Raw genomic sequence first — 72089 nt, 5'->3', positions numbered from 1 at the left:
ACAGGGCTTGGCAAGCTTTTTCTGTAAAGGGCCTGATAGTGAGTTATTTAGCTTTTGCTGGCCATATGCTCTCTGTAGCAGCTACTCGACTCTGCTGTTGTAGTGCAAGAGCACCCATAGACAATATGCAAACAAATGAGTGGGGTTGTGTTCTAATAAAACTTTATTTACTAAAATAGGCAATGATGCAATTTGGCCCTCCATAGAGAGTTGTTTTGGTTAGTCTTCATCTGGGCTGATCTCTGTGCTAGACTCTCTGTATATAGCAAGAAAAAAGAATTTTTTTGTCTTCGCCCTCAAGTAACTTGGAAAGATTAGAAGAGGTCATTGCAATGCAGCATGTTAAGAGCAATAAACAAGGAACATGCAAGGTGCCATGAGATCAAAGCGAGGGAAGAAAGTGGATCTTCCCTGGGCAATAATAAAAGGCTCACAATGGAGGGATAGCTGGCCTGGGTTCCAAAAACTGAGTGGGAGTTCAACTACCTGTTCAGTTGGCTGTGTGTTGGGTTTCTTCTCCTATAAGGTTTGGGGGTGTCTCCCTGAAAACTCCCAAGTTCTAAGCTTGGCCCAGACCAGTGAAATTTCCCAAGAAACCAGGGGGCACTTTCTGGAGCAAACTTTATGAAACCTTTGACCTGGCTTCTTTTTTACCCTCGTGTGATCAATGTATGAGAAACAGCATACGCTGGTGCCTCTTTGAAGTCCTTCTGAGTTGTTTTTATTTGGTGTGCTTATGCATGTAATACGAGATACTAAAGATTCAATCACGGGGAGTTGTTTCAAGATACAAATTCCACCCCCAGCTATGGGGCAACTGTGGCTTCTATTTAATCCCATAATGAGTGCCTACTATGTGTAAAAGGTGGTTTTTCTGGGTTCCTGTCCAAGACAATTATTAGCTCTTGTTTCCAGCACCACCTTCACCAGCACCTGCAGGACAATTGTCATACAAACAAAAAATCCTGGGATGTTTGGCTCAGAGGGAGAAAAGGGAAGGAGGAAGTGGAGGGAAAGGGTATTTGGGGGCAGGATGTTAACTGTCTCTCTTTTAGCAAGAATCCAGCTGAGGTGAGTGTTAATGATTCCATTTCTATTCTATATGTTAAGAGTAACCAAGCTCTCCAGAGATTCTTGAAACAACAGAGCTATCAAACATACAGTATTTTTCACATACTTGCACATTAATCCCCAGCTCTGCCTAAACTAGCTGCTAAGAAAAACTTAAAGCAATCCCCATTGATTTCCTTCAGAGCAGTGATAAGGGAAAAACTTGAAGTTGGGGAAATGTGTCAGAGTGCTAGAAATCTTTCTACTTTGGCCAGGGGTCCAGAAGTTTTAAAAATTTACATATAATTAAAATGCAATTAAAATATAAGTAGATATTGCTCTAGTCTTCTGCTTTGAAAATTATGAACAGGGAGCATAATTTTTTTGAAGTATGTAAATAGTAGATATGTGATGAGTAGTTAAGAGAAAGATGTTGAGAAATAGAGGAGATAATGATATAAAGAAGAAATTGAGGAGAGGGTAAAAGGAGAGCAGGAAATGAAATCCATTAAAAAAAACCAATAAGATTTCTCTACTGAGGATGAGAAGAAGAGGGTAAATTTTAATAAGAAAGAATCAACTCTTGGTAAAGAGAGAAGAGTTAGAAAGGACAGAAAACAGGGGGTACAGAGTCACATTCATATACAACTTCAAAAGAAAGTCCTATCTGGAATATTTAGGAGCAGAATGAAGGCCCACTCTTTTAGCTCTTCACATCTCATCCTCAAAACCCCATAAATGTGTACAATCAGTATGTTTCAATAAAAAATTTAAACAACAACAACAAAACCAAAACAAAAAACCTCCAGAGGTTCTGATGTTGGTGGTGCTGCCACTAACAGGGAGGGTAGGTTGCTATGGCCTTATCCAGAACAACGTCATTAGGAGGCTGAACAAAACAGAACTGAGGTCCAGCTGCATCATGTTGCCTGGTGCTGCTGGACTTTTACCTTGGGTTATTGGTTATCGGCTCATCCTTCTGGGTGTGTCTTGTATGAAAAAGGAGCAAGACCCTGAAACTGGGGATTTAGGTTGTGCCAAAGAGTGGGTATTTTAAAGCATGTTACAACAAAGGCAAGAGTCTTTCTTTGTACCAAGAAAAACTGCATAGAAGGAGAGGACAACTGCATCTGAGCCAACACATATTTACTGAACAACTGCAGTGCGCCAAGCTGCGTTTGTCTCTTTACACACACGTCCTCTCATCACAACTTCAAAACGATTCTGTGAAGTAGTTCTGACTGTCTTCATTTTCTTTGTGGTGAGACTGAAGCTTGGTGAGCTTGCACATAATTTGTCCAAAAACCTATAGCTACTACGTGGTGGTAATGTGTTGGTGCCCAACACCAAAATCCAATCTCTTTCTATCATCTCAGCCCTTCTAGCCTTGTGGACCTGCTACTAATCCACTAGGAGGGAGAATTTGGCTCAAGGGGCCACCAGACAAGGGGTTCTCAGGGGATATTTGGCAATGCCTAGAGACATTTTTGGTTGTCACAACTGGCTGGGGTTGCTACTAGCATCTAGTGCATAGAGGCCGGGGTCCACTGAACATCATTACACAGGACAAACCCCACAACAAGAACCATCTGGCCCAAAATGTCAATAGTGCCAAAGTTGAGAAACCCTGCATAAGAGAGAAGGCCCTGACCAGTGTTGCTCTCCTAAAAACCTCTGTTACAAGGACACTCAGATATTGCAAGACTGCACAAATTTTAATACTTTTAGTATCTTGGAGGCCTCTTAGGGTGAGAAAAAGTGGGAAAGTTAGCTTTTGTGTTCTGATTGTTGCCTGAATACAAGGCTTCTGGCTTTGCAATCTTCAATCAGTTCTTTTTAATACAGTATATTAGGAATAGTAGAAAATGCTGAATAAAATAATGCAGAAACTTTCCATTGCCACTTCTTTAGGCCTCTTCATCTTCTGCCTAAAACCTTACGACAGTGACTTGGTTGTTTTCCCTGTCCCCATGCTTGCTTGGCTCAAGCCTACCTTCCTCTCCCCCCAACCATCCTTCCAAAATACCGGTAAAGCCATAGCACTGCTAAACCTCCCAGTGCTCCTTATTGCCCCCAGAATCAAGATCATTCATTCTTCTTCTAGTGGCACTCAGGGCTTCTATGACCCTGACCCAATTTGACTCTCCTAGCTTAATTTCCAACATCCCTTCTCTCCAAGCATTCCTTATATTCCAACCAAGCTACAACACTTACTCTTGAGAGTTGGTTGGAGACAGGGTCATAACTTGTGTCTTCTTATCTCTGTTATGTTTCTAAAGCAAGGATTAATATGAATAACATGTAGGGAGCTTCAACAGTTTAATAAATAAAAAAATGGCCAAGTCAAAATAATGGGTAAATGACATAAGAAGGCTCATAGGTTCACAGATTAGAAAATACAAATGGCCATCGGACACAAGAAAAGTTAGTGAGCCTCACTAATAATCAGCAAAACATAAAGCCATCCACTGCATTCCACTTTTAGCCCATCCGGTTTTCAATACATGAAAAAAGTTAATAGTATCACATGATAGTAAGGGTGCGTAGAAGCAGGAACCCTTTTATACATTGGGTGTGAATATAATTGATAAGGTTTACATTAAAAAGTAAGGTACTAAGACTTGCTGAAATGTAAAATGTGTAAACTCTTTGGCTTAGCAATTCCATCCTAGGAGTGGATCTTTCTTAAATATGCACATATGTACAAAACAGTGGGAAAAATCTGAATGTCCTCGAAGGGGGAAATGGTGTCATATATACACAAGGACTGAATAAAATGATAAGTTTTTTCCACCCAAAAGATAATGCCTTGAAGAGGCAGTCCAGTTATCTGGCTCCCTTGGAGTTTCCCAGGAGCCTGTCCTTTTGCAGGTCTGAGCAGTTAGCTACACTCTCATTCCAGCAAATTCCATTCCAACCTAGGGTAGCCACAGTTGGTTTCTATAGTTTCTCACAAAAGAACCTTAACTGATGCAAGAGGATCTATAAGTTACCAGTGCCCAGAATTAGTCATTCATTCTTTTAGTCACTCATTCATTCACAGCCTTAGCTATGTCAGGTTCTGTTCTTTGTACTGGAGATAGAGAGCCCAAGGATCCTAGGCTCATGACCTAACAAGCCCAAGAAGCTGAAAGAGTCAACCAGCGAGGTCCCTAACCCATCCCTGGGGTGGGGAGAGTGTGAGGAAATACTTCTAGAGGAGTTGACACTTGAATTGAGTCAAGAGTTAAATTTGTCTCACCTCTGTTTCTTTCTCCTTCCTGCTATTTCCACATTAGCAAGCACATTTTTGTTAGCTATTCAATGTCATTGAACTTGTGTCCCCAAAAGTCTGGTGGGAATGAAGGAATAAATATATTTTTATAGGAAAGTTTGGGAAGCTACACATTTTAAAAAAGGTTTCTTTGGGAGAATGGTTATGAATTTCAAAAAAAGTAACTAAAAAATAAATCCCTAGAGTCCAGCCCAAGTCTAATTCAGTGAGGCATAAGACTTCATAATTGCATGCTTTTTTATTTCAAAGAGAATTGCATCATAAAGTATAAAGCACACTGGTCAAAAATTACAAATATGACCCAAATGCAGTCCCATGGAGTAGCTTTGTCTCAATGGAGTGGAGAGGGGTGTATTGTCTCCTTGACTTCAAGGTTGTCCATTCTGCATATTTAGCACTTCATACATCTGTGTCTCATTAATTGTGACTTTTATCTTCTGAAATGTCATGAGACCATGGGGGATATATGTGCTTACTTGCATTTATAGGCACAGTCATTAAGACAAGCGGGGTTCTGGGCAGACCTTTGGAATGATGATACTAAACTGTAAGATAGTTTACTTGAGCAAATATTTGTTAAGCACCCTCTTTATGTTCCTCCCTATTGTTAGGATCTGGGGATACAAAGATGGAAGAGACATCTCTGCCTTTGAGAAACAGTCTAGTGGGGAAGACAGATTCAAAAAGAGATAACAATGTGATTGAAATGAGCTCAGGACTATGTGAGCACAGAGGGAAAAGCAATTACTTTCACTGAGGCTACCAGGAAGTCTTCCCAGAAGAGGTGACATTTAAGAAAGGTCTTGAAGGGCATGGAGGAGGACGATCTACACAGGTCAAAGACTCAAAGATGCGTGAAAGCGTATGTGACCCAGAGACACATCTGGCACTGTGTAGAACGCAAAGAGGGAGAGAGGCAGAGGGCTTTATCCACACAGGTGAAGGTTTCCCACTGCTCTACTCTTTATTTTGGTTATTGTCATGGTCAGCCTAGGGTGAAATACTGGATTGCTCCAATATTTTATTCTTTTTCTACATGACACACGTCCTCACTTGCCAATGTCTATAAAATGGGTTGCAAACGTTTACTCTTTCAGTGAACATCCTCCATATACATCACTGCATGCGATTTTTCAGAACACTTTCCAGGTCCAGTTATGATTTTATATAAAGCACACTCAGATGATCATTGACCTTCTACCAGGTTGAGAAGGACAGCTATTGGACCATGGGGTCAACAATGCTTTGAAACTCCATTCATTCAAAGGCCGCTGACTTGGAATTTCATATTATAGACAGTGAGTGAAGATTTTATTTTGCTCTATCTATGAGAAAAAAAATGATTAATCAACAAATGAGTGATAACAAGTACAATTGTTGAACCGATATTTTACCCACTTGAGGGAGAAAACTTTTTGAATGGCCACAGAAAGGAACTATTTCCAAACAAAAAGATATAGATATAGATAGATAAAGAAATGTAAATTTAGGCACTTTCATTTAATTCTTAACCTTTCATTTAGGCCAGTACTTGAAGGACTTTTCAACACGTGTTCCAATACCTACAAGTAGACTTTTCTCTTCCTCTAAGCCCACACAGCACCACACCATGCCTTCTCTATAGCACGTGTGCTATCTTGTATCATAGACACATGTGAGCATTTGAACTTTTATACTGTCCTGTGATTTCCATTAGAGCAGAATTTATGTGAGGTTCACTCTGGCTTCTTACATCTGCCCACAGTACCTAGCACTGTGCCCAATGTGGATGTTCATAATAAATGTTAGCAGAATAAATGAATTATTTCCAAAGAGACAATTTGCGAGTCTATTTCAAAATGCTCTACTTTTAAAAATAAATTCATTTCACAATATTGTATAATAAGATGTTCTAATTACTTTTACTGCCCTCCCATGCAATTGCTCCAAGTTAATGGCTTTTTGACCACAAGAGGTTCTAATTTGAAAGTGTCTCGCAGGTTAAATATCTTATCATAATACTGCTCTTCCGGCTATGGTGTGCCTTATAATTTCTATTTAAAGATTGGACCTAAATTCTCCACTTTGTCAATAAATAGCTGTAGGAACGATTTTGGATAAGGCACTTAACCTTTCTGAGTTTCAGCTTTTTCTATGGCTAAGTGGGGACTTGTTTGCCATTGCCACAGGGTTCTGATAAAGATGAAGACAACAGATGTGAATGTGCTGAGTACGATATTTAATGGCAATAGCTAACATCGCTGTTAAATATTAAACCATATCTTGTGCTTCCAGTTTGGGGTAATGTTTTCACTGGCATAGAAGTATGGGTCAGCTGGTTGAAGCTTCATTTATTTGATAAGCACTACTGAAGTTCATACCAGGCAATGGGAACTAAAAAATGAATGAAACCCATTCTCAGCTCTCAACACTCTGTGTGTTCAGCAATTATGTAAGCCAATCACCACAAAATAGTGTGGTAAAGCCTACAAAAGCAGCATGTTTTCAAAGTACAGGGAGCACAATAAAACAAAACAAAACCTACGAAAAGAACTTGTTCTGCCTGAGGACCCAGAAAATGCTCAAGAGAAGTAATATTTGAGGTGAGTATTAAAGGATAGCAGGAATTTAACTGATGTAGTAGGCAGAATGATGCTTTCTCCCCTAGAAGACGTCCATGCCCTAAGCCATGGAATCTGTGGATATGTTATCTTATTTGGAAAAAGGGGACTTTGCAGATTTGTTTAAGAATAAGGCCCTCAGGTTGGGAGATTGACCTGAATGACACAGGCGAGCCCAATCAAATCATATGCATTCTTGAAAATGGAGTCTTTCCTGGCTGTGGTCAAGTGAGATGTGACTACAGAAGAATGGTCAGGGTGATGTGATGAGAGGACTCAATTCACCATCGCTGCCGTTGAGGATGGAGGAAGGGGCCATGAGCCGAGGTATGTGGCAGCCTCTAGGAGCTAGAAAAGGCAAGGAAACAGATTCTCCCCTACAACCTTCAGAAAGGAGTGCAGTCCTGCTGACACCTTGACTTTAACCAGTGAGACCCATGTTGTACTTGCACCCTCTAGAACTGTAAGATAATAAATATGGGTCTTTTTTTCCAGCTTCCATTAAGTTTGTGGTAATTTGTTACAACAGCAATAGAAAACTAATAAATTAAGGAAGGTTTACAAAAGGGGACACATGAGCAAATACCATAACAGAGAAGGGTAGTTTCCAGTACCTGCAAGTAATCCCATGTGGCTAGAATGTGAATAGTATGGGAGGGAAAAAGACCCTTAATAACAGCAGTTATAACAATGGCAGAAACAACATTTATTGGGCACTTAATGCATGCCAGATACACGTATAAGTGTTTTACATGCATTGATTCTAAAATTCAAAATCCTCCTATGACATAGTGACTATTATTATCTCCACCTACAGATAGGAAACCAAGTCACAGAGAAGGCTAAGTTACTTGCTCAAGTTTAACAGAGGTAAAGTGGAGCCAAGCTGGGATTCAAACCCATGGGTCTGGCTCTAGCTCCTTCCCTCTAATCACAGCCCTCCAGGGGGCAATGTGGAGGCCTTGAAGGAGTTTAAATAGGAGAAATAATCAGAACTGAGGTTTAGGAAGATCAGCTTGAGAAACGGACTATAGAAAAATCAAACTTCACTCCTGTATTATTTGCTCCCTCTCTGTGCCAATCTTGTTTATCATTGACAGGTAGTTAGCAACAGCTATAGGCAGATGGACACCTGGAAAATGCTAAAGGGAAGAAAAGGGAGTTAATGAAAATGAGGCAGAGGGAGCCAGAGGGACATTTCTCTAGGATGGATTAATCAGCTGCCAATCTCTCCAGGAAATGTGCTGTTACTATTTCACAACTCCCAGCACCTCTGTCCTTCCTGCCTTTGAACAAGAATCCAGAACCACTTCCTTGGTCCACAGTTCCTGTAAATAGTGTTTAGTTGGGGTATGTGGTGTGTGTGTCCTTAATTCTTCTTTTAATTCATTTATTTTTTATTAAAGCATAATTAACTGTACATATTTGTTGCTATAGAGTTGAATATCTATATCTGTGTCCAATGTGTGATGATCAAATCAAGATAATTAGCATGTTCAACATTACAAAATGCAATCATTCCTTGTGTCCATTAACTGACAAATTGGTTACTGTGTATAATTTTTTATTTTATTTATTTTATTATTTTATTTTTTTTTAACTTTTATTTTGTCGATATACATTGTGGTTGATTATTGTTGCCCCTTACCAAAACCTCCCTCCCTCCTCCATCCCCTTCCTCCCCACCAACAATGTCCTTTCTGTTTGCTTGTAGTATCAACTTCAAGTAATTGTGGTTGTTATATCTTCTTCCCCCCACCCCAGTTTTTTTTTTTTGTCTATGTGTGTGTGAATTTATAAATTAATTTTTAGCTCCCACCAATAAGTGAGAACATGTGGTATTTCTCTTTCTGTGCCTGACTCATTTCACTTAATATAATTCTATCAAGGTCCATCCATGTTGTTGCAAATGGCAGTATTTCATTCATTTTTATAGGTGAGTAGTATTCCATTATGTAGATGTTCCACATTTTCCGTATCCACTCATCTGATGATGGACATTTGGGCTGGTTCCAACTCTTGGCTATTGTAAAGAGTGCTGCGATGAACATTGGGGAACAGGTATACCTTCACCTTGATGATTTCCATTCCTCTGGGTATATTCCCAGCAGTGGGATAGCTGGGTCGTATGGTAGATCTATCTGCAATTGTTTGAGGAACCTCCATACCATTTTCCATAGAGGCTGCACCATTTTGCAGTCCCACCGACAATGTATGAGAGTTCCTTTTTCTCCACAACCTCGACAGCATTTACCATTCACAGTCTTTTGGATATCAGCCATCTGAACTGGGGTTAGATGGTATCTCAGTGTGGTTTTGATTTGCATTTCCCGGATGCTGAGTGATGTTGAGCATTTTTTCATATGTCTGTTGGCCATTTATATATCTTCCTTAGAGAAATGCCTTCTTAGCTCTTCTGCCATTTTTTAATTGGGTTGCTTGTTTTTTTCCTGTAAAGTTGTTTGAGTTCCTTATATATTCTGGATATTAATCCTTTGTCAGATGTATATTTTGCAAATATTTTCTCCCACTTTGTTGGCTGTCTTTTAACTCTGTTAATTGTTTCTTTTGCTGTGCAGAAGCTTTTTAGTTTGATATAATCCCATTGGTTTATTTTTCCTTTGGTTGCCCGTGCTTTTGGGGTTATATTCATGAAGTCTGTGTCCAGTCCTATTTCCTGAAGTGTTTCTCCTATGTTTTTTAAAGAAGTTTTATTGTTTAAGGGTGTATATTTAAATCCTTAATCCATTTTGAGTTGATTTTAGTATATGGTGAGAGGTATGGCTCTAGTTTCATTCTCCTGCATATGGATATCCAGTTATCCCAGCACCATTTGCTGAAGAGGCAGTCCCTTCCCCAGTGAATAGGCTTGGTGCCTTTGTCAAAGATCAGATGGCAGTAAGTGTGTGGGTGGATTTCTGCATTCTCTATTCTATTCCATTGATCAGTGTGTCTGTTTTTATTCCAGTACCATACTGTTTTGGTTATTATAGCTTTGTAGTATAGCTTAAAGTCGGGTAGTGTTATTCCTCCACCTTTATTTTTTTTGCTCAGCATTGCTTTGGCTATACGTGGTCTTTTATTATTCCATATAAATGTCTGGATAGTTCTTTCCATTTCTGAGAAAAATGTCTTTGGAATTTTGATGGGGATTGCATTGAATTTGTATATCACTTTGGGTAGTATGGACATTTTCACTATGTTGATTCTTCCAATCCAAGAGCATGGGATATCTTTCCATCTTCTTGTATCCTCTCTAATTTCTCTCAGCAGTGGTTTGTAGTTCTCATTATAGAGATTTTTCACATCCTTGGTTAACTCAATTCCTAAGTATTTTATTTTTTTGGTGGTTATTGTAAATGGGAAGGCTTTCTTGATTTCTCTTTCTGCATGTTCACTATTGGACAATAGAAATGCTACTGGTTTTTGTGTGTTGATTTTGTATCCTGCTACTGTACTGAAATCATTTATCAATTCCAAGAGTTTTTTTTTTAGAGGTTTTAGGCTGTTCGATATATAGGATCATGTCATCTGCAAACAGGGACAGTTTGACTTCATCTTTTCCAATCTGGATGCCCTTTATTTCCTTCTGTTCTCTGATTGCTCTGGCTAGCACTTCCAACACTATGTCAAATAGGAGTGGTGAGTGAGAGCATCCTTGTCTAGTTCCTGATCTTAAAGGAAAAGCTTTCAGCTTTTCCCCATTCAGGATGATATTGGCCATGGGTTTGTCATATATGACTTTAATTATGTTGAGATACTTTCCCTCTATACTTTACTTATAGAGGGTCTTTGTCATGAATGAGTGCTGAATTTTATCAAATGCTTTTTCAGCATCTATAGAGATGATCATATGGTCCTTGTGTTTGACTTTATTAATATGATGTATCACATTTATTGATGTGCGTATGTTGAACCAACCTTGCATCCCTGGGATGAATCCCACTTGATCGTGGTGAATAATTTTATATATGTGTTGCTGTATTCTGTTTGCTAGTAATTTAGTGAGGATTTTTGCATCTATATTCATCAAGGATATTGGCCTGTAGTTTTCTTTTATGGTTATATCTTTACCTGGTTTTGGTATCAGGATGATGTTTGCTTCATAGAATGAGTTTGGGAGATTTGCGTCCATTTCAATCTTTTGGAATAGTTTGTAAAGAATTGGTGTCAATTCCTCATTGAATGTTTGGTAAAATTCTGCTGTGAATCCATCTGGTCCTGGGCTTTTCTTTGTTGGGAGCCTTCTGATAACAGCTTCAATCTCCTTTATTGTTATTGGTCTGTTCAAATTTTCTACGTCTTCATGGTTCAGTTTTGGGAGCTTGTGTGTGTCCAGAAATTTATCCATTTCCTCCAGATTTTCAAATTTGTTGGCGTATAGTTGTTTATAGTAGTCTCGAATGATTCCTTGTATTTCAGATGAATCAGTTGTAATATCGCCTTTTTCATTTCTAATATTTATTATTTGAATCTTCTCTCTTCTTTTTTTTGTTAGCCATGCTAATGGTTTGTCAATTTTATTTATCTTTTCAAAAAACCAACTTTTTGATTCATTGATCTTTTGTATTGTTTTTTGGGTTTCAATTTCATTCAGTTCTGCTCTGATCTTAATGATTTCTTTCTGCCTGCTACCTTTAGGTTTGAATTGTTCTTGTTTTTCTAGTTCTTTAAGGTGAAGTGTGAGGTTGTTCACTTGCCATCTTTCCATTCTTCTGAGGTGAGCATTTAATGCAATACATTTCCCCCTTAATACTGCTCTTGCAGTAACCCACAGGTTTTGGTATGATGTATCATTATTTTCATTAGTTTCAATAATTTTTTTTGATTTCCTGCTTGATTTGTTCTTGGACCCATATGTCATTAAGTAGAATGCTGTTTAATTTCCATGTGTTTGTATAGTATCCTGAGTTTCGTTTGTTATTAATTTCTCGTTTTAATCCATTGTGGTCTGAGAAAATACATGGGGTAATTCCAACTTTTTTGAATTTATTGAGACTTGATTTGTGACCTAATATGTGATATATCCTGGAGAATGATCCATGTGCTGATGAGAAGAATGAATATTCTGAGGTTGTTGGATGGAATGTTCTGTAGATATCTGCCATGTCCAATTGGTCTAGAGTCTTGTTTAGATCTTGTGTTTCTCTACTGATTCTTTGCCTAGATGATCTGTCTAATATGGACAGTGGGGTGTCCAGGTCCCCTGCTATTATGGTATTAGTGTCTATTTCCTTCTTTAGGTCTAAGAGTTTGTGTTATAAATCTGGCTGCTCCAACATTGGTTGCATACATATTTATGATTGTTAGGACTTCTTGATGGATCAGTCTTTTATCATTAAGTAGTGTCCCTCATTGTCTCTTTTTATGGTTTTTAGTTTAAAGTCTATTTTGTCAGATATAAGAATAGCTACTCCAGCTCGTTTTTCTTTTCTGTTTGCACGGTAAATCTTTTTCCATCCTTTCAATCTTAGTCTATGTGAGTCTTTATGGGTGAGGTGTGTCTCTTGAAGGCAGCATATAGTTGAGTCCTGCTTTTTAATCCAGTCAGCCAGTCTGTGTCTTTTGATTGGGGAATTTAAGCCTTTTTCATTAAGAGTTGTTATTGAAAGGTGTTGATTTATTCCTAGCATTTTATTGGTTGTTTGGTTGTCTTAGGTGTCTTTTGTTCCTTGCTTTCTGATTTACTGTTTGATTTCTGTGTTTGTTGGTTCCTTAGGTTGTAGATAGCGTTTTTGTTTGTTTGTTTTCTCTTCATGAATGCCATTTTTATTATACTAGTGGGTTTTGATTCTTCTTGGGTTTTTATGGCAGTGGTAGTTATTTTTCAGGAACCAAACCCAGTACTCCCTTGAGCATTTCTTGTAAGGGTGGTCGTGTGGTAGTGAACTCCCGTAGTTTTTGTTTGTCTGAAAAATATACTATTTGCCCTTCATTTCAGAAGTATAGCCTTGCAGGGTAGAGTATTCTTGGCTGGCAATCTTTGTCTTTTAGTATTTTGAATATATCATCCCATTCCTTTCTAGCTTGTAGGGTTTGTGATGAAAAGTCTGATGTTAGCCTGATTGGGGCTCCCTTATAGGTGTTTTGATGCTTCTCTCTTGCAGCTTTTAAGATTCTCTCTTTGTCTCTGAGTTTTACCAATTTGACTATAACATGTCTTGGAGAAGGCCTTTTTGGGTTGAATACGTTTGGAGATCGTTGAGCTTCCTCGATCTGAAGATCTGTGACTTTTCCTCTACCTGGGAAGTTTTTGCCAGTATTTTGTTGAATATGTTTTCAATGGAATCTCCATTTTCCTCCCCTTCTGGAATACCCATGACTTGGATATTTGAGTGCTTAAGCTTGTCTGATATCTCTCTGAGATTTTCTTCAATGTCTTTGATTCTTTTTTCTTTCTTTTTGTCTGCTTGTGTTATTTCAAACAGCCCATCTTCAAGTTCAGCGGTTCTCTCTTCAACTTCGACAAGCCTGCTGGTTAAACTCTCCGTTGTGTTTTTCATTTCGCTGAATAACTTCTTCAGTTCAGCAAGTTCTGCTACATTTTTTTTCAGGACATTGATTTCCTTGTACATTTCCTCTTTCAGATCCTGTATACTTTTCCTCGTTTCATCATGATGTCTAGCTGAGTTTTCTTGTATCTCATTCAGTTTCCTTAGAATTATCACTCGAAATTCCTTGTCAGTCATTTCAAGGGCTTCTTGTTCTATAGGATCTAGAGTTTGAGATTTATTAACTTTTGGTGGTGTACTTTCTTGATTTTTTGTATTTCTGGTATCTTTTTTTTTGATGTTTCTTCATTGTGGCAGGGGTTTTCACAGTCCACCGGTTGCCAATTTGGTATAGCTACCTCTGTGACTGCTGGGTTGGCCTCTAGTGCCTTGTGTGTGTGGTTTCCTCGGGTCTTGGGCCTCTCCGGGGAACCACCTCTCTGGTCAGCTTGGACTCTGCTGGGCTGCTGGATCACGGGGTGGTACCACAGGGTGTGTGGTCTCTGCTGAGCTTCCACTTTCTGTGCAGGACTTCTCCCTGTTCCGTGCACTCTGTCCCAGGCTGTTGGATCATGCAGTGGCGACCCCATAGGGTGTGTGGTTTCTGTCAAGCCTCTGCCTCCCTAGCCAGACGTCTCCCCACTCTGTGTGCACTGGGCTGGGCTGGGACGTGTCTTCTGCAGCCCTTGTCTATCAGCTGGGCCTTCAAGACCCTGCTCAGCACCGCCTCACCCAGGAAGTCTACCAGGTTTCTTCTAGGCGCAGACGACCGGTCGCTCTGGGTGCCTTTGTAGCACTGTGTACATCTTTTTCGGGACTTATCACCTTCCTCCTGGTATTGCGGTTATTTGTGTACTTGTCTTATCTCCCACACCAGAGCATGAGCTCCTTGGGGGTGGAGCCTGCAGCACACGGTTCACCTTTGAATCCCCCCATCATGGACCGAGTCCAGTGCCTGCCCGCAGTCAGCTCTCTGGCAGGTTCAAGCAAACTCGGGAACTCTCCAACCACACTATTCCTAACCAGAAATTGGTTAGGCCTTTTTCCGAACTGGTGGCCGCAGAGATGGTATCTGCCTCCCGGTAACAGAAAGTTTACCCGGGGCCAGAGCCCAGGGTGCCGTGGAGTGACAATCGGCCCAGCCCGTACTTCCTTGCCCTCCCTACGCTGGGCAGGAATGCCCCACGCCACCAGCCCCGCCAGAGAACCACGGAGGGAGTGGGAGGGGAGACTGGCCCGCAGGCCCTGGGAAGCCTTGTGCCAGGGCAAGCAAGTGGGAAGGCTCAGTGAGGAGCCAAGCCGGGCGAGGAGGACAGTCTTGGCCAAGCTGGGCCGGAGCTGCCACCACCTGAGAAAATGGAGGCAGCCCCGGGGCCAGTGAGTGGCCCGGTGGGGCAGGCGGAGGTCGGGAGGGAGTCCGCCCCTCGAGCAGGGCCAGGCCAGGGGTCACTCACAGGGCTGTGCTGGGTCGAGTGGCTCCCTCTCTGCCTCTGCGTCGTCACTGTTCCCATTCTCAGCCGCCACCGCCTCGGGCTGCTCAGTTGGTCCCGTGGCACGGCTCGGGCACTCCCTGGAATCTTCTTTTATGCTGGCCTGAAACCTCAAATCCTGAATAGGGCAGCTGGCCCCATTCAGCACGGCCCCGGCCTCAGGGATCCTGGCAGCGTCTACAGCAGCCCCGGCACCATGTTCCCTGTTTAGAGACTCACTTTTGCAGCTAAGAAAGAGTTATTTTCCTGCTCCATACTTCAAAGCTGTTTCCTGTAAATGAGGTAGCCTCTCCTGCTAAGGGCAAAGTGACGGTCAGCCCCCACAACCAGCCACCAGCAGCGGTCCTCCCTTAAGAGACGGCAAGAGGAAGGTCCACAAGTTTCCCGGCTGCCTAAGGCCCAGTGGCCGCCTTTTCCACCTCAGCTACTCCGCCTCGTGTGTATAATTCTTAAAGAGCAAAATGTTTTCAGATACAAACTGCAACATTGTCAGATCATGTTAAAAGAGGCAGTATCAGCTGGTCTGCTAGTGGATTGCATGGGATATCCCACTTTGAGGCCTGTCATACCACGTGTGCTGGCTGATCCCACAATCCAAAATTCTTCTATTTGTTCCTCACCCTTGTTTTCTTAGGGGTCTCCCTACTGAATGAGTGAGTAAATGATGGATGAATCGATGAATGAACCTCCCTTGGAAGTAGATTTCATGCTAGCTCCAGATGAACTAGGATCTCCTCTGAACACAATTTGAAACAAAACAAAATATAATAAAACAGGTTGCATCTTGGAATCACCTGAAATTTTTAAGATATACCCATGCCCAGGACCCATCCCAGAGCCATGAAAACTGAATCATTAGGGGTGGAGCTTATGAATGGTGATCTTTTAAATGACCCACTCCCTAGGTGATTCTGATGGTCTTCTATGGTTGGGAACCACCTCTCTAAGCTTGTGAGAACTCTTACCCTCACGGAGAAGAAAAACCATGGCTCTGGTGTCAGAAACAGGCTGGATTCCTGTCTCTCCTTCAGTAATTTGAGGGAGTTGTCCAGCGTATCTGAGATTCAGATCTTTCTCTTTAAATTGTGATTTAATACTTTTCTCATAGACTTTTTGGAAAACTTTAACGACATCAAATATGTGAAGCTATTGGCACAGCCAGACACATAGTACACGCTCAGTAAATTGAAATTCTTGTTTCCTTTTTCCACATCCTTCCCCCATAAATCCAAGGAGGACTTCTGTAGGGAAACAAGCAAGGTTGCCCCATGATAATCTCAGTGCTTCTTCCCAGCTGGAAGACCTGCACACAAACTCTGTTTTTCACCAGATCTCCAAGTGCTATTCCCAGCATTGGCTGGCACCGCTCCTGGGCAGCTGATGCCCAAACTCAGGCTCATTGCCCCCAGGCTTACAGGACTGCTCTACCTCTTGACCTGTACCAAGGGGAGCAATGGGATGGTCCCTCTTCTAGGATGTAACTCCATGGTGTGTTCAGCTATGCCTGGCACAGACTACCTTTGCACTGAGTATTCATGCAGCCTGTGAGTGCCAGCCTTGCCCCAAGTACTACTAGCTGGCAGTAGCCAGAACCTCTTACTTGACACCGTTGTTTCAAGAGCCTGCCAGGGATGATCACTTTAATGCCTCTGCTACAAGCATGAGTTCTCAGGAACAATTGTCCAGTTGTTCTCACTGCTATAGTCTCCTGTGGACATCAAGCCCCTGACATTCTTCCACTTGAGCTATATGTATCAACTGCTTGAGATGCCCTTAGGAGTTTGTCCTTCACAGTGTTCCTGTCACTGAACAGTGCTCATACCTCAGTGGAGAAGGAAAAGCAAAAGCATTCTGCTTCTCACGACTCAGGAAGCCTCATGATACTGGAGGATGCCCAGGCTAGTTTGCCCAGTGTGTGTACAATGCTTGACAGTTTACAGATGCTTTCACAGTCCTAACTTCCTATGATCCTACCCCAAAATGCTATCGAGATAACAGGGAAGGGATTGTTATTACATCCGCATTTCACCAATGAAAACTGGTCTCAGAGTCAGATTTCAAAACTAAGTTTCCTTTCATCAAATCAAGCACAAAATCACACAAATGTACTTTACATGTTTTGGGGATGGGTCCTGGATTTTGTTCATATAAAGGCAGCCAATAGGCTGTTACCCCTAAATGACTCAGTTGACTGTAGCTCAATGGACATGTGTCATTATTGCTCTAGAAAAATAAAAAATGTCACAACCTGGGTCAATGCAGCTGAAAGGTAAACGAAACGGGACTGTACACTCCTGCTTTCCCCAAATTGATGGTCACTGTGCACGCTGTTCTAGATAAGGTATTTGTTGATAAAATTTTCAGAACATTGTTGGACATTGTCAGTCTGTGTTTGGATGGCAGAAAGGATTTCTCCTGTGCAATATCTTTTCCCCTGGCTGAGATTTGGGTGCAAAAATCATCCCGATTTGCAGAGGCCCAGTGGCTTCCTGGGATTTATTTCCATTTGGCATAAAATGGATCAAGTCTCTTTTCTTAAGCTCAGCTCTTTGGGCCTAAAACCACAGACTCTTTTTCAGTAAGACAAATGAGCAGGAATTGCTGGGGCTCTGGAAAGTGCTCCACCTTCCCAGCTCCAACTACTGGAGGATTTAGGCTGGATCTCTGGGTATTACATAATCCAAAAAAGAGAGAAAGAGAGAGAGAGAAACTTCATACCTTTGGGGAGCCCTGAACTGCAGCCTTATTAGTTGTCCACTGACAATCTGCAGATCCTTCAGAACTACTATTCAGATCTGACAGACTCTCAGTTTTCCTGTGTCCAAAGGCTGTGGGTATTGGCAACACTCTAGCTGACCCTGAAATGATTTCTCAAAGAGAGATTTGTCAAGTGGTTACTGAAAAAGAAGACAGAGGACTGACTGCATGACTCTGTAGTCACCAGTAACCCACCTGGTGCAGAAGAACCAGGTACAGGAGGAAGAGTCAGAACAGGGTGAGAACCAGCACTAATATGCAGGCACCGGTCAGCCACTCACCTGTTCATGACATTAGTGTCACAGTCCTCTCTGAAGGAGACATGGTATTCCCACTTCGCAAATACTGGGAGAGGTTAAAAATCAACACACACACACCCGTGCATGCACACACACATACACATACACACATCTTGCCTCATATTTTTAGCTCCAAATGCCACTGAAGGCTGGAGCATTGAAAGGGCTCCAATTCACATACCCTCAGCAAAAAGCATGCTAGCAGATTCAAAATCTTTTATTGTTTCTAGGAACTGTGAAAGAATACCCACTTTATGGCTATCATGCTCCTACTCAGCATTTCAGTGCATCCCCCAGGGACCTTCAAGCTGCCAAAATCCAACTAGAAACTGACCAGGAATACTTTTTTCCTTCATTTTAGAAAGAAGCAATAACTGATACAGAAGCTTCTTCAAGATCAAAATCTCATGAAACAAGTCAGGCACAGAAAGAGAAATACCACATGTTCTCACTTATTGGTGGGAGCTAAAAATTAATATATAAATTCACACACACACACACACAAAAAACAAACGGGGGGAAGAAGATATAACAACCACAATTACTTGAAGTTGATACGACAAGCAAACAGAAAGGACGTTGTTGGGGGGGAGGGGGGGAGGGAGGAGGGAGGGAGGTTTTGGTGATGGGGAGCAATAATCAGCCACAATGTATATCGACAAAATAAAATTAAAAAAAAAAAAGATCAAAATCTCATTTTTTGCTATGTCGGTAAAACATTTATAATACAACTCATCCTTGTTATCTCTTCTTAGGCTTTAGTTGGTGTTCCCCTCCCCCTATCCATGGGGAAAAGGGTGGTAGCAGGCGAAGGTGAGCATCCTTGCTAAATCTGCTTCCCGGGGTGCTGTGTGAATCAAACAGTCCGACAGGTGTGCATATGTCCACAAACACCGTAGTGCTCTAGAAATGATAAGTATTAGTAGGAGGCATGCTTGTTTCATGGAAAAACTGGGGTGTCTTCCCTGAGCTCCCCAGCCTGGGTGGACCTATTCTAGAATACTCTATGTTTTGCTCCACCAGAGCACTGTTATTGCATTATTTTTGTTCCCCCTCTTGAGAGAAAACAACCTAATGTACTGATCCTTGAAACCTCGGTGCCGTATAGGTAGGCAGTGAAAAGTGCTTCATAAGGATGGGCTGAAAGAATGTGCATATGAAACACACAAGCATGAAGAGACCCTCCTCTTTCCTGGTCCAGAGGGTCACATGGGTCAGCCAGAGCTTCAGCCTGGAAGGACTTGTTCTCATCAGACTGATCAGGGGACATCAACAGTCCTTCACTGGAGAAGGCCCTATGTCAACATCCTGTGCAAGAGAGCCTCCCCGCACGACATCCCTCCCCCACACAGCATGCAAGAGGAATACCCTCTAGGGTTATCCCTTTCTGCTTTTCTCAGCGAGTGGACTCTGTAATCCGTCAGATGAGTGGGCTTAAGCAAGGCTTCTGTGATGAAGGGAGGACCATCTTGGTTATAACTTAGGGTAGTGGTGTGAGGGAGAGGCAGCTTCTATTGGAGAGAGAGGGGTGGGAGAGAGAGAGGGAGGGCAGGAGGGAAGGGAAGGGAAGGGAAGGGAAAGGGAGAGGAGAAAGAAAGGAGAGAAAGAAAAAGAAAATTGTTCAGGAGATTTGCTAGCCAGTTGATGACACATTGATACCTTGAAATTGGCCACGGTTGGCGGTATTTACACCAGGGAAATTGGTAACGCTGCAACCACGACCTTTTTAACCCTCTCTCTCTCTGGAGATCTGATTATTAAATATTCGCCAATACACCACTGACTTAAGGTTGCATTAAAATGTGGAACCCCCAATTTTGCTCATGCTTTCTGGATCATGTTCTCTTTTTCCCTCTTCCCAAGGTGCTTTTGAATTCTGCCCTTCTACCCCATCTGCTCTTGGTGTGTACTTCTACAGAAATCCTAGTGTTCTGTTCACAGAGGTAGGGGTAGACCATTGATTTATACAGAACCCCCACATAATTTGAAGTCACTCACATCTCTTTGTTTTGATTTGCACCATCACGCTGAGAAAGTCAGAGTTAGTTAGTACTCTTCTTTATAATCTGCAGATGGGAAAACTGTGATTCAGAGTGGCTCCATGGGAATGATGGGGCAAGGTAAGAAGTAGGACCTGGGGAACCTCTCTACGACCTTGTTGCCTCTGAAAGTCACTGCAGCACTGCTAGACAAAGCAGCCACCATTCCCAGGGCAGACTGCAGCCAGCCAGGAAGAGCCAAACTGCAGCTAGTGCAGAAATGGCTTTTATGTGGTTTGAGGCTACATTCTGTGATTCTTTATGTAGAAGCAAATTGTCCTTTTAATTATTGTGTGGGCTGTACTGAAATAGATGTACATTCCTTGAGCCACTGGCAGCAGCCTGAGCAGTCCAGGTGTTCAGTCTGAAGATCTGCCAAGTTTTAAACTTGCTGCTTATAATTCGGAGTGATATCTGTTTCTATGCAGAAAGTTTTGTTTTTCTTAGACTGAGCTTTTGGAGTATTGTAAATGGCACACACAATGGAATCACCAAGGCATTCACTGTGTATTTCATGATGAGAAAGAGTTGGGGAAAAGGTCCTTGTGGGCAGTGGGCAGCGAGTGTTCACTGAGAGGTTAAAGGACCTGATCCTGCTGCCCTGATCCATCTCAGCTTCCGGAATCTTATAAATGTTGCCAAAGAGTAAGCTCATTTAGCTGAATGGCTGGGACTATTGTCTTTTGAAATATCTTTATATATTCTCGTATAAGTTTGATGGAGGGAAACACGTTGGTCTATTCAGGATTGGAGTTTTCAGATAATCAGAACCAAGAAAAAGCCAGACCCTTATCATGCATTCTTCTTTGTCCTTCTGCCTGAGTTCCAGGGCGACAGCACTGATCCTTTGTTCCTCCCTAAGTGCTTTCCCACAAACCAAACCCCATGGCCACCTCCCTTTTTCTCTCCCCAGAAACTAGGGCCCTCTGATGTGTCCCCCAGACAACCTGAAAAGGAGGCATAAGCTCCTCCTAATTCCTGAATGACCTAAACAACAGGGCTTTCTCTCACCCTCCTGGAGGACGTGGGCAGGTCCAAGGAATTCCCAAAGTGGGTGTTCTTGCCTCCCCAGCCACCCCTTCCTCCTCTTGTCATAACATCTATCAAACTATTCTTCAGGGAGCCTCCCTTCCTCCATTTCATGCTGTCTTTGTGGGACTATGAGTCAATCTTGGTGGGATTTTTAATCAAGAGGTTCTCCATTCTCCTGGCTGAGGGGAGACACCTGACCCAGTCAGAATCGCTTAGACTCTCTCCCAGAAAATCAGAACACAGTTCCACAAGGTAGAAGACAGCTAGTGCTGGTTCATCCCAGGGCTGAGACATGAGCAGCCTGTGCCCAGGTTCCTTCAACTCCATCTCCAGGGCTGCCCTGGGTCCTGTTTTATCTTTTTACTGATTACCTTTCCTATGCATGAATTTATGTTCCAACAAATTCTCTCTCTCTCTCTTTTTCCCCCCTCAAGTTATCCAGTAGGTCTGTTGCTCACAACCAAAGCAACCCTAGTTGGTAGAGTCCCACATAAGCAAAAACCTCACATGCTGAGGCTGGGGACTCTGGTCGCAGCCCATTGGCATCTCTGGGCAGGTCTGAACTCAACTTGGCAATGGCACATGTCCACTGAGTGACAATAAATCAAAGAGCATGGGTGGGGATTGAGCTTGGCTCAGGTCCCAAATGAAATGAGCTCAGTTTCCACGATAGCTAATGCTGCACATTGAGGGTTAATTTTTCTCCTTTATTATCAGCTCTCCTTCCATTTCAGAATCCCTGAGTCTGGCCAAAAGCGCTTCCTAGAAAAAGGGCCACATGCTGTGGTAGAAGCCACCCAGCCACACTGCGCCACAGAAAGGACCAAAGAAGGCTAGATTGATAGCTGCACCATGCAATGTGCCGGGATTTCTCTGGTGGTGCTCCAGCTAGTCAGTGCCAATTAATATGAATTCAATAGGCCAGATTGAAACTGAGAATAGTTTAAAGCTTTGGGTTATAAATGACCAAAACATTTACTGACACTGAATGTACTCAAACTGGACCCTGGCATGAGTATCTTCCCCAATTTATTTCTTACTTCATTCATCAATAACATGAGAAGCTGGGCCATATAACCCGATCCTGGAATCTATAACTTTATCACATTCTCATTCATTCAGCAACTACAAACTGAACACCTTCTCTGTGCAATGCTGGGTACTGGCCCAGAGAGATGGGTTGGCTGCAACCTCCACCTTGGGGGACATGTCTGGATTTGTGTCAGAGGAAAACAGACCAGGTTGGAAGCACATAGCAAGTGCTGTCCTGGCATGGAACAAACAGAGCTGCAGCCATGGCATGGAGGCAGACGGGGCTTCAGTGACCACTGAGTAACACAGAGGGAGAAGCCCAGTGACCTAGTTTCCTATAGGTAATGGTACGTCCCTGAGGTATTAAAGGGCCACCCTTTTTTTCCTGTAGTATAATAGGTGGCTGCGAGGGAATCTAGCCACTACAGCTCAGAAGTCAGTCCCTTTTTATTCTGTTTCTCAGGGTAGTTGCATTTCTCCTGGTCTTCCAAGAAGAACAGCCCCTTGGTGCCAGAGAGCTTGGAGACCTCACAGAAGACCTCCCCAACACCTGCTTTCCTCATAGTCCTGTTACTTCTTGAGACCAAGGGAGACACACACAGCAAACTGCTTAGCAACTGCACATAGGGAACTGGGATTCCAAACTATTCCTGTGGGTTTTTCCTGCCTGCTTTGTTCTCCTGTTTTGTTTTCAGTCGGTCATGCTTCAGTCATTGTTCCATCACACAACACACTAACCAGTTCCACAGGCCCTGGCATCTAAACTGTACTGGGGCCTCGGCCACCTGGGCTCCCAGGGGGTTGCAGGCAAAGTTCCCAAGTGATTCTCCATGGAACAGGCCCGCGTGAGCTCCAGGGACTCCAGGTGGGCAGCCCCGATGTGAGGCTGTTCTTACCGGGCCCTTGGGCTCCTCGGGATGACACTTCTGCAGTTTCCTTTATCCTCCTCTCTTTCCCATGGTGTCATTCTCTCTCCCCTTGTCCCTGCACTCTTGCCAGCTCCCAGCATGTCCCTGTTTGCTCTCTCAGCAGAAAAGCCTCTTACCGACCAACTTCTGCCTCTGTCTCTCTGAAAACGCATCTCGTCTCTGCCTCTCTCTCTCTGTCTCTCTCTGTCTCTCTCTGTCTCTGTAAGTCTCTCCACCTCACTGATCTCTATGTCTCTGTTTCTCTTTTCCCTGTCTCTTTTTTGTCTCAGTCTCTTTCTTTCTGTTTTCTCACTGTCTCTACGTTTGTCTCTTTCGGTCTCTCTCACTTTCTCTCTGTATGTCTGGGCTTCTCATTTCTCTTCCTTTCTGTCTTCTCTCTGTCACTTCTGTTCTTTCTCTGGCTCTCCTCCCAGCCTCTGCTCTCTTCTTCTCTCTTCCTTCCCTTGCCCTTCTCTCTCTCTTTCTGAATCTCAGCAGCTTGGCTCAGGTCCCAGATCAAATGGGCTCAGTTTCCAGGACAGCTAACAGTACACATGGAGGGTTAATTTTTCTTCCCTATCATCAACTTTCCTGCCATTTCAGAATCCCCGAGTACAGCCAAAAGTGCTTCCTAGAAAAGGGCCCACGTGGCACAGCAGAGCCACCCCGTCACACTGCACTGCAGAGAGCGCACCGAAAAAGGCCAGATTGACAATTGCACCATGCAACGTGCCGGGATTTCTCTGGCACAGCTCCAGCTAGTCAGAGCCAATTAATGTAAAATCAATAGGCCAAATCGACGTTTTCAGAAGTTAACTCAACAAACTCCCCAAAGATTAAGCAGCCTGTGGCCTTTGCTATGAAATTGTTACCACACCACTTTCTTTTCTTTTGAAAGTCCAGATGGGTAGAGAAATCCAGTGTGGATCAACCATATCTGCCATTCCACCACACAATTGCACCCCTCCCACCGCTTCCCTCTTTCCTCTCCAAATGCAACAGCACTTGGGAGCCTGGCTGAATTGATATTTTATGCTGCACTGTATGTTTTGAATTCCCCATTGTATTAAGAGGAGCCACATCATGACTCCTCTGAGGCAAAAAGCTGGCAGATTCTGAAATCTGCGTTTCCAAAGGTGAGAACAGTAGTAGTGGAGGGGGGCTGCTTTCTTTCAGGAGCAAGATGAGCCGACAGGAGTCCCCAGCCCTGTGAGCTGACATCTCCAGTGCTCTGAACAGGTATTCAAGTCAAGAAGTCCAGGTGGCTCTTTTTCATTTATAAAGGCCCTTTTTCTACATGCTAGGTAACATATACCATCATGCCTAATCTAGGGATGAGGTCATTAATAAACTCCGTTCTTAAGAAGTGCGTGGGGAGAAGGGAAGGAGAGAGGCTGGTTCTTTAGGGTCTGTGCCTCTTATGCAGAGTGGCCGGTGCAGTTGGAATCAAGGCAGCCTATGGGGTTTTGAGCCAAGTCTCAAAAGTGAAGGCCACTACCCCAAGATGTCTGTCTAAATGGGTCCCTGAAACAAGGAGGACCTGAAGCAGATGTCAGAAATTAAAAATCTTGGGAAGGACTAAATCAAAAGAGTATTGGACATGTAATGTTAGGACACACGTGAAAGATTGGCATCCGTGGAGGCTTTGGAGTGCTTCATGGGTGGAGTGAGCAGCGGTGCTGAAAGACAGATAGAATCTGGAGTAAAGCTAGGAGATTATTCAAACCCAAGGCCTCTAATTCCAAGACTTGTGTTTACTAGGTAAAATAGCAAGTGGTTTCCACAGTTTCTTTATGAAGAAAGCATCCAGTGAATGCACATTCTTACAGTTAAGGGCACACGTTGAAAGCTTACTTTCCCTTTCAGATTACTAAGAAAAGTATAGGAAATATTCCATTTTGTGCATGAAAACTGAGGTTTAACATGGGAAACTGAAATAGCAGAATTCCAGAACTGGAAGATATTTAGAGATTGACAGATCTTCCTCTTCATTTGACAGATGAGGACACAGAAGACAGGAGATGGAGTGTCGTGTATAAGATTGCACCACAAGTGACAGACGGTGACCCACACTCCTTGATGCCAGGGTTTCAAGTTCATCATGTGGTTGTGACATGTCTTTATGCTATTTTCAGAGAACCAAGGAACAGAAAGGTGTTGTCTGTGCAGATTAATACTCCTAGTATATGAGGTTTTCCAACATGGTTGTTTGGAAGTTGGAAAGAGGCTAGACTTACAGAAAAGCATCTTCAGTTTTGCACAGTTATGCCAACAAAAGCAGCAGACCTGTGCTATCCCAAGGTTTTGACACCAAGGATCTCCCAGGGTTTGATTCAGAATGCTGCTCTGCTCCTGACCAGAGCATGGCTTGGGTAGTGTCCCACCTCCTGGGTCCCTTGCTGGAGGGGAAAAGTGACTTTAATGGTAAGTGGTAGAATCAGGATTCGAACCCAATCCAAATTAAGAAATATTACTTCATCTCCATTTCAAATAAAGGGAAGTTGAGGCATACAGTGGTTAAGTGAGATGTATCCTCCTGTTTTCAGAAAGCCCAGCATGGCCCTTTGCAGGGGGACAGTGCTAAATATGTTTTAAGTCCTGAGTCAGACCCTATCTCTGGATTAAATAATTCAAAGCTACTGGACTCCTTAATCCCCTTGGGGAGAGCCTGGGGTCTGCACTCCTGCTGGGGGAAGCGGGGTGGTGGATCTCTGCTGTACTCATGCTGTGGAGAAGAGATCTGCCCAAGATTCAGGTGGATGCTATAGGAGAATGAAGAAGAGGAGCAAGGTACAGGGTGAGCGGGGCTGAAGCTCTCAGAGAATTCAGCTCCTTTGTGTAGGGCATGATTGTGGACCCTTGATCTGGAGACCCTTGGGGAGGAGACAAAATACCATCAACTCATTTCTGCAAGATGGAGAGTTTGCCATCATCAGTCAATGTGGATTCTATTTTTTTTAATTAAAAAAATTAATTGTACATATCTGTGGCGTACAGCATTAAATATCAATATCTGTGTGCAATATGCGATGCTCAAATCAAGATAATTAGTTTAATCAGCATCACAGAATGTAATCATTTGTTGTGGCCCATCACCAATTTCTTGCTAACCTCCCCCCAGTCCCTACTACCCCAATGTGAATTCTAATCCTAGATTGGCCACTCTGGAGTCTTGCTTGCTTCATTATAAAATAGGGTCAAAATAATGTTGATCATGCTAAATGTTAAGTGATTGAGGAAGACAATATAGTATTTTCTTATTGATAACACATAGTGGGCAATCCAAACATTTTTTTCCCTTTTGCATCTTCTCTGTCAATTTCTACCCCCTTCATAATGATCTAAAGAAGGAATTGAAGGGATTTTATTTTCTTGCAGGAATTAAATGAAATAAACAGTAATTTTTTTAATGGCTTGGTGGTATTAGGGGTTATCAGCTGCCTTGTATGAGTACAATAATTGATGGCAAAGGATAATTCAGATGGTGTATTAATTCCCCAGGGCTGTTTTAGCAAATTACCACCAACCTGGTGTCTTAACACAACAGAAATGTATTCTCTCACAGATCTGGAGGCCGGAGTCCAAAATCAAGGTGTCAGCAGGGCTGGGTTCCTTGCAGAGGCTCTGAGGGAGAGTCCGTTCCACTCCTCTCTACTAGTTTCTGGTGCTGCTGACAGTCCTTGGCATTCCTTGGCTGGCAGACTTATCACTCTGATCTCTGCATCCCTCTTCACACCACCTTCTCTGTGTTTCTGTGTGTCTTGTCCCTTTCTGGCTCTTATAAGGACACCTGTCATTGGCTTTAAGGCCCACCCTAATCCAAAAAGATCTCGTCCTGAGATTCTTACCTTAACCCCATCTGTAAAAAACATTCTGAGGTTCTGGGTGGACATGAAACTTTTGGGGGGATGGTCATTATTTAACCCATATCCAGTGGTTTTAACGGGAGAAAAGGACACTGGATAAGCAGAACCGGCTGTGGATTCAGCACTCTGCACTCACCGGCTGGCTGACCCTGGCCTCATTAGTTGCCCTCTCTGATCTTCAGCACTTGCTCCCCACATCACTTCTAAAGAGACCAGGCATGAGTGAGAACTTTGTAACATGCTGCCTAGGGTCAAGCAGGCTTTACGACTGGATAGTGGAGAAATAAGAACCCAGGGAGAGGAGAGACTGACCAAGTGGTGGTTTGCTGGCATCCTGTGAGCAGCAGCTGCAAATTTGTTCCCAAGATGCCCCTTCATAGTCAGTGTGGCCCACAGCCCTTTACTAAGTTGACCTACTTGACCTCCTCTTGACTAGGTTGCTCAAGATTTTCTGGAACTTGTACCCTGAGGCTTCAGCAAGGACAAGGTGACATATGAGCTCCCTCAGACAAGCACGAAAGTATTATGTAATTGCGTTGACAAACAGACCCCTGACTTGGACAGTGTGATCAGAAACCCATTCACTGTGACTTGTCTGCAAGGCCTTCTGTATAGACTATAACAGAGGAAATGCATGAGTTGTAGATGTTTATCTCCTAATGACGAATCTCCAATGCGCCACTTACAGTAATGTACTTGTCCATGCTAATGTTTTTTCTTCCCCCAGAGGATCTGCTAGGGCTGACAATGTGAGGAAAGACAGAGTATCTCTGGTGTGTTTAATAGGGCAATTGTGCCCCAGTCATAGTGAACACCAGGTGCCAGACCTACTGCAAAGCAGCTCAGACCAACCATCCACAGATTTCTATTCTAAGATGAATGAGGCACCTTTTCTTCTGAGGGGCTCTCAGCCTCCAGGGAAAGGACATAACAGGCACAGACCACCAACTAACATGCGAGGTGACCAGTGCTCTCAACTGTGGAACAGGCTGTGGTCTGAGGGGATAAAGCTCCACTGGAGGCTTGAGGTTCAGTAAAGATGGAACAGTTTAGCTGGGCTGGTCATGGGGACCAGTAGGAAATTATGAGGCAGATGTGGAGCAGGACCACATTCCCAGCAGAGGAGACAGCCTGAGCAAAGGCATGGAGGTGTGAAAAGGCAGGAGATTCTTGGCGTGTGGCTGATGCTTGGGGAATGTGGACAGAAGGGGAAGGGAGAGGCCAGAAAGACTGGGGACAGATCACACAGTGCCTTAAAAGTCAGACCAGGGAGTTGATACTGTGAACACCGAAGGAGATATGGCTGTGTTTGACTGGCAAGGGACATGATCTGACCTGTACAGTAGATAAGTCCCTTGCTGTAGCCTAGAAGACTGGTGAGAGAAGATCCAGGGAAGGATGAAGGGAGAGAAGCTGTTGCAATACTTCAGGCTTAAGATGACGGTGGCCGGAACAGGGTGGTGCCAAGGGAATGGGCAAGTAGAACTGATAGGATTGTCTATGGGAGGTTTCAGGGATAGCCAGGGGGCAGGTGGCAGTGGAGAAAGATCATGCCTTTCTGGCTGGGGTGAGTTAAACACAGTCCATTAACTGAGATGAGGACAGAAGCACAGGTCTGGGGGAATCAGTGGAAAGGGAACAACGAAGAAGAGGAGGGTCAATTTGGGAGCCAACAGGTCATAAATCCAGCAAACTCCCCTTCGTGCTGGGTGGGCTCTGTGATTTTAGGTGCCAAAAAGAATCTCCGCTTGAATATTCCAAAAAGCCCAGTCTGACAGTCACTGCAAGGACTCCAGCCGGTGTTCTAACCCACAGCTCCTGCCTTGCCCTCCCCCAGCCCTCTCCACATCTGCCCAAGTGTCAAGGACAGGTGCTCTCTGGCTCTGGAGTCCAGACCTCAGGTCTTAGCCTCCACTCCTCTACCTCAAACAAGACAGCAATTGCCCAAGCCCCTTCCAGCCCCACCTCCACCTCAGGCCCTGTAGCACTCTCTCCGCTCTCTGTCTCTCCCTCCTCCTCTGCCTAGTGCCTTGCCTAGGCCTGCTCAGGGCAGGGATGCCTGGAGTCTCTCATTCTGCCTGGGCTCACTGTTGGGGTTCGGTGGATGGTGGGGAACCAATGGGCAGGAAGAGGATAGCATCTCCTGGTTCTCCCTTTCCCTTCCTCTCCCCTCCTACCACATTTCTCTTTTTGCATCTTTCTGAAGACCTTGTGGTTAGATGGTGCCATGAGTTGAGGCTTGCAGAGATAGACTGAGGATGCTTGATGGGCCTGGGGGACTCACAGGCATTGAAAAACTGGGCCCTCTGTAAGGAACAATACTACAGTAAACCAATTGCTCAGTAGACCAGCATCGAGCAGGACTTCCCTATCTGTAATCACTACATTTCTTTTCTCTCCTTTTATCCCTTCCTTCCTTCCTTTCTTCCTTCCTTCCTTCCTTCCTCCCTCCCTGCCTGCCTGCCTGACTGCCTGCCTTCCTTCCTTCCTCTGTGCAAGAACAGGGCTAGCTCCTGGGAACACAGAGGTGGGTATGGCACTGAATGAGTCCACTAGGAGCACCTGGTCTGGTGGCAGAAAAGAAAGCCAACATGCACCAGTGCTCATAGCCAGGCCCATGACAGAAGGAAGCCCACAGGAGAGAGCAAGCGGTTTTGGAACAGAGCCACTTGCACTGAGGAAATGCCACTGGAGCTGGGACTTGGAGGATGAGCACTCATGGGGAGAAAGGGAGAAGAACATTCTAGGCAGAAGCACAGAGTCTGAAAGAACAGTCTGGCCTGTTCTACCGTCCTTCCCTCCTTTCTTCATCTTCCCCTCCCCTCCCCTCTCTTCTATTTTTTTCCAATGAAATACTATTTATATGCTGAACATTTTATATATTTTTATTTAATGCTGCCTATGATGTGAAGACAATTCCCACTCTAGAGATTAGGAAAATGTGGCTCAGAGATTTTAGGTGACATCCTAGTGGGTGTCTAGTGGGAAACAGACTTTGGAATTGGATGACAAAATCTGTTCTCCCCTCCACTATGTTTACTGCCTCCTTTTAGAAATTTTGGAAAATGGTATGTGTGTTTCTCATCATCTGTGTAAGTAAATGTCTTCTTGCCATTAGCTGAGAAAATAACGTGAAAGGAGTAAGAAATGCACTAAATACGAAGCCAGGAGACCTGATCCATTATCTTTCCATGGGACCCGAGGAAGAGGAAGAGGAGAGGCCATCCTTTTGCATCCAGCGCTCCACACACCCCAGGGCTCCCTGAGCAGAGCAAACAGGACCAACCACACAGTCCGGAGGCTTGCTGCTGCTCTTGTATGGTTGTCCAGGGCCCATGCCTGGCTTAACACTCTGCATCACCATCTTAAAATTCTTAATCATTTTAACAAGAGGCTCTGCATTTTCATTTTGCACTGGGCTCCACAAAATTACGTAGCCTGTCCTTCCCAGGAAACCAGCGTTCCTGCCATTCACTGTCTCACTGTCATTCTCTGACCGCCTTTTTTCCAGCGATTCCCCACCAGCTCCTCTGTAGCCGAGACTGCTCCTTTGATCTGAGACACAGGCTGGTTCCTGGGTCTGCACAGATTAGCAGAATGATGGTGTCCAGCACCAGACGTGATTATCCAAATCATTTCCTCCTGTGACCAGGACCTGGCTTAATACTTCCCAGGTACCAGGTGCATGTGCAAGGGTAGGGTGGCTCCATTCTTTTCTTTTTCGATAAAACAATTAGGTCATTTAGAATATGAAAAGCTTTGAAATCATGAAAGAACTTTATTTGAAGTTTGGGGAAGAAAGGACTTTGATGGTGAAAAGAAAGACAGCTATTTCCATTTTGAACAAAGAAACAGCACGAGAGATTCCTGTAAGACAGTAATAACTCTGACTCCATTGTTCATAATATTGCTGAGGGACTCTGCACAGTCCTTCTCTTAGTAAATGGGGACTAGTCCCAGTAGGTAGAAATTGCAGAAAGAAATCTTTGGACTCAGAATAATGTAGAGCTGGATAGCATTCAGAAATTTCTCTATGGGGATTTGACCAGCTCATAAGGGAGAGAAGTGCTTCTCCCTGGAAGTGCAGAGCAAGTTGCAGGTTTATGCCCCTTCAGTGAAGAGGTGAAGAAGCTCCAAGCATCAACTGGACAATTGGGCCTGATGGAGATTAAGGTTCTTAACAACCCAAGCAACATGTGTTAGTTGATGATAATGACTCTGAGATATAGGATGCCTTGGGTTGAATGTCCCTCCAAAACTTAATCCCAATTGTGACTGTTAAGAGGGTGGGAAATTCTATTATTGCAAGGTGAAGCCTTGAAAAGGTGATTAGATTCAAAGGATGATGCCTAATGAATGGATTAAAAATGGTGGTCAGGGGTGTGGTTCTGAGGGCTTTAAAAGGGGAGCGCATGAGGAGCTGTCTCTCTGCTCTGCCATTTTCTGCCATGTGAGACTTCTGCATTACTATAAGGCCACCACGAAAGAAAACTCACCAGATGTGTTCCCTGGATTTTTGCTAGGCTTTGAAACTATAAGCCATACATTTTGTTTTCTTACAAAGCACCTAGTTCCGTGTATTTTGTTAGAAGCAACAGAAACAGACTAATACACCGGGCTTTTTAAACCCAGTGCTTCTATAATTATTCATGGGTTTTTTTGTTTGTTTTTGTTTTTTAATTATTCATGTTTAGACCTAGGAGCAGGGGTCACCAACTTTCTTTTTATATTTCTACAGGAGACAAATGAAGAATCCAAATTTTTATATCTACCAAACATTGGAAAGATATTGATTTGATTTAAAGATATTGATACTTTAAATTACTGTCACAGTTCATGATCCTAGCTGGTGACTTTCTGATAATGAATGAATGAATGAATGAATGAACAACAAAGGAATGAGAAATATTCGATGCAGAAACAATCCTTTGAACATTAACAAGGTCAGAAACAGTAGACCCTGGCTGGTGTTTCTCCTTAGATATAGGTCCCACAACCTCTGCCAACCCTCCTGACCCTGCTGCTGTGGAGCTGGCCAGTGTTCAGGCTGTCTATCTCCATGCACAGAGTGGAGCTAACAATGTTAGTACACACCTGGCCAAGGGCTTGGGGAGAGGAGGATGTTTGTGAAACACTAATAGAAACTTCTGTGACCCTTTAAAACCACAGTGTTCTCAGCATTTCCTCAGGTGTAATCCACATCCTGGAAAGAAGCCGTGTGCAGGTACATGAAGAAGGAGCTGGAAATGCCTGTGTTTATTCAGTTGTAAAGCATGGAAAACACAGGACTGGGAGCCGGGAGGCCTGGATATTCATCCTGGTTCTGCCTCTAAAGAGTTAGGTGGCTTTGGCCAAGCCCATCTTCCATTCCTGGGGACTCGGTTTCTCATTTTTAAAATGGGGATAATAGTCCTATCCCATACCATGGTTCTGAGGGTTGAATTAACTAACATACGTAAAACACTTAGAAAACTGCCTGCAACATCATAAACACCATATAAATGATGAACACAAAAACATCACTACTCTTTACAGAAACCCTTTAAGGTAAACATCCTCATCACTGTTTTAACTGAAGTGTCTGAGGCTCATGTAGTAAGTGACGTAGCCAGTGCCATGTACCTGGCCACCAACCCACTTTTCCACTGCCACCACGGTTAAATCAGCTGCAGGAAAGCTTCCAATTCTGATATTCAGTGATTATGTCTTTATAAACTGACAACTTGGCCTAGATTTCATTTGTCCCTTGGTTCTGGTGGGTACCAGCTAGATGCAGGAACAATTTACTTTCAAGCTAATCTCCAGTCTTGATGATGTGGAAAGCCATTGGCAGCATCAGCATTTTACTCAGTTACATGTGACCTTGGAGGCTCTGACAGGCCCTGGCTGTGAAACCCAGAAGTGCCGAGTCTTCATCACGTCAGTGATACTGAGTCCAGCTCAGCAGCAACTCTCAGTACATTTCAGAGTTGCCAGAATAAATGTCTAATCCTGTTTCTCACCTGGAAGTCACCTGGAAGTCCCTCTATGGGTCAATGGCATCAACGTACCACAGCCTCCTGAGCTACTAGAAATGTGTGTGTCACCCTCCCCCCTGATCCTCATATGTACTGAGTCACCAATCCTGTCTGAAAGGACACTCCCATCACACTGCTTGAAATCCCTAAGCGAATCTCCATTAGAGACAAGGTAAGGTCTAAGCTTATCACTGCAGGCCTTGAGGGGAGGTTAGCCCCTTCCTAACCTCCTCTCCTCTCCCACTCTCCTCCCACAGCTTCCTCCTGCTGCCTTCCAGACAGCCGACCCTCCAGACAGAAGAACCTCTTGCTATAACCGAGCACACCAAGTTGACCCCAGCCTTCCTCCTCTACACCAGACACTTCTAGGAGAAATGCCCATGTTTTACTCTTCTCCCCTTGTTGGGGCTGAAGGTACCTCCTTCTCTCTATCTCTGAATCCTTGTTGCTTTTTCAGGTACCTCATCTTTTCTCTGTTTCCTTCTGTTTCTATTTAATTGTTCCTTTCTATAAGCTTAAAAATGCTCACTCTCTCCCATTTTAACAAAACTTCCCAACACCCGTGTTTGCCTCCAGCTACCACCCTTCACAGCCAACATTTCCTGCCTCTCTCTACCTCCTACTTATTCCTCAGTCCATTATAATCTGACTTCTGATCTTTCCATTCTGTTCAAATTACTCCTTGCCATGATTTTTCCAAACCGTCTTTTCCCTAAACTAAAAACCTAATTGCTCCTGGTGAGACTTCTCACACAAGCTGCTTTCAGCCTGGAATATTTCTCCGTTCTCTTTTCTTCCCCAAACCTTTATTCATCTCCCTCTGACCCCACACCTCTGAGAAGCCTGTTCAGACTTTCCTCGTCCAAGTCTGTGAGGTGACAGTTTTCATTGCTCCATGACAACTTACATCATATCCCTATCACAGTACTAACCATTCTTTGACGTTGTTAACAGTAACAGTAATATTACTAACTACTTGTAACGGGGGAGTCTCTGGGATTGCCCCTGTGTCATCTGAAGATATTTCCCTACTCAAGAGCATCTGCACCTCTGATTGAAGATGTTCTTTGATCCCAGAGTTGGTAAGTAAACATCCCACCGTCTTTGCCCTAGTGAGCCAGTTCTGAGGTGGGCTCCACACTGTGCGTGTGGTGGGAGTCCCAGAGGAACGGAGCCCCGGCTGACTTGCAAAAGTAACCTGCTCATTAACACAATTTTTGTTAGCATTCTCCCTCTCTCTGTGTCACTTCTCCACTCCCTCACAGCCTCTTGCATCCTTTTCCAAATAAACTACCGGCACACACATCCTTTCTCAAGGCCTGAGTTTGGAGTCACCCACACCAGGTTGCAACCATTTAGTCGGCACTTACCGTGAGCTGGATGCTGGGCCAAGCTCTTTATAAGATTATATGTTTTAATTCTCTTAGCCACCCAGTGAGATGGGTGCTAATCCATAAAATTAGGGTAGTAATACTTACTCACAGAGCTTCTGTGAAGATTAAATGCATGTAAAGACCTTAGCATTTGCTAAGACTAGAAGAGAAGACAAACTTGAAGAGTTTAGTGCAGCCCTTTGTACAGTAACCAGTTGGTCATTTGCCCAAGATCATATGGAGGCTAGGTGGTAGATTTTTACCAAATTCTGCCAGATTTTAGAGCTATCAATTACTATTCTATACTATCTTATCAGTTGTAACCTCCTATTGAACTATTTTCCACAGGAGACTATAAGCTCCACAGGACAGGAACCATGTCGATTATATTCAGTTTTATCCCCAGAACCTGGCATTTAGTAAATAGCAAGATATTTCTGTTGAAAAAAAAAGCTCTCTCTCCCCTTTCCCCTTAAATCTATTTTGTAATTAGTTTGGGGTACCCATTACTCCAAATAATTCTTCTGTGAGGCATTAGTGAAAGTAATCATAAAAGTTATAAATAACAACCATGTGTCATCCTGGAAAAGCCTAATTTTTGTGGTTGTTTTTTGGTTTGGGTTTTTTTTTTTTTTTTCTGCTTCTTCTTCAGGATAATAGTGTATTTCCATTGTGGGAAGGCAGCATATTTAGTGATAAGATCATGCTTGTTTTGAAGTCAGAAAGAACTTGTTCAAATCCAGTATTTTTAACTGTATGTCCTTGGAAAAAATACTTAGCCTATCTGGTCTGTAGTTTTCTCATCTGTAAAAAAGGAATGATTGTATCTTCTATACTCGTTATTTACTGTATAACAAATTACCTGAAAACTCAGTAGGTAAAGACAACAAGCATTTACTATCTCACATAGTATCTAAGGGTCAGGAGTCTAGGAATAGCTTAGCTAGGTGGTTCTAGCTCAAGTTCTCATATGAGGTTGTAGTCAAGTTGTCAACTGGGGCTGTAGTAATGTGCAGGCTTGACTGGGGATGGAAGATTCATTTCTGAGCTCATTCATATAGCTGTTGGCAAGGACTCTGAGCTCCTCTTTATGTGCCTCTCACAGCAGGGCAGCTAGCTCTTCCCAGAGAGAAAGATCTGTGAGAGAGAGAGAGAGAGAGACAGAGACAGAGAGAGAGAGAGAGAGAGAGAGAGAGAGAGAGAGAGAGAGCACCCCCAACACAGAAGCCACAGGGGTTTTTATAACCTAATCTTGGAAGTGACATCCCATCACTTCTGCCATATTCTGTTAGTCATAGCGACCAATCCTGGCACAAAGTGGGAAGCGACCACACAAAGATGCAAATACCAGTAGGTGAGATCATTGGGAGCCATCCTGGAGTTTGAGTACAACACCTGTTATGCGGAGTTGTAACCAGGGTTTTTATGTTCCTACCACATAGTTGTCTCTCAAAAAAGAATTGTTTCTTTTTTTTTTTTTTAATTTTATTTTGTCTATATACATTGTGGCTGATTATTGCTCCCCATCACCAAAACCTCCCTCCCTTCTCCCTCCCCCCCCAACAATGTCCTTTCTGTTTGCTTGTAGTATCAACTTCAAGTAATTGTGGTTGTTATATCTTCTTCCCCCCCCCCCGGTTTTGTGTGTGTGTGTGTGTGTGTGTGAATTTATATATTAATTTTTAGCTCCCACCAATAAGTGAGAACATGTGGCATTTCTCTTTCTGTGCCTGACTTGTTTCACTTAATATAATTCTCTCGAGGTCCATCCATGTTGTTGCAAATGGCAGTATTTCATTTGTTTTTATAGCTGAGTAGTATTCCATTGTGTAGATGTACCACATTTTCCGTATCCACTCATCTGATGATGGACATTTGGGCTGGTTCCAACTCTTGGCTATTGTAAAGAGTGCTGCGATGAACATTGGGGAACAGGTATACCTTCGACTTGATGATTTCCATTCCTCTGGGTATATTCCCAACAGTGGGATAGCTGGGTCTATGGTAGATCTATCTGCAATTGTTTGAGGAACCTCCATACCATTTTCCATTGAGGCTGCACCATTTTGCAGTCCCACCAACAATGTATGAGAGTTCCTTTTTCTCCGCAACCTCGCCAGCATTTATCATTCAGAGTCTTTTGGATTTTAGCCATCCTAACTGGGGTTAGATGGTATCTCAGTGTGGTTTTGATTTGCATTTCCCGGATGCTGAGTGATGTTGAGCATTTTTTCATATGTCTGTTGGCCATTTGTATATCTTCCTTAGAGAAATGCCTACTTAGCTCTTTTGCCCATTTTTTAATTGGGTTGTTTGTTTTCTTCTTGTAAAGTTGTTTGAGTTCCTTATATATTCTGGATATTAATCCTTTGTCAGATGTATATTTTGCAAATATTTTCTCCCACTCTATTGGTTGTCTTTTAACTCTGTTAATTGTTTCTTTTAGCCAAAAAGCTTTGTAGTTTGATATAATCCCATTTGTTTATTTTTCCTTTGGTTGCCCGTGCTTTTGGGGTCATATTCATGAAGTCTGTGTCCAGTCCTATTTCCTGAAGTGTTTCTCCTATGTTTTCTTTAAGAAGTTTTATTGTTTCAGGGTGTATATTTAAATCCTTAATCCATTTTGAGTTGATTTTAGTATACGGTGAGAGGTATGGATCTAGTTTCATTCTCCTGCATATGGATATCCAGTTATCCCAGCACCGTTTGCTAAAGAGGCAGTCACTTACCCAGTGAATAGGCTTGGTGCCTTTGTCAAAGATCAGATGGCAGTAAGTGTGTGGGTTGATTTCTGGATTCTCTATTCTATTCCATTGATCAGTGTGTCTGTTTTTATGCCAGTACCATACTGTTTTGGTTATTATAGCTTTGTAGTATAGCTTAAAGTCAGGTAGTGTTATGCCTCCAGCTTTATTTTTTTTGCTCAGCATTGCTTTGGCTATGCGTGGTCTTTTATTGTTCCATATAAATGACTGGATAGTTTTTTCCATTTCTGAGAAAAATGTCTTTGGAATTTTGATGGGGATTGCATTGAATTTGTATATCACTTTGGGTAGTATGGACATTTTCACTATGTTGATTCTTCCAATCCAAGAGCATGGGATATCTTTCCATCTTCTTGTATCCTCTCTAATTTCTCTCAGCAGTGGTTTGTTTTATGGGCTCGAGGGAAGATACATGAGTTTAGAACCTGAAGAACACACTCAGCAGCCCAGAGTTTAGTAGTCACCCCAGCACAATCATCATCAAACAAATCTAGTTACTAAAGCTCACATTCTACTGAGGACTAAGCCAGCTGTACAGTGACAGCCAACATATGCAGAGCTCCTCACAGTTGCCAGCATTTTGCTTGCCTTCATCATCAGTTTTAATTTTATGTCATCATATATTTCATTTCTCTCAACAGCTCTGTATGTATTAATTATCACAGACACACTTTCCCAGTAAGGACAATGAGCTTTAGGAAGATAATGTGATTTATCTAGGGGCACATAGCTGTCCAGTGATGATGAAGTCATGATTCAAACCCAGGATACATGACTCTAAGTCTATTCCCTTTTACTTAACTTATGCTGTTTTAGTGGCAAGTACACTGTATTAAAAAGTTTTTTTTAAAAAAAGGTGGGCAGGCATGTTGCCATTATTGACCTCTGCAGTAACTTCTACATAAGTGCACAGTGGTTTTCTCAGGGTGTTCTTCTATATGGTTGTCAAGTGTTGTGTCCCAGGATCTCCCAGAGCATGCCCGGGTTAGTGCACAGAGCCCTGAAGTGCTGGCATTGCCTTGTGGGGGTATTTGCATTTACAGCACAGCAGGTTTTTGCTAGTGCATTTTGCTTGTTTCCCAACCCGCACCCTCTATACACATACCCAGGGAGAAGAAGGTGAATGGATAACAGCTGTCAGCCCAGTAATTCCTAAAGTCAAATGCTTTCTGTCTGGGGCCTGCTGAGACTCGGGGCAGTGGATCAGGGCAGCATGTGTAAGCAGTGTAGGTTTCCAGCCAGCAAAGAACCCAGACAGAGCCTGCCCCCACCAGGCCTTGGAGCCCTAAGAGAAGGTAAAGACAGGACACAGAGCCATGGAATCAACACTTACTCAGGATCTCATGCATGCTCCATCCACAGGTCATTATGATAGCTTTGGTGGTGCCACTGGGGAAGAGCCACCATTCAACCTGCCAAGTAAAGAACCAAAGAAGCAAGGTCATGAAGGTCTGGGATGGCTGGGCCAAGGGACTGGAACTGCTGCTTGCATTGTGCTGGCTCCTTCCCAAACACCCTGTCACTTAGCCTCACTGCAGCCTTCACCTGCAAACCCACCAGGGGTGGGGTGGGAGGGGCTATTCTTATCTCCATCTGACAGATAAGGAGACTGTGACTCCTAGAGGTGAATGACTTGGCCAAAATCTAACAACTAACAGTAACCACAGAGTAATGATTTCTAAGCTATTAATTAACTTTCTAACCATCTACCCATAAGAAACCCGCCTCTTAACTTTGGAATGGATTCTTAAGTCTCTGTCTACCACCAAAGATGATTATTCCAAGTAATCATTTTAGGAATAAAAAGACAGTAATTAAAATAAAGAAAATAAGATATTGGGCAAATCTATTGGAGAAAAATATCAGAATGAATACAGCACAGCAGAGGGATGATTTAGTAGGCTTAAGGATCAGATTTCTTCAAAGACTAAACATGAAGGATATAGGAGAAACATAAATGAAATGTTAAGGGATACAGAAGGTCGAAGTGAAATTCCAGTATTTGATTAATGGTAGTTCAAGAAGCAGAGAAGTAGAGAAAAAATGAAGGGAGGAAAATACTTGGAAAAAAATATTTGCAATAGATTTTCTAAAAGAAGAGAGAAAAAGGAAGGAAGGAAGGAAGGAAGGAAGGAAGGAAGGAAGGAAGGAAGGAAGGAAGGAAGGAAGGAAAACAATCACAATAATTCCTTGAACTCTCAAAAGGAGAGAACGGAACTGAGAACACCAGAGGTGGGAAAGGGGGAGGGAAAAGAGGGATTAAGCAGAAATTGGTAAAGGGCCAAGAAAAATAAAAAAATAAAAATGAGTAAACAAAAAATGAAAGAACTAAAACAAAGGTGTTCTGGATTATAGCACATGTGGATTTGCCATCCATGCTGGCCTTTGTCACTGGACATAACAGAGAAGCTCAAATCAAGTGGTTTTAATAATAAGGACCATTACCACCCCCCTAATTTATACTGATATTTTTATATATAAGCAAATTGCATGAAACAGTTTGAAAATGAAATCTTAATATTAAAAGGCATATGCATGTTTAAAAAACAAATACACTGAAAGTGCCAGCTGTTGTTATAAAAAACAGAAAATCTCTATGTAAGAAGTAGATGTTATCATTATAGCATAATGACCCAATAGTTTCCTCATTATAATTTTGAAGTCAGGATTTATAAATTTCCACGAAACCATGAACTCAAATACACTTAAGTATGAATCAGCTTAAAGAAAAACCCATATAATTTGACAACTAATTACAAATGTTGTCAAAATTGCAAACTGCAGTGACAACATTTCTACAGAAAATGAACAGGGCTGTCACTTCCTCACTCTCCATGTGGTCATCTATTTATCTTCCTGGCTGCTGGGAACATTGATGACAGGGGCTCGGGATACCCTTTTTTCCTTTTGAGATTGACAGGGACAAATTCTTCAAAATCCAGTTGAAATGTCTCCTTGGTGAAAGCTGACCTTAACCAACTCCTCCCAAACACAAACAATTATTTCCTTCCCTCCTTCAGAATCCAATAGTATTTGTACAATTTCCTAGTCTTGTCTAGCTCCGGGGCATCTGGTTTCTGCCTGTCTATGGCCCCTTTGGGTTGAACCTTTGTCCTTACTCTTATATGAACTTGGCTCTGGGTGCTTTCCTTCACACATCCATTCATTCATCCACCCTCAAGGGCCACTGTGACCACTCTAGTTTGTCTCCCTTCCTCATCCTGACAACTTAATTTTGGCTTTCAATCCCCCCACTTGTATCTGACATCCTGGGGTCTTCTTGCCCTAATGGAGGTTTAGAAACTGAATAGAGGTGGAATTAGAAGCTAAGAGAGCATGGAAAAAGGAATCCGTACATTTGGGAGTGAAGAGGGTGGGGAAGAAAGGAAGGCAAATGGTCTGAGATATTTGTCTTGAAGGCAGAAGTGTTTTGCAGGTGGAAATGCACAAGTGTAAGTTCATTCAAGGCAGATAGAAGAACACTGGCAAAGCATGAAGACATGGAAAAGTTTGCTGTGACAGACCGTATGAAGGCAATTGACATGTGGGAGTGTAAAATGGGAGGTCCCCGTAGAAAATAACACTGGGAAGAGGGGATGAACGTTAGTAAATGCTCTTAAGAAGTCTGGGTTTTGCTATTTATGCATTGTGGAGACATCCAATGTTGTTGATGGGGAGGGTGGCTGACAAGACGGGAGCTCTGTTTTGGAAAGATCACTGCAATGAAGTCAGTTTGGAGGAAACACTCAATAGTATCAACCTGGATGGGTCGATCCTTCCATTTATTACAGCACAATGGATGTCTACCATCTCATTGACATCCACCCATTACACTTTGGCTGAGAAATGTCTCTGGAAATCAGATAAAATGAGAATTCTTTGCATGGTGTGTGTATATGGGGGTGGGAGAAGCAGTGGGGGTACAGGGAGAATACACAGGAGTTTGATTTTGGTGAATGTTAGAGAATGAATACTGTGGGCTTTACTCAGGAAGAAGACAAGATGTTTAGGAGGATGTGATGCAAAAGATATAAAGAGCCTAGGAGGGGCAGATGGGCGGGAGAGAGGGAAAGCAGAGAGATACAGAAGACATTATCCTCGACTTCTGTGGCACAAGGACAACTCTGCCTGGTCAGTGCTGTGGCTTGAATGTCTCCCCAAGCTCAAGTTAGAACTTAAGCCAATATTGTGGTGGAAGGTGGGGCCTTTAAGAGGTGATACAATTGGGTGGTCCATGCCTTCGTGAATGGATTGATCAATTCATGGGGTAATGAGTTGATGGTTTAATGGGTGCTCATGGGCACGGTTCTGATGGCTTTATAAGGAGAGCGAATGAGAAGGCTAGCTCTCTCTTGCTCAGCCCATTCTCATTGTGTAACAACCCGGTTGCCTCAGCACCCTGCAGAGAGTTCCCACCCAGAAGAAGGCCCTCACTGGACATGTTCCCTGAACCACGGACATCCCAGCCTCCAAAACTGTAAGAAGTAAATTTTATTCCTTTATAAATTATCAAGTTTCGGGTATTCAGTTATAGGTAACAGAATGAACTAATACAGTCAATCTGCTCCTTTGTTCTGACCTTGGCATTCCCCTGGGCCTTGTTCCTGCTGCTATGCAGAGAGGAGAGTAGTCACTGGGTGAGGGGCCTCTCCTGGCTAGAGTCCTCTGTTCTTGGTTGAATGCCACAGCTCAAGTCTAGCCGCTCTGCCCCTTGCTAGATGAAATAGCAGTTTGCTTAGGAGCCTGAGTGAAGAACTGCACCTTGGCTTCCCAAATTTTTCACTTCTTCTTGTGGCTCAGGGCCTTTAAGAGTCTGGTATGGAGAAGCAGCCCTGGAGTATGGGGTTCAATGATTGCTTGCCTTTTGGCTGATACTGTGCTTTGTTTCCAAGTTTATAAATATGTACAACAAAGACCTAATCTTAAGAATTATAATTCATTTTCTGGTCTTCAGAGTAAAGGAGTTACCAGAAAGGATTTCATCAGTATGGAATCCTAATTGTGGCCCCAGGACATTAGATTCAATAAATCAGTGTGGCTGAGGAGTGGCTTAGGAGACTTTATTTCCAGGAGAACTGACAGGATTATGAGAAAAGCTCCTGATGACTGATATCTGATGGCGGAATCTTAATTACTGCAGAATTCATAGGAAACACCTGATAGCTCTAGAGATGATTTGATTAGAAACCGCACTTTTAAATCTCCCTGATGAGTCAGTGATAGCATCCTTTGGGAGCCAAGTCTGCATGTAAGGTCTTATGCACGCAATAAATCTCAATGACGAAGAAAAACGAAATTCTCTTAAAACCTCTATTTTCAATTTCTAGTTTAAAAAGATTGCCACATTGTTTCTTGGCTAAAACTTTCCAGGCTAAGGAAAAGTTGGAGTTAAAATGCTATTCTAGTCAGTATTTCTTGTCATTCATTAATCACTACGTCAAGAGGTCATCTAAATCCCATGGCATGGACTAAGAGGTTCCTCACTGTAGGAAGACAACCTATTCATTTGTCTATTTATTTAGCAACAAATAGCTGGAGCATCTGAATGACTGGTGCTTTACTAAATGCTAAAGCAGTAACAACGGTGAGCAAAAACAAATATAAAACCTTATCTTCTTGAGTGTGCAATTTATTGGAGCATATATACCTAATCAAAATTTTCCCAAAGACAGATCGTCCAGAGTGGCATCACAGAGGAAAATGCCACTCCCTTATAGGTGGTCTCCGTCCTCATGCTCTGTAACTTCTTACCTTGCACCCCAGTTTCCTGGCCTTGGAAGAGGGGTCCAGAATTGAAACTCACAGGGGCTGGAATTCTCTCAGAGGTCAAACAGTCAGTTCTTTGTGACTCTCATCCGTGTCCAGTGACTCCATGGCAAACACGCCATTTTCAGCCAAGTGCAGCAGGATATAAGAACAGTGAATGGAGTTGGAAAGGGGGAAACAAACTCCCAGGACCACTCTGTGGATGATGTGAAGGTCTTTAAGGCATACCCTCTGGGTAGATTTGATGCCCTCTTGGGCTCAACCAGGTCTTCTGAGATGGCCCCAGAGAACCAGCTTCCAAGTGACCTAGAAATTTATTCTAGGTCAATGTAACTCTAAACTTCATTTTGGCCTTGCAAATCATGGAGCTAAGGAAGCCTGGGTCTTGGGAGAGTTAGAGAGGGAAGTGTATTTTAAGAGGAGGCATCTTTTCTCTTCTCCCAGTACCTAGGTCGACAGAGCATTTGCAGAAATACCCATACATGTGTATTCACAGGCTACTGTTCACTGAAAATGACCCATACTGCTCCTTTTTGTGTATGTCTGCTCTGATACACTTGGAACAAAACGAAGCAGACTCTGTCATTTCACAGTACCTAACCAAACGTCTTCCTGGGGAGATTTATATTCTGGCCTACAACATAGTAGGTGGGTGGGTGACATCCACAGAATTCAAGACCAAGTAGTGTCTGTCAGCTTCTTAACTCTGTGCACATCCTATTTCAGTCTCCTACATTTGTTCTTTCAAGGAGTGTATGCATCTTTCTATATATTTTCAGTCTCAAAACCAGAACAACACCACTGCTGTTTCTGACACTTAGACATCCCATGCCAAGCCACATTGGATTTTTGCAAGTGAGAAATACATCCAACAATCAAGTTTCTCAGAAGGTGTCAAGTGGGGAATGAAAATATGTAATAATTGAAAAATAAATTTATTAAAAAGAAGCAGAAGCATTGACCATATTTTCCCCAGAAAGGAGTAGAAATCTATAGTGAGCTCATGGACAGACTATGAATTCTCCTTAAAAAAAAGTACTCTCATAAAGTAGAAGATCACTTGAGTTTTTTTTTTTTTTTAACCTAAGACTTTAGAGAAATTAGATAAGAGATTTTTACGCATTAAGTTGTTTCTTCTATTTTTTAATCTTTCTAGATTTGGGGAGGAGGAATAGAGGTGAGAGAAAAAAAGTTAATACCTACAGAATACATAGAAACTTACAAAATAGGGGGGAGCACATGAGGGCAGCTGCAGAAGAGTAGGCTGAGGAAGAAGACAGAGGCCAGATAGTGAGAGGCCTTGAAAGTTAGGCAAAGGAGTTTTAACCAGGAGAGAGCCAAGGAACGAGAGAACAGTGGACATCAGGAAGTGTTGGGCCAGTAGTGAGCTGAAATGCCCTTGGAATTTAACCATGTCAATGTGGTCTTTTTTACATTATTAACTGAAGAAAAATGGGTGCCTTTTAAATATTTTTTTAAGATTAGGAAACAAAAAGAAGTCAGAAGGAGCCAAATCAGGACTAGAAGATGGATACCTAATGACTCGCATTAAAATAAAATTGCCCTTGTGTGATGAGAGGAATGAGCAGGAGCATTGCTGTGGTGGAGAAGGACTCTCTGGTGAAGCTTTCCTGAGTATTTTTCTGCTAAAGCTTTGGCTAACTTTCTCCAAACACTCTCATAATAAGCAGAAGTTATCATTGCTTGGCCCTTTAGAAAGTCAACAAACAAAATGCCTTGATCATCCCAAAATTTGTTGCCATGATCTTTGCTCTAGACTGATCTGCTTTTGCTTTTTACCCCTTCCACCTCCTGAAAGCCTTGCTTTGATTGTGCTCCATCTTCAGTATCATACTGATAAAGCAATGTCTCATATCCTGTTACAATGCTTCAAAGAAATGTTTCAGAGTCTTGATCCCACTTGTTTAAAATTTCCATTGAAAGCTCTGCTCTTGTCTGCAGGTGATCTGTGTGCAACAGTTCTGGCACCCATCAAGCAGAAAGTTTGCTCAATTATAATTTTTCAGTTAGAATTGTGTAAGCTGAACCAGTTGAGATGTTCATGTTGTCAGCTGTTGCTTCTGGAATTAGGGCTGGAACTAGTCATGAAAATTGTTGTTCCTCTTCAATTAGGGCACAAACAATATTAATTTCTTCCTTGCAAATTGATTTGGATAGTCTGTTGCTGTGGGCTTCATCATCTCTTTCCCTCTTAAAATGAGTTATCCATTTGTAAACTTTTGATTTCTTTGGGGCATTGTCCTCATAAACTTTATGTAAGGCATTGAGATGATGTCACCATTCTTCCACCCAAGCTTCAACATAAATTTGATGTTTGTTCTTGCTTCAATTTTAGCAGAAATCACGATCTAATAGAGGCTCTTTTCAAACTGATGTCTTATTCTTCTTAATGCCTCAAACTAGATCCTGTTCAGACATATTATAACAAGTTAGCATGAATTTATTTTGCTGCAAAACATTTTTGAAATACACATTTTTCATAATATGCATTTTCCATTCACTTTTTGAAAACCCCTCATATTACCTAAAATATTGCTTCCAAGAAATTTCCAAATCTCCTGCTGGGAAGGATCCTCCTTCCCTCTGAGCTCACCTGGTACTTGCACACTGTTCTATTTTGTATATCGGAGACAGTGTCTGAATCATAGTCCCCTGACACAGAGTAAACAGATATTCAGTACATATTTTAAATAAATGGATGTATGAATAAGTGAACAAATATTATAGCATTTGTGTTCATCTTTTGTTTTCACTTGGAGTAACAGTACAGTAGGTGTCTTACCCCTTTGGTAACCTTCACAGCACAAAACAATTAAAGGTGAACAATAGAATTTAGGTGCTTTGTTCTTATATGGTTTAAATGAATGAATGAGTAATTCAGACTCAACTAAAACCAAACTTGATGATGTCATACCATGGTTCTCAAATAATGATGAAACTCTTCTGCTAGGGTGTGGGGGGGTGGGCATTTGGAAATGAGGTGGGCATTTCTGGTTGTCTTAATGCTCAATGGCTGGTGGGGGTCTACTTGCATTTAGTGGCAGGATCAAGAATAAAAAATACCCTACAAATCAAGGTAAAATACAGCTCAACAAAAAAATTGTTCTACCCTAAACACCGCATGCACCACTTAGGAAGAACTACTTGCTTTAAATTATGTTGAGAGGCTAGAAAATGTTTTGAAGAAGACTGTAGACACTTCTCCTCTGGGGATATTAAAAGAAAACAAGAGAATGTTGTCCCGATGACTTCAACCTTGCCCATCCCTGTGATACTGAAATCCTGGGGAATGTAAAATCCAGGCCAAATGATCCAGACACAGGCACCCACCCCTTTGGCTCCTGCAGGGACAGCATCAGAGATCCCTGCTCCCATCAGAAAAGGCTTCGGGCTGGACTGTCCTCCTTCTGGCCAGGAGAGAGGCTGCCCCTGTGCATACATTTTATTCCTGGAGTAATAGCTCAGAGGATACGTGTACATTTCCATCCAACACACGGATTCTATCATAAGGCATTCTAGCAGCCCAGCCAAGAGTTTTTTCTTTTTCTTGTCCTTTGATTAAACAAATAGCAGGAGTCAGTTTGGGGAAGTAAGGCATGAGAGTTGAGGGGGGATGAGGGTGACAGAATGTCTGAAAGAAATGACAGACCTTACAAGACTTTGTGAAGCCTCGTCCCTCCTTTTCCAGCATATAGCTGGCCACTCCCTCCCTTTCATTATATGTAATCTTATGTAAACATATATGAATATAAATATATTTATATAATAAGTATAAATATAATAAATATATTCATATAAATAAAATATAATATAACAGCTATATTCTCAATAACCAAAATTTTATAAATACTTTATTTAGATATTATATATTATTTTTACAATAATATAAATGATAATATTAATATTAATATATTTTTAGTTATTATTATAATTATTATAATACTAATTTTATTATGATAAATCATTTCATGCTCCCTAGTAGAGCTCCCTGAGAACAGTGACAATATTTTATTTATTCCTGTGTTCCCAGGAGCCAGGAGAACACCTGACCACTTCCTCCTTTATACTTCATATACATTTCTGTTTTAGGCTAAAGCACATATGCTTAAAAAAAAATTATGTCCTTGCCACAATCTCTAACACAAAATATTGAGAGCAGTGACTATGTTATCTTCACTTCTGTGTCCCCCAAATCTAGCAGAGTTCCATATACATAAGAGGTACTCAGCAAATTTTGGTTGGATGAAATCAAACTGAAAAAGTAAGAATAAATTGAGTATTAGAATCTCTAGTCTGAATGACCAGATACATAATGGAATCATTGAAAAAAACATATTTAAGAAAAGGGACTGATTGGACTGAAGAAATAAAGGAGCTCTAATAGATATGTCAAGAGATGAATTTAGCTGCCTTGGAAAGGAATGAGCTTCTTCACAAAGGAAGAACTTAGGCAGAGGTGGAAATCTTGGCAGAAGAAATTTAAAGACTCAATAACCCATTCATGGGAAGTTGGCTAGTTGTCCAGGGACACTGATTAGCAACATCTCAGAAGTGTATGGAACCAAAAAGTTTTTTATCTGGTTACTGTACAAATAAAGATTTGGCTACAGAGTCTCAAGAATATCCTACCCTACTAGTCCAGTCCAGATCAACATGCTAGAGACGATACTAGGGATACATAGAAAAATAAAATATATCCCCTACCTTCAAGTCATTTCTAAAGCCATCTCCTCCTCACGATTATGTAAGCTAAGATGTTTTTTTGCTTAAACTCTTTCAAGATGGATTTCTGTAACTTAAAATCAAAAGAATCTGGACTAATAAATGTATCTATCATTGCTTTCCTTAAAATATCATTTTTAAAATGGTTTTAGTTTCTTGAGTAAAATATAAAGACCATCCATTTCTTTGAAGAAGAGAAGGGTTTATTAAATATTGCTTCCCTTCCCATTTCCTTTAAACAAGCGCTTAGAGGCCTGGCAATTCCCAGGTTTATTTGAGAAAAATTGGTAGTTTGGAAATTAGAGTTTTTTTCTACATAGAGATTACTGATTGCCCAGGATGTTTGTTCTTAATCAACAAGGAGCAAAAACAGCTGCAGAGAGAAAGGTCAGTGAGGCATCTTCCCTTCCACCTTCCACCAATGGCCCTGTTCTGCCTCTTTGAGACAATCATGACTTGGCCTTGATTGACATGGCCAAAGCTTGACATGACCTAGCCTCAGTCTTATTCTGAGTGAAGGGAAGAGTCAGTGAGCATATAAACCAGACAGGCCTTTCATCAATCTACAATGCAAAAGACAACACTATTGCTTATCTGATAACACTATTGCTTAATTGAGTTTCATTGCCTGTCTCTCTCAGGATTTAAATTAGTTGTGGCAGCAGCATTCTCATTCCTGTTTTGACAAACACTCTAAACATCAATAAACATCTCCTGCAATCATGATAATACTAACTTCTCATTGGCTCAATGACGACAATGGAAATAATAATCATTATTTTGGTATAGGCTCCTGTGTGCTTTCCATGGAGAGTATAATCATACTCTTTTAAGTAGACTTCTGTGGACTCTTTGGAATTGTGTGTCTTGATGAATGTGTTTACAATGAAAGCTTGTGAAAAGGAGCTCACCAATTCCAGCCCCAAATAGTTACATTTCTCTGTCTGATTACTCACATTTTTCTGTCTCATAGGAAAGTAAAAATACAGTCAGACTCATCAGTTTGATCTTCCGGAAGCCAAACCTAGGAAAATGTGCATTAGGAAGGCATCTGGTCAAAGTCTGAATCATCTAAAATACATTATTAGAGACATCTGAGTCCCCTGCTTTGGCTACAAGGTCTTTAACACATTCGGTCTACCTGCCCAGGTAAACAGAAGGTAGAAACAGTCCTGATCATTTAGGTTGACAAATATGATGGCCTGAAAAATAACATTGATTGAATACTTACTCTATTCCAGACATTGCACCAAGACTTTTACAAATTTTATGACATTTTCCCCACAACAACTATGTCCATTTTATAGATGAGGACATTGAGGCTCAGAGAAGTGAACTGCCCAGGACACCCAGCTACTAATCACGGAGCCAGGATTTGAAATATAGGGTTCCTGCTCTTCATTTAACAGAGTGAGTGCTTCTCCCTGATTCCCTTCACCTGCCCTTGGTACATACCTCTAGCACAGCCATTCCCACAGTGGACTGTCATTGTTTACTCAAAGCTTTGCCTCCCCTCAGGGATATTTTGCTAGTCTCTCTATGTACTGCTCATTGCTTAACCATCAGCAGGGACTCAGTAGTTGTTTATGCAATCATGGAATGAATGCATGAATGAAAGAATGAATACAGGAATGCATGAATGAATGACAAACAAAAATGCATACAATGAATGGATCTACCTTCCCTAGATTCTTATGACTCTTTCCTAGACCTTTTCTGATTTGCCTTTCCCTACATATAATGGAGACTACACATCATAATTCACATGATTTAGTGAACCTTTACAGAATGGAGTTGTGGGCAAGTCCTGTTGATGCAAACCTGACTTAGGCCAAACCCTGTTCAGAAATGCTCACTATGTAGAGAGGCAGGCAGGAACATAATTATCCAACTACAGCTGGTGTGTGCCCAATGGGTTAATATAAAGAATCCGTTTGAGCAGGATTAGAAGTTTTCACAAAGCAGGAAATGCTTGAGTTAAGCCTTGAAGGACAAGTTGGATTTTAGAAAAGTAGTGTTTCCCTGTTAGAGAATTTCCTCCTTTCTCTAGGGGCTGCATTTCTCCTATGTGTTCTTCAACATTTCTTATTGGACAGGGAAGGGATTGAGAAATACCATGACAGCAAGAACCAATACAAGGAGTTGAACCAGGATGACACGGCTCTGAAAAGTCCACATCGAGGCCTGTGTTCTGGAGTGTGAATAAACTACCCACAGCACTGTGACTGTCTCTGAGGGCATCTTTGCATTCCTGAGAGAAATAGTCTACATTCCTCACCACAGTGTACTCGGCCAGTTCCCCTGCAGAGTACACCCTTCCTGCTGTCAACTGTGAATGGAAGTAATTTGTTTACGTTTAGCAAAGATGCCATCAGGAAGGGAGGAGACAAGGAACCACATTTTATCTTCAATCTGCCACTGCCTTTCAGAGGTATCCATTACCACGTTATAACCATGGAACCCAGACACTTGGAGCAAAACAGACACGTGGGCTGGCCAAATAATCCTCCCATTCCAAACTCTGGTCGCCATGGGTGGAAAAGAGGCCAAACGAGATACTCATCTGGTTACGACCCAGTGGCATGACAAGGCAGAGGCAGGCAGAGGCAGGGAGACCGCAGAAAGCTCACAGGCACTTGGGAGTCTGCCTATATGACTGGTGCCAGGGCAGAAGCTTGGGGATTGAATCTTCAAGCCAAAGGGTGTCTATGGAAAGAGATGAGATTGATTTCTTCCCAAACTCTGATCATATCCCAATTGGCAAACTGCATTGATGACCATGGTCTTTGGTTTCTTGGTACTTCATTAACTCCAAGTTGGACTTGGCTCCCTCCTGTATAGTGACAGTCCATGCTGTGCTGCGATTCTGGTCCTCATGATCTCGTCTAGAGTGTGACACTAACGACCTCACTGTTTTTCCCACCTCTGCTCTTACCCACCTCAAATCCATTCTGCACATTACAAACAAATCCATCCATGCTGTTCCCCTTAAAACCCATCACTCACTCTACATCATAGACATCATAGACAGAAACACTGTTCATAGAATTTTCTGCAATAATGGAAATGTTCTCTATCTGTATTGTCCAATAGGATGGCCACTGGCCACATATGCCTATTGAGTATTGAAATACAGTTAATACAGTTGAGGAGCTGGATTTTTAATTTTGTTTTGTTTTAATTAATTTGTATTTAAAGAGACACACATGTCTAATGACTACCATATTAGACATTGTAAATCTACAGGATGGTGTCTAAGCCCCTTAGCCTGGCATTGAAAGCCTTGATGATGTAGTTCTTATTTACAATATCTGTCTCATTTCCTACCATATTTCTTATCTGATTTCTTTGCAGAACCTTTACTGAACCTTTTTTTTTTGGAATCTCTATACCTTTGCTCAAGCTGTTCCTTCTACTCAAGCATTCTTTTCCTCCTTATGTAGTTAACACATTTCTATTTATATTTCAAGGTCTAGATTAAATGTTATATCCTCCAGGAAGCCTGTCTTAACTTCTTTTCCCGCACATAATGAATCATTCCCTCCCCTGTACTCCCAAAGCTCACTGCATCTGCTTCCATTATAGAACTTATCACATTGTATTGCAATTATTTGTTTATTTGGGCTTCTCACCCGCTGGACTGAGAACTCCAAATGGCAGGGATTAACTCTTAATCATCCCTGTTACCTTATCACCCAAGGAAGTACACATCAATAAATGTGTGGTAAACAGATGCAAACTTGCAGAATCAATTCATCATGTAATCAATCAGTGTCTGGCTCAAGAGCTCCCTGTACTGACAGCCATTATTAAACATTTGCAATATCAAAGGCACTTAGGATAACCTGTGATGTCAGGCACAGATTTGTACCCATGCAGCAGTGCCTCTAGTTAACATGGAGGGTCAACCTGGAACTTTCAAAGTCACTTTAAATCTGAAAACAATTGGATTTGGATGGATGGTGGTGCTCAAGCTGGGAGGTTAAGCCAAAAGATGCTGGAAACTGTAGATGTATAGGATAAGAAACCAGAATTCTGAGGCCGCTGAGTACTCAGAATCTTTGAATAGTTACTTATGAACCCCATTATTTTTTTACTCAAGAGTGGGAGGAGGAGAAGTATTACCTTTTCTTCTATAAAAGTACTACTATTTATTGAGTTTCTACCATGTGACATGTTTTATATATGTCATCTCATTTGATCTTTCTAGAAACCCTATGGCATTGCTATCTATAGCCTCCAGATGAGAAAACCAGAGCTCAGTAAGGAAAAATGATTTTGCAAATTCTCCCATACAGTAAATGGTGAAGGTAGGACTAAAATCCAAGCCTACCTACCTCTCAACCACAGTTTCACAGCTGCTTTTTAAATACAACTGAAGACATCATATAAAAACTTGTTTATGTTCTGAGTCACCTGTTGCCTGAAGAGGTTTTATATTCTCCCCAAACTGTCAAGAAAAATTAGAGTTGAAAATATTTACAAGATCATCTGTTCTGTCTCCCACATGTCACACTGGGGAAAATTGAAGCCCAGAGCACAATGTCACACAGGATTAATGGCAGAGCAGGGACCAGGTTTCTGATTTCCACCCAGGTTCTTTCTAGCCTGTTACCATGTACATTAGAAAGACGTGCTTCTGGTACTATCCATGCTGCACATCACTGTACTAGCAAGGCTGCCCAGACATTAGCAAGCACCTGCCCTGCTGACCTCACCACCCACTGTGGCACAGACCTTCCAGAAAGTTGGTAATCTGCATCAAGAATCTTAAAGCTGCTCAAAAGAACTGACCGAGTAACTGGTCTTACTTGCTGGAAATCACCCTAAGGAAACAATCTGAAATGTGGGAAAGATGGTCATTTCAGCCTTACTTATAATGGCAAAAACAAAACAAAACACCAAAAAGTAAAAGGCAGCAAACTTAAATGTCCTTGAGTCAGGATAACAATAGTTTCTAACACATAGGTTTGTTAGAAGAAATACACAACCCAGTGCTTGGCCCATAGTTAGCACTTAGTTAAATCAGGATATCTGAGACATGTACATTTGTCACTTCTCCTCCTAAACATTAATGAACCCAAGGACAATAGTACGTGAATCAAGCCAGGCTGAGAAGATAAATTCCAGTTTTGAAGATTGGCAAAATTTCAAGGATTTAGACTTGGCCAAGTTTACTTTTGGTTTATTATAGAATCAGGTAGCAAGAAATGCTCCAGTAATGACACCAGCCCATGAACCTCCTGCTTAGAGTTTCTATTTATTCTCCAAAAAGGTGTCTCCAAGTTCTCATCTCTCTAGTCTGTGCGGAGCAAGAAACAGGCGAAGTCGGAGGAGCCCAGTCCAAGACCATACTGTCTTCTACACCATTTTTGAAGGAATAAGCACTCAAGAGTCCACCCTATTATGACAAAAAAAGACTTTCTTGCAATGTCCCTGTCTACTCCATGATCTCCTATTAGTTATTTTTCGCTCTGTCTTCAGGTCTATTTCAGGCTTGCTGCAGTGTGCCTGTCCATGGTACACTGGAGTAGGCACTGGCTTTGAAGGGTTAAAAAAATCCCTCTTCTCTCACTAGGAGCCACATTTAATCTCACAGAATCTCCTTTTCCTATTTGTAAAACAAGGATAATACTGACTATCTGGGGTTTGTGTGAGGATCAAATAGAGTGTGAGTGAATGTGCTTGCCCAGAGCCTGGCACCCAGCAAAAACTCTACCAAAGGCAACTCCACCTTTCTTGATCCTTGACAACTCATGTAAGAGAAGGAAAGATGCAGAGCTAGTACACATTATGGGGAAGCAGGAACTAGCCCCGAATGACAGCAAAGACACCAAGGACCCTGGCATTCAGGCAAATATGGTGGCAGAGTTAGACTAGCTGGATGACCCTCATCTAGCTTGCAAACCTTTTCACTTACATGTTCTGTGTTAATGACATGTCCTTCCTCAGCCAACTCTGCGTGGTTCACCTTTTGCGAATGAGAAGTCTCAGGTTTTAAGAGGCCATGTAATTCACTGAGGTCATAGTGAGTTCAAGGCAAAGCCAGGACTCACTGGAACCTTCTGGCAACACTAGCTATGCTCTTTCTTCCACACTGATCACTTTGGTACTACACATATCTGGAAGGAGGTCACCCGAGGAATAAGGCACATAGGAGGTCAATAATTAAAATACAAGCATTTACTGGAGATGGCTTTGTGTTTTCTCTGGTAGTATCTACATAGAAACCAGCCTGGCTAACCCCAGGAAAAATCAAGCAAATGTATTATATATAGGTGCATGTACATATATATTCATCTATATATAGACACACACCCAGAACATAAAAATGACTGTCATGGTTGATCTTTCTTCGTTTTTCAACTGTGTGCTTTGGCAGCAGTTTTGTAGTCATTGGATACTATAATGACTACTTTGAAGTCATTGCACATTCATTATCCAGAAAGAGCGAAAGGTTAAGACCAAATATGACTGTCACAGCAGGAACTGAATTATGCAGTTATTCACTCATGTGTTCATTTACTCGGCATCACTTTTCTGAGCACTTACTCTGTGCTGTGCTGCATGCTGGACTCTGCAAATGGAAATGAATAAGAAAGTCAGAAAAACTTTGTTCATAAGGCCCTCCCAGTTCTGATCTATTTATTCATTTATGCTATTTATTGAAACTTAATTGATCATACACATTTGTGAGTTGACTGTCAATACTTGTATACAATATGTGATGGTCAAATCAGGATAATTAGCTTATTCATCACTACAATACCTAATCATTCCTGTGTCCACTAACAAATTTCTCACTGGTCCCCTGATTTATTTAAATGAGGAATAAACATCACCTGTCTCTTTGTATTGTGGGTCCAACAAACCATAAGCCATAATTTTTATTCCTAGACATGGGCCAGATGACCCCCGAAATAAATTAATATTCTCCAATTAACAACCTCATAAGCTCATCAAACAATGTGAAAAGAGAAGGGAGGAGGTCAAAGAATAAGGCATAAATGAACAATGAGTGTCACAATTTCTCCAAGATGTAAGAACTGAAATTTCGTCCTCTTAGGCCAAACAAAAGAAATGATTGTAAACCAAATATTTTCTTCTTATTATTAAAAACTGCATATACATATTTATATCACTTTAGACTCTATCCAAAAAGAATATGAGTCAGTTCACAGTAAGGGCACGCATATGGAAATTCAATAAAAAAAAAAAAAAAAATCCTAAAGCAGAACCAAAAAACTGAAGGGAAAGGAAAGATTAGAAAAGAAAAGGGATAATGTAGTTTTCCTTGACACGGTGGAACATCATGTTGGGCTCTGAGTTTTCCAACAGTGGCAAATAACAGAGGATAAAATTCTATACCTCTTATCTGAGCAGCAAAAGCTGTACAAGCTGCTTAAAGAAGATAAAAGTCTTTGTTTGGGGGGATCTTTTTACTTCCACATTATTATGTTTTTCTCATCCCTTTTCCCCAGGGGCTGCATTTTTAAATGAACACCTGACTTAGGACTTCACAGAAGGAAAATTGATTGACAGAAAAGACAAAGTCAGTCACCCTGGGAGTGTGAGCTTTCTGGGGAGAGAGCACCTTATTCTTCTTCAGATTGCTAGAATCCAGAGGGATCGTGACTCTCAGTGGAAACCCAACAAATGACTGCTGAATGAATGAATCAGTGTATCACAGACTAATTGACTATAATCCTACAGCAAGTACAAAAGCAAATTTTATACACCAGATGCAGGAAACAATGTTTGTGAAAATCTCAGTATGTGCTCTTAAAGAGCAAATCACTAAAGGTAAAGGATGTGACCCAAGTTAAAAGCCTCCCACTCACTTGTCTAATTTTGTGTGAATAAAAGGTAGAATATAATACAGGCAGCACCAATATTCCTGCTTCACCGTGGTGACCCACTTGTTCTCCTTCAGACTCCACTGTAATTGATTCACGCATGTTAAATATTCTGAAAATCCCTGCAGAGGGGAAGGGGTATGCCGTTCTCTGCTTGAACTCTTCTTCCTGAATTCACGCCTTTCATAAAAAAAAAAAAAATAGAAACCTTGAATGCCACTATATTGTACCACTGTAGAAGAATACTTCAAAAAGTTCGTGGAAAGATTCATATTATCTTTTAATTCTGTTTTCCCATGAGCTTTCTGAAGCACCCTCATATTTCTTTACAGTGTGAAATATAACATCAAGTGAGATGGCTGCTTATGTTTGCTCAAGAGCCTGGTCTCTTCCCATAGATACATAGCTCTTCTTCCTAGGAAGTTAAAGTAGAAAGTTCTGATGACCCTGGAATCAGAGGAGGCAGAGTTCGCTGAATTTTTTTAATTATTGGTGGTGCCCTTGGGTTTGACCACTGATGTGTTCCTCTCCTCTGTCCAGAAAAAGTTCCAGCCACAAAGGTCAGAATTTGGAGTGAGTCAAGATATCCTCTCACCCAGGGCCCTACTACCTTGACCAACATATTTAAACTAAGTGTGTGGAAGATGATTCAAGGTTACTTGATAAGCCAGACCTGCCTCTGTGTAGGCCACCCAAATCAGTAAGAAAAAAACCTACCACCCAATCTTCCGGATTTGATAATAGCAATAGAGGATATCTGTGTTCCACGAAGGTTTTTAGTTACTCTTATCTGCTTCTCCCTGAGTTTCCATTCGGGGAGTATAAAGAAAAACAGAAGGAATGTAAGTTATGGCTGAATTTTTCATAAAAAAGAGGAGAAACCATAAAAAGTTTTTAAAAGCCTAGACAGATTGTTTCTAAGCACGACCACACTTCTGAAACACTTGATGGTCTTGAGATACAGGGTGTTGCTGGAGCTTATCCAAGACTTCAGATGCTGTGAGGATTGGCCATTATCCTTGCCAGACAAGCTTGTCCATCTTCCCATCAGTTGCAAGACATTTAATAAAAACAGGCTGCGCTAATTCATGCCTGTTTAATGGACTGCTCCACAGGGCCTCAACTGGGTAAGCCTGCAGGACTCAGCCATGCATGGCAAATGGCTGAGCAGATGGTTTCAGTTTAGATAGTGGCTGTCAATGGTTTGGTGCGAACAGCTCTTGCAAACCAGCATGAAGTGAACAGATTGCATGGTGGCTGGGAGAAGCATATGTAATTGGAAACAGTAGCCACTTACAATGGAGGCACATTTTCAATCTTTATCAGAGTGGCTTCAGTTTGGAAAAAGAGAGGGTTGATTAATCAAATGTGTTCTTGGCTGTGATGAATCCAATATTAAGAAAGTTTGGATAGCATCTCAGGAGGGTGCTGGCCATGGCTGCGTTAATCAAGGATGTCTGAGTCCCAGAACTAATCCTGTTCCCTGGTGACACAGAGCCACTGGGAGAAATAGGGAATGTGCTCAGAAGATCCCAATCAGCAAGCTGGGAATTGCAATAGCTGGAATTATGGTGGTAGAGAAGGCCAAGTAGTTTAGACAAACTGTATGCATAGGCACGAAAGACCAGAAAAGTCAGAGATCCACATGGGCTCTTGGGGGACAGAAAGCACAGGTGCATGAGTTTTGGAGACTCTCACAGAGACAGGACATGTGAAAGTCTGCAGCAGATGGCATGGCCATGGGCTCCTGGCCAGGGCTGCATGAAGGAGAGGATCTTGAGGGGACATTGTATGGGCAAGACATTTCCCAGAATGACAGTGAAATGGAAATAGTCCCTGAGACAGGGACAGGGCAAATAGACAAAGGCAGGGACAGGGCCATGGCCTCACAGCCAACTTTGCAGAAAATCTGGCTTTAACATTATGAACATTTATTGAGTAATTCTCAGGTCCTAGATCCTGGGATGTGCTGGGGATGCGGGGATCAATAAGGCAAGGGTGCTCTTCCTTGACTCCTTTTGCCCATAACGCCTGCTAGGCCTCAGCTCCATCAGCACTTCTCTGCTGACCTCCCTGCCTGTATTGAATTCTCCTGCTATTCAGTGTGCCGTGTAGTTGCTGTTCCTAGCACCTGAAAGTTTTAATTTTTCATGTGCTGGATGACGATTTGATTAACTCCCTTACTAGATTGTATGTACCATGACATCAGGGACCACTTCTGCTTTTGTTTTTGTGTTTTTTGGGTTTTTTTCCCCCCTTCCAATGTATTTTGTGTCTCTCAGGGAGCAGGCACTCAAGAATACTTGCTTAATTAATGCATGCATAAGTAAAAGAAAAAAATAATTCTTTTTCTAGGTGCTCAGAACCCAGGAAATAAACAGAGTGATAACACCAAGGTAGAAGGAAGCTCCAGGCAGAGAGTCTGCCCTCAAATCACGGGAAGTCAAGGAAGGCCTCCTGGAGGAGGTGACCCTCAAGCTAAGGTTTAAAGTTTAAGGTGAAGTTGGTCCAGCAAAAGTGGTAAGAAAAGCTGGAGAAACGTGGTATAGCTCCTGAGAGATTGGCTGAAGCTGCTTAACTGTTTTCTATTTCTGGAAAATGTCAGGCAAATGGAACCAGTGCTGGATGTCCCCTGGCCCAGCTATGGAGAGCATGGTGTGGAAGGACGGGGTGCAGGTAAAAAGCCTGCCATGGGGTGCATGGCAACAGCAGGGTCTTTCTGGAGGGGAACATTTCTCCTTTCTGTCACAGTAACTGTAGAAGTGGCAGACCCTGAGGTCTGTCAGCCAGTGGCCCCAGCCCTCTGAATCTCCAGTGCTTGACTCTGGTCTGCATTTGCCCATGTGGCCTCAGCTGTGTGTCAGGAAGGCCACTCAGCCAAGGCACCCTGGGCAAGGAGGGCTGGGATTGCACGGGCTGCCACTGATAGCCAGGCTTTTCCTGATACTGAGGTGCTATCTCCTTGAGTCAATTTCCTCTGGTGATAACGTTTGCCCCATGTAAATGGCCCATGTGAAGGAGCCATTCTTTCCTCTGCCCATTCCCACGGCCCAGCTCAGTCAGCTCTACTGACAAAGCCTGGACTGCTGACGTGACAAAGTCACCCAGGAGTTGTGAACCATACATACGTACAGGACTGAATCAAAGGAGGCTAAATACCATCTGGCCCAAAACCCCTCATTTGACAGATGAGAAAACTGAGGCCCAGAGAGAGGGAGGGTCTAGCTCAAGGTCCCACATAAAGTTACTGGCAACAGGTGAGAACCTGAGCTTTTTGAGACTACCTTCAAGTGCTAAGTCACTAAAAGAAATAAACAAGGAAAGAAACATACTACCCTTCGTAACCCCAGTTTCATTGAAGGAAACAGTCGGGTTAGGTCTTTGGATAGCAGTTGTGCTATCAGACCCTTCAGCATACTAAGGCACTGTGTGACTTTTGGCAAGTTGCTTTCCCTCCCTGAATCTGTAAAAGAGGGATAAGAATGATCATACTTCTCACATCGTCCCTGACCTTGAGAAGTTCAGAGTTAGTTGAATAGATAGGTGTCCCAAACCAATCATAATATGAGTATTTTAAAAATGTGTCTAAGGTACACAATTTGTTCAAGAGATGAGAGGTTCCTGGGAGTACCTGGGAGGTGCTCAGAGTAAGTGGCACTTTAGCAAGGTTGTTTAGCAGCTCATCGCATAGGTGATTATACGTGGGCACTCAATGCAGAAAACACAGAGAGTACCCAAAGGCATGTGGTGAGAACTCCCTATCTCATGTTATGATTGGAGAACCAGGTACAAAGTGGTGGGCAGGGGTTGGGACAGGGGCTGAAGCAGGAGTTAGAGTCCAGATCTTGATGATCAGGGAGATGATGGTCAAATCTGAGTTGAAAATAATCACTCTAGTTCAAGTTCAACATCAAAATAATTAAGTCAACATCCAGTGAAATATACCCTCTGAAACTCACTGTGAAACCTAAGTTTAATGACTCATTTTTCAACACAACACCTTATATCTGGCTAAATCTGTAGTTGTTTATTCATACTGTATTTTTTTCATAATTTCAGTTTAATGATTTTAAGAGAGCTACGAGTGTAAGGAGTTTATAACTATTTTTATGTTTGTACGTGTTAAAATAGCAGTAAGTCAAGTTTATTAAAGCTCATTTGGAGGTTGCTATGGAGGCTGGCATGTTGGGCACTGGACTGATGTCGGAAAGGCCAGCCAGGAAGATACTGCAGTTATCCAGGTGAAAAATAGTACCTGAGATGGGAGAGAACACATGGTTTTAAGCTCCTGTGTCACACACTATCTGGGGATGTCTTCAGTTTCTAGCCCTTATTATTTAACTTGGACAAGTTCAAATCACTTCTCTAAGCCTCAGTTTCCTCTTCTGTAAGATGGAGATAATAATACAGTGAAACTACCACATCAAACCATTATATTCTATATTCCCCCTATTAGGGACCATTATAAAGATTAATAATAATCCAGATAAAGTACTTAACACAGAATTCGGCCAAAGCGTACGTTCAATATCAATTAAAAGAAACACCCACAGCAAACAACAACAAAACACAAAGACCGGAGCAAGGGCAATGTAAACTAGACAGTCTTACTATACATTTTTTTTTTAATTTTTAATTTTTTTTATATTGATGCATAGTTTTGGTGGGCAGGGAGAGAAAGGAACCTGGGGGAGGGAAATCCTTGGGCTGTAAGGGCTCCAACATGCAACCTCCAAAGCCTTATGGTGGGCTCCTCTCTGAGCCTCTCTTATGATCAGCCGGCTCTGCGATGAGAGTGAGGGATTTAAAATTGCAACTGAGTGAAAGCAAAGCCTTTGCATCTGCAGCTGGGCCTAACTTGAGAGTGTCATTGACTGATTGTCGGGAAGTTCAAACACCGAATGTGAAGGATCGTTCGCCTTCCACTTGAAAGTGAGCACTGCACAGGGTACTTCTTTGGCCAAAGTAAGACATTTCTAAATAACTATTTCTACAAATCTTCAGATCTCCTAGGCTGGGGTTTGGCATTTTCCATCCAGTATCCATCGCTGATTCCTCTCCCTCTGCCTTATACCAGGAAGTAAAGACTACTGAAAATGGAGATGATAAAGTGGAGGTTCCTGTCATAATCACTTTGTAACATTTAGGGGGAAAGAGTATTCAAGGGTTGCCTTTAGTCTTACCCAGATTTTATGGTTTTAACACTCTCCATTTTTGTCGTAAATTTTACTTCCTATAACTTCATTTGATTTGGGGAATAGTTCCAGTCTCCCAGCTTAACTGAGGAGAAAATGTGAATTGTTTGACCTTTAATATTCTTTTGTATTAGAGCAACATTGTGCCTCTGGACAACTTAAACACAGTTTCCAGTGAAATGAAGAAGTGTAGTCCGTAAAAATTTGGAAATCTCTAATTTGGAAATCTCTACTTTGGAAATTAAAGACACCTGGATTTCATTCATTTATTCATATATTTAACAAATATTTACTGACCTTTAACTTTTTTTTTCATACTCTGTACTCTGCTGGAGATACCGTGCAACAGTCAGCTAAAATCAAAGTTTAGGGTCTCAGAGAGGGAAGGAAGAGATTAATCAAATTTAAATAATAACAACTGCATTTAATCTTGCAAGTGGCATAAGAGGAAGCACGTGCAGCTCCAAGAATGATTATTAGGAAAATCTGATCTCATCTGGGGGGTTGGATCACAGTTCTGCCGCTTTCTAACCATGTGAACTTGACAAGAAACTTAAACTTCCTGAGCCTCAGTTTACTCATCTGTAACCCAGCATCTGTGCTTCAGGGGTATGGTGAGGATTATAGAAGAAAAAGTGTTAATGTGCCAGCACAAGAACATTCTGGAGTAAATGCTCAATTATCTCTTCTTTCTGTCCTTCCTTCCTTGAAGTTTTTAATACTGCAGATAAAAAACAAATTATTGTCTGTTTTGAAATTAGAGAGGTAAAAATTAGTTTACATTTTTGGCCTGACTACTTTATTGCAAAAATATTCTATCTATTTTTTTCTTAATAAGCGCATTTTTGTTTATTTTTTATTTTTATTTATTTTTATTTTTTATTATACATATATGTGGGGTACAACATTGATTTTCAATAATTGTATACAATGTGTGGTGGTTAGATCAGTATAGTTAGCTTATTCTCTCTTTTTTTTTTTTTTTAAATCACTCCAGGCCTGGGCTCTAGGACCATAGGCAAAATGAAAGCAGGATGGCACTTGGCCCCTGCATCTGGAAGCAAACCCTTGCTGCCATGGTGGAGACACGTCACAGCCCTCAGAGTCCCCTGGGGAACCCTCATAGTCATCGCCCAGTGGTGCTCCATTTGCATCTCTTATGCATCTTGGGCAAGAAACAGGAGTGGGCCAGTGTTAACATTCCACCAAAGCACCTCCTCCTCACCACTAGTCACTCAAGCAGAGCAAAAGGGGACAAGTCATTCCATGGTCACCAGCCTTGGACTGAGATAGTGGGTATAAAGAACTTCTTTCATCAACTATAACCCAAAACCAACCAAAAAACACCATGCATGAAAGAAAGACGGAAAAATATTCTAAAGCATAAGTATGGAAAACATGATTTTATTTTTTTCTTCCTTTTACTTCTACATATTTTCCTAAGCATTATAAATATCACCTATTACTTTTAAAATGTTGAGATAGGGACAGTTATTTAAGACATACAGCTCACAGGTAGATGAGATTGAGCATGTCTTAAAACATGCTATTGACTAGCACAGATACCCTACTCATTGTGTCAAAGCAGGAGTGCTGGTTCAGGCATGTCACCTAGGTGGTGGCTCCTCTGACTCTCCCCCTTTTTCTTCCTCTCCTCCTGTATGTCTGCTCCTGTAAGTCTGGAAATGCATCTCTTATTGTGCTTGTTGCACTGTTTGTAACTCTTTGCTACTGAAGTGTGAGTTCTTTAAGGTCAAACATATTGTTCACTTTTTTTTTAAATCCCCTATACCTAGGATAAGACAGCTACAAAATAATATAATAGTAACAATAACAATGATGACAACAGTAGAAGCAGGAGAAAGGAGGAAAAGCAACTAACATTTATCGTCTATGTGCTAGGTCCTTCCATGGACCATCTCATTCTGTCTTTAAAACTAACAAGGTAGGCATGTACTATTAATATTTAGAATTTATGAAAAATAGAAACAAAATTGAGCTCAGAGCCTGAGTAATCTATCTGCTAAGGTCTATTAGATAGAAGGAGTGAAGCTGGGCCTAAACCCAGAGCCCTTGCTGCCATGCTATGCAGCGCCTGCTAGGCCTGTGCTGACCAATGACACAATTGGGCATTAAACACATTATTATTAAAAATTGAACTATTAATGGATGTGCTGGATATCCTGAAGATCATACAAACTTAAGGGACAAACAGACCAATAATAAGGGATGAGAAAGTCGGATGCCTCTGGAGACCAGGTTGAGAAGGGGAACCGATGGGGTCTGCAATGAAGTTGAGACGGCATGTCTTGTCCAAAGGGTACCTGTGAGCCTGTACCCACACTTTTTTTGACTGCTTTAAAAGAGGATCATTAGGACCTGATGGTGCAAAACAGAAAAATCCAGACTAAACCTGAATGGAACTATTATTCTTAAGCACATTTAACAAAGCATTTCAAAGTTTCTAGGAGGAGGAATTGGAAGTTTGCACCAGAACCCTGTTGACCGTGGATCACTTGTCCTAGATTTTTACCATGCATCAATTCTGAGTTCCACATGTGGGTTCAGTAATCCTCAACTGATCTTTCTGATGTTTTCTTAAAACCTGTGGTACAAATATGGATGTAAATGAGTAAATGATCTGGGAGCTTCATTCCAGATCAACAATTCCCTTTATAAATGAGCAAACTCAGCAGACTTTTTCTGCCTATATGTATCTCATGTTAGCAGGGTAACCAGATTTTCTAATTCAGGTTCTTCCTGAGCAATCCAGAATAAATGCAGAGAATGGAACGTCCTAGTGTTATTTCTCAACCTGCGCACTGAGGTCAGCTCTGAGTCTTGGATTAAAACACAAAGTTTTTCTGTTTGCCTACAAACTATAATAATTGAATTATTTTGGAGGAAGAGAAATAGTTGGGCATCTTACAAGGTTTTACAAAAGTATAGTATATTCCAATCAAGCTAGTGGACACATACCAGGTAGTTGTGGAAGGTAAACATGATTTTAAAAAGTTGTTTTTCCTTTAGAAAAGAATAAAACAGTAAATAACTAGAGCTAGTAATCAAAATTGCTATAGCAAAGTCAGGTTATACCATTGGTTTTATTTATTTATTTATTTAATTCAGGGAAAGTTCTGAGAGCAATATAGATTTAATTCAAATTTATGTTCGTTCTAGATCTTTAACTCATTCAGCATTCATTGAGTTTCTGCTATGTGCCAGGCACCATGCTAGGCATTAAATAATCAGGAAGTGACTCAAATACTTTCCTGGAATTATTATGAATACAGTGTTGTGAGAAAGCTAACTTACAACCTGATTAGAACCTGGTTATGTGAGATTATAGCAAAATGAACCTGGTCAAGTACTAATTATCCTTCAAAACAGCTCAGCTGCCACCATCTCCAGGCAGTTTTTCTTGATGTGAAGAATGAATAACTCATTTCTAGTTGCATCTATTAGTGCACATGCTATACTATTTTGAAACTATTGGTTACATATCCATCTTTCTACTAAAGCAAGTACTTCTGTCAAGCAAGGGCTTTCTCTTTCTTATGCAGCCGAAAAGAATAGACTTTTCTTAAATGTTGCATGCATGATAAGTGTGTGTCATGTGAGAAAACAGCAAGAAGGTCCATTAGGTGTAGTACATGGTGGGATGCAGAGGAGGGAGAGAAATCATGGCAGAGAGGCTGAGAGATATTGGGGCTAAAATATCAGAACATATAGAATATAAAAGTGAAGGGGCTTATCTTTATGTTGTTGGCATTGGAAGACAGAAAAACAGTAAACATTTTAGTATTTTTTTTCCAATTTTATTTATATTTCTTTTTGTGGGCTACAGTGTGTTGCTTCAATACATTCATATACTGAACAGTGATTCACTTAGGGTAGATAGCATCGTTTTGTCCCTATTAGTTGACCCCTAATCTTCCCCCTCCACCCCTATCCCTCCCAGCCTACTCGGAGGGATTATTATTCTACTCTACCTTTTTTTTTAAAACACACAAAGATTAATATCCTTATTGCAAAAGAACTCTTAAAAATAAATTAGAAAAATCTAAGCAGAAATTCGATGAAGGACAAGGGCAGATAAGTCACACACCCCAAAGAAACACACGTGGTTAATAAGTACATTCTAAGATCTGGTTGCAGGTGTGGGAGGGGCTAAGGCCCAAGGCTGCCCATCTCTGAGGACCCCTTGGCGTCAGGTCAGCTCCATTGCCGTCCTGCATGAGCAGCAGCAGGGTCAGGGCTTCATTCTGCACTTTAGATTAACCAAAAGAGAGATGGGAAAACTGAGCAAAACGAAAGATATGTTTAAGTTCAGCGGAATGAACTGCTTCAAAATATCTTCTGAATTTCTTTTTATTATCACCACCAAAATTCCTTGGGAGTGTCCTATTCTTGTATTTCTGCATCCACAACACTCGGTACAGTATCTGACTCCTAATAGCTACTCAACACATAAAGCTGAATCAGACATTAATGACAGTAATATAGTGGACAAAGAATGATTAAAATAAAAGGTGAGAAATGTGGTGAGTGCAACTGAGGAAAAATTACATTGAAAAGTAAATTGAAGCTTCTAGGTAAAGCTTATGCATTGCACACATGCATTTTCCTCTACTTCTGTCTCAAAACTCCACTTGTACAATAGATTTGGGACTAAAAAATAAAGACAGAAACCCAGAAGGATAAAGAAAACAGGAGAAAACAGAATTTTTTGGAAGATAGAAAACAGATGGGAACTGAATTCTCAGGTCTAATAAAGCTGAATTATAAGCCAACAGCTTATAATTCAAATATAAGCAAGTGAAAGCTGAGAAGCCACCAGTTTACATTGCAGAATCCCCAGGCTTGATAGCATTAGGTACCTCTGAAAAGGGGGCTCCAAACAGGAGGACAGGTTGAAAGTGTATTTAAAAATCAGTGAGACCCTCTACCTTTCACCATGCAGCTAAGTGACTGCTGCTATCACATCCTAGTAGAATACTGGAGTCTTCTTTCACTTTCGAGGGTAAAACAGTAAATCTCAGGATTGGATAACGGGGAGAGCTGAAATGTAGGTGCCGTACTGAAAAGAGGTTATAGAATAAAGTTGTACATACCAAGTATTGAAATATTCAGACTTCCTTCTCATACTGCTTCCAGGATTCAGGCATCCAGATTCATACTCTCAAGGTGGGAGGCTGGAGGAAACTTTTCTGGGGAATCCGATCATTCCAAGAGAAAGAAACCTATAAATACTGATATTTGGAGTATGAAATGGGCCAAACAGACAACCCTGTATTGAAGCTCATGGACATTCCCTTCATGTACACAGAGCTATTCATGTCTCACACTTAAATATGAGACATTTGGGGAAATTATTTTGAAATACAGAGACCAAAATGAGCAAGCAAAGGAGAAACATGGCCTAAATAAGGAGATAAAATTTTTTAAAAGCTATCATTATAACTTCCAAGACATGAAAGAAGAATTTGCATTGATGAAACCAGAGCAATACTGTATAAAAAAGGAGACTTAGATAAAAAAATTTTTAAATGAGAACTATAATAGAACATTAAATGAGAAGATTTAAAGATAAATCTGAAGAAATCATCAAAAAAACAAAACAAAACAACCCCCCCCTCACACACACACAAAGAGATGGAAAATAGAAGAAGAAAATAAATGAACCATTCCATTCCCGAAGGTATAACATCTGAAAAAAAATGGAATTCAGGAAGAAGAGAAGATATAAAACAGAAGGCAGGACATTATTAAAGAAATAACTCAAGAAAAAAATTTCAAAATCGAAGGATGGAGTTTCAAGTTGAGTGGGTCCAGCACAGTGGATGAAAGCACACGCACATCAAAACACATCATCCCAAAATTTTAGATCACTGGGCACTAAGAAAAACTCTCAAGTCTTTCAGAAAAGGAAAAAACAAGAACAAAAACAAAAACAGGAAAATTATAGGATTTTCAAAACATCCCTAATAGCTATCAATCAAAATTGATTTCTAGCTGAGAACGTTATATCTGGACAAACCATCTATTAAATGGGATAGTAAAATAAAAAATCTTTTCAACCTAAAAGTTCTCATATAATTACTGATTATGTACCCTCACTGCCGAAGCTATTTGAGAAAGTTCACCACAGAGAGGGAGAAAACCAAGAAAGAAGTGGATTCCAGATAACAGTGGATCCACACAGGATATGCACAAATGGGATTCCCCAAGATAATGGCAGTGTCCCTAAGTGTCAGTCATGCAAGAGGTCTAGAGAATAATCTGTGCACATAAAACCAGTTTAGAAGGCTCTGGAATATTTCTTCAAGATGAAATCAATAATTATTCAAAGTACTTAATGTATTAAAAGGAGATTTTCACAACTTGGGAAGCATTTGGGGATAAAGTAATGATATGTACCAGAAAAAGTAAGAAAAAATCTTTTGGAAAACCAAAGAACTGTGTAGGAAAGAAAATATACTAAACAATCAACTGTGACTACCACTTACACAATCATTATAATATAAATATTGAAAATGGATTGAATCACAAATAAAATATAACTATCTTGTGTGAATGGGGTGCAAAAGTATATCTGGATTAAGTGGAGCAGAGTGTAAAAGAGAGCTAAATTTTCATTTTCCATAATGGGAAGTTAATTTATAATTTCTAAACTAAAATAAAAATTGAGAAATAATAGCATGAGCATGTTATTTAGAGGATATGGAGTCAAATATGAAAAGAATAAGCTAAGAGAATTGAATGCACTTGCCTTGGAGAATTATTTGATTCTTTAAGCTATTCATGTGAGTCACATTGATAAAAATAAAAACTAAATTTTTAAAAAAAAAGAATGTATCAAGTTGAGGAGAAGATACAACTCGACCTCTATCTACCCTTGGTTCTCAGGGACTATATTAAATCTCTAAATATTCATATTCACTAGCACCATTGCTCTTTCTTTTAGGATTTACAGGTTTAAGATTTGAGATAGCCCCTGCAATATTTAACAATGTTTTATTTGCATTTTAGGCACTTAGAAATCATTGCTTTTGTGATTAAAATTGCTGTACGAGAATCAGCCAAACAGCCATGTTGTCTGTTTGCCTGGAGAATTAGGCAAAGCTCTGCCTCTGCCTTCCGTGTTTGCATTTACTCAGGCAGGTGCCATTTTATGGCAAAGCAGATAAGATCTGTTCCCAGGCCAGTAAGGGGTGACAGGTATATTATTTGAATATGTGGGAAAATTATTTAAATTAAAAAAAATGCCCAGGATTATCAACACCCATATCACTCAGTTTAAACAGGAACCAAATAAATGTCACCCTGCCATCGTGTACTTTGCAGCTTATTCCTGAAATGTCCACAAAGGACAGGGAAAATAGATGTTGATTGCAGTTGAGAATTTACCAAGGCAGGGACAGGGAAAATAAAAACTGCAAAGACCATTTATTGGATGCTAACAAGCTTTAAGCCACTATTATCTTATTTAGTCTTTAGATCAAACTTTTCAGGTACTTATTAATATCTCTAATTTACAGATGAAATGAGACGCTTTGAGTTTACTTAAGCAACTTGTCCAAGTAAAAGAGCTGGGAATCAAATTTACATTTATGTCATTATAAAGCCCAGTGTCTTAACATTTGCACTACTTAGGTAAGAGCTTATAAATTTTGCTATTATAGTGGGGGATTTTTATGATTGTGAGTACCTGAGCACACACACACACACACACACACACACACACATTTGTTTGTTATGAGACAGAAAAATATACAGAATATTTTGGACATCCTATTTTGACCTGTCACTCATTGGTCCACTCACAATTTCTAAGGGAAATAAATGTACCAAGAATAAAGTCAAATCCATGTGCTCCCTCTGTGACTGTGCAGCTTTGGCCCTAAATGTCTATACAGTCCCTTGGTGAGCTAGGCTGAGTGGTGTGAAAATTTCCTATTTCCTGGCTGGGACAAAGCTAGTTGCCTGTTCTCCTCTGGCTATTTTTCTAAGCAGTGCTGTGCTGGAGAGGCTTATACTGGCTTGTAAGAGCTCATAGCTAAATTTTGCTAGCCAGTTGTCAAGCATGGCCAGTTGAAATGGGCCATGGTGGGAGTATTTACACCACAGAATTCAGCAAATGCTACAAATCAGAACATTTTTTCCCATTCTCTCCTTTTCTTTTCTTTCCTTTTCTTCTTTTCCTTTCTTCTTCTTTCCTTTTGTTGTTGTTGTCAAACATTTACCACTACATCACTGCCTACAACAATACCTTAGCTTCCTGAAACTAATCACTGTTATGCAGAAGAAAATCCAGTCCAGGAGCAAGCAAAGGGCTTTCCCCACAGCCCTAGGGCAGCGCTAATCTACGTCTTCTGTCCCAGACCTTCTCTGGGTAGAAAAGCAAGAGCGTCTGACATTGTCTAATTTTGTTAAGGTAGGCTGGAGAGAAGGGGGAAGTAAAAGAGAGAATAAGAAAGTCAAGAGTGACCAGAACAGACGGCCAGACCACCTCCCAGGAGCAGCCTCTTCTCACCTCACCTCCCCCTTCTGGCTTCAAACTTTAACTCCTTCACTCCTTTGTACAGAAAGTTCTACCTTCAAGCACTGTGACCCCAATACTACCTATGGATGCTACCTTCCTTAAAGGACTTTGGTATGGTTTGAGTGTGTCCCCCAAAAGTTCAAGTTTTAGAAACTTGGTCCCCAGTGCAGCAGTTTTGAGAGGTGGTACCTTTGGGAGGTAATTGGGTCATGAGAGCTCTGCCCTCATGAATGAATGAATCCATTCATGGATTAGTAGATTAAGGGGTTGATGAATTAATGAGTTATCATAGGAGTAGGTTGGTTATTCTGAGAGTGGATCTGATGTAAAAGCCAGTTTAGCTCTCAGTGGCCACCTTAACATGTGATGCCCTATGCTGCCTTGGGACTCTACAGAGAGTCTTCACCAGCAAGAAGGCCCGCACCAGATGCAGCCTACAGACCTTGGACTTCCCAGCCCCTGAAACTATAAGAAATAAATTCCTTTTTCTAATAAATTACCCAGGCTCAGGTATTCAGTTACAGCAACAGAAAACACTAAGACAGATCCCCTTTAAGTGGGGAAGTTTCAGCTCCCCCAGGTCTACGGCAACTTACTAGCTGTACAATCGAAAGCAAATCATGTCACCTATTTTAACCACAGTTTTGTTTGCTATAAAATATGGCTTCTAATCCCACCCTTGCAGGGATGCTGTGAAGAACAAAAGCCAATGCTTCTTATACACTGCCAAGCAAGACAAACAAAAAGATTGCTATTGTTGTTATTGTCAATATTATGATTATGGATTTGGGCACTTCTGTCAGGGAAGATATTTAGAGATCAGGGAGAATCTAACTGGAATTATGCCACCCATCTCAGAGATAAAACAGCTTATTTGATGAATCTTTTAATGAATAGCAGGGTGAGGAAAACGTTGATTCTCCATAGCCAATAAGCCTGAGAAAAAATTATCTTTTTCTTCCATCCCCAACAATACAAAGAGGTTACACTACACTCGGACTTGGGTTTTATGGTCCAGCCCACACAATAAGATATCCCTGAGGGCCACACACATGTCTTCAGTACCTTATTTGCCAGCCCATCCACCCCTTTTGCCTAATCATCTTTAATGGCTGGTTTTTAACCTGGATCCCTTGAATCCTTGATCCGTTTATTTCCCTGGGATACATGGGTTTACAGGGACATTGTCTTCACCAATGACTTCAGACAGAGGTATCTTTCTAGCTCTAGGTAACTGAGTGATGGCAAGTTGGGAGGAAGGTTATTCTCATCTGTTTGCTCATAGACCGGTGAGCACTGCTTGTGTGTTTTCAAGCCCTCATGGTAGCACCGTGAAATAGCTGGGGGTAGGAATGGCTAAAGTTCAGTCCTATTATCTCCAGAATACCTCTTCCTCCAAATCAACACAAATAAGTACTCAGTGGACATGAGAACAGCATGCTTGCTGCATAGAGGTAGTTTTACGAGAAGTCTTCCAGTCCCTTAAGCAATCAGAATGCCACCCCTCAAATCTCTCTGCACAGAAATTCTGGATTTGACACTTACGGCAGCCGTCTCCAAACAGTTGATGGGTTGCAGTTTAGAGGAAGAAACGGAGTTGATTGGTGTGGTCCAGATTTAAAACTTCAACAAATGGACGGAAGCTCCAAAGAAGCAGTGGGGCTCTACTACGGCAGAACCTTCTGTGTGAGTAAGAGTTCAGCCCATCAGATTGCTGGTTGGATATGGTTGGAAACCCACTTTACTTTTTTTTTTTTAAGTGAATGAAATTTTTAATGATATTCCAGTAGAGCAGACATTTCAAAGCTTAACATGAGACCCCCCACTTCACATTTTAACAGTCATATTTAAATATGTTAGGCACTTCTCCACAAGGAGCTAATCTTCAAGGATGGAAAATTCATTTAGGAAGCATGATCTCTTTTAATCAAGAGATTTCGTTATCTATGAGGGCTGGGAATGAACTACAGGTGACCTCTGCTTTCCCATAGCCAGTCACTACCTTTGAAAGCTTTGTGAATAATTCATAAAGGAACGTCATTGCTCCTCTCATTGGTATCACAGGTGGTTTGATGGTTCTGTTGACGACAATGCCTGTTATATAAGTATAGTGTGTGTATGTCTGTGTGTACATAAAGCAGTGAATACATTTCTCTTTTATTTTACTGCTTGGGAAAATTTTGTCTTTACCTATGCTATGAAAGGTACACTTCCTCTTCTTTAGATAATGACCGTAAGGTTACATCCCGTTTCCTTTTTTGCCTTGGCTAAGAAAAGACTCAGCTCAATATGGTCCTCATCTGTAGAAAGTGACTGTGAATAGAATTTTGTTAAAATTATTAATTTTTTCCTCTTCTCCAAAGAATTTGGAATAGCGAAACTGCTGTTAGAAATTTGGCAGAAATTGAATGAATAAAAAAATAAATAAAGATAAGATAAAGATAAATTCACACATAAAATGTACTACTGACCTGGTCTCCCAGAATTCCAAGTTTAATATTGGATGGCTTTACCTGATTATGCCTATTACAGTTGCTTAAAGAAATAGGAAAAGCTAGTATGTATTTCAAATTCATTATACTTTAGTTTTCCAATTAGTAAAATGGGGCAATATCTGTACTGTTCTTAGTGTATTAAAATATTGTCGTATTCAATAAGTTTGTGTTTGAATTCTCAGGTTACAGTCATAATTTCTATTATACATTTTGCTACAGTGGGGTAAAAATAATCATTTCTGTTTCCTGAGGGAAAAAACACTATTTTTTTATGATGAGCCATAAGCGTGTCTAATATCCAATAAATTTGCACCCCACAGTCTTTGCTGTCAACATAAAGTTTTGCAAGGCCGGATATGAATTTTGCAGTAGCTTTGTGAAAGAAGATGGGTGTCACTTTTGTCAAACAAACCAACCTGTGTACTAAAACATTCTATGTTTGATAAGCCTTTTGTCACCAACACATCTTGATTAAATTATCGTCATGCAAAACATG

This window comes from Cynocephalus volans, chromosome 17 (assembly GCF_027409185.1).
Source record: "Cynocephalus volans isolate mCynVol1 chromosome 17, mCynVol1.pri, whole genome shotgun sequence".
NCBI classification, from domain to species: domain Eukaryota; kingdom Metazoa; phylum Chordata; class Mammalia; order Dermoptera; family Cynocephalidae; genus Cynocephalus; species Cynocephalus volans.
Note: the sequence above shows the minus strand (reverse complement) of the source record.